The 72,089-nt window shown below is 37.8% G+C and overlaps 1 protein-coding gene and 2 long non-coding RNA genes across 6 annotated transcripts in view; 1 reads left to right on the top strand and 2 right to left on the bottom strand.

The window, feature by feature from the left end:
* The window catches only part of LOC105749643, a 4,321-nt gene extending 1,350 nt beyond the window's left edge, over window positions 1–2,971 (bottom strand). The window contains exons 1-4 of one of the 3 annotated variants that reach the window (XR_004231153.1): window positions 2,867–2,971; window positions 2,722–2,772; window positions 1,942–2,051; window positions 520–633 (exon numbers count right to left, since the gene is read on the bottom strand). This is a non-coding gene — a long non-coding RNA (uncharacterized LOC105749643). Of the gene's footprint in view, window positions 1–519; window positions 634–1,941; window positions 2,052–2,721; window positions 2,839–2,866 lie in introns of those variants that run through there. The other 2 variants (XR_002769631.2, XR_004231152.1) reach the window with 2 other exon arrangements.
* An 11,323-nt stretch (window positions 2,972–14,294) lies between these two features.
* LOC111719504 (zinc finger protein 135) lies at window positions 14,295–58,244 on the bottom strand. The gene is made up of 8 exons (XM_031947654.1): window positions 57,633–58,244; window positions 50,651–50,825; window positions 45,779–46,707; window positions 28,636–28,707; window positions 24,562–24,636; window positions 23,873–23,999; window positions 21,791–21,895; window positions 14,295–17,661 (listed from the first exon to the last, which is right to left on the bottom strand). The coding sequence occupies exons 1-8, from the start codon at window positions 58,002–58,004 to the stop codon at window positions 16,157–16,159; spliced, it is 3,360 nt and encodes a 1,119-aa protein (XP_031803514.1). The 5' UTR covers window positions 58,005–58,244; the 3' UTR covers window positions 14,295–16,156.
* On the top strand, window positions 28,815–45,657 carry LOC116420738. Of its 2 annotated transcripts, XR_004231151.1 has the most exons (3): window positions 28,815–28,899; window positions 44,386–44,466; window positions 45,185–45,657. It is a non-coding gene; the product is annotated as an uncharacterized LOC116420738 (long non-coding RNA). The 2 variants fall into 2 exon arrangements; XR_004231150.1 differs by lacking the exon at window positions 28,815–28,899 and having other exon boundaries at window positions 44,272–44,466.
* Window positions 58,245–72,089: the final 13,845 nt, after the last annotated feature.

Here is a 72,089-nt window from a genome sequence, read left to right as displayed (position 1 = left end):
GAGCCTTTTCCAACTAAATCTGTCTCACAGAAGAAGACTGCTGGCCCAGCTCTCCCACTGAAGACACAGAAGTGGAGAGATGTGAATTGAGATGCCCATAGTCCCCCAAAAGGTATCTCACCTACCTTTTGCACCCATATCTTCTCATACAGGGAAACATCCCAGATAAGGAAAGAGACCAATAGCCTTACCAACAGAAAGTGTTAGTGGGGGTTACAGGGATCTAGAGACAATTCCTTAGTTTCAGTCTCAGACTCCTGAGGAAAGAAGAATTTTAAGTTTCTGATATGTCTTATAATCCCACAACTTTTCTCTCTGTATTACTTTATGGGCAAAGTACCCCAGAAAATCCCAAAATGTGTTTACTATAGGTATTAGTGATACTATTATTGGCTTAAATTGGTTAGGGGATGGGTAGAAACAACCAGTATTCATATCCCTATACCTTCACCACTCAAATCTGGCCCTTAGGGCTCAAGAGGAATTTCCTGCCCTGATTTTTTTAAAAATTATACTTACTTCTGTAGGTAAAAAAGATGGATGTAGAAAAGAAATATGATATTGTCCACAAACCAATGATGTTCCTTATAGTATTTCTCACTTGGGGATCCATTGGTTTTGTCTCTTCTTCACCTGAAAGACATCATGTAACTCAGGAGAATATGACCTGCACGCTCTGTCCTGGCACAGGTAAAGGCATTACATATTAGTCTTTGGAATCTCCTCCCCAAACAGGTCAATTATACGGAGATCCTTCTCTAGAAGAGGGACATTGATGTCTCTGCTCAGGGAGGAGGATGGGCATCTGACTGAGCATAGGGAAAACAGGGATCATACACTACAGGCTTTCTAACTACTATCCCCATCCCTGGGTCTCTTGGGACCCTGCTGATGCTCTCTTCCATTTCTTGCATCCATTCCTTGTCCACAGATGCCTCCTCTCAAACCCCAGAAAGTGTCTACCAGGACAGAGCCTATTTATTAAGAATAAAGTTGGACTCTGCAGAGGAGGCTACAAGGAGTGTATTATTATGACAGTTATGATGAGGTACTTCTTTCTATACTTTGGAGAGTCAGCAAAGCAGTTAGTCAATAAGAATTTATTATCTTCAGTATCCTAGACATTGTACTAAGTCTGTAGGATAAAAAAAGACAAAAGATACTTTCTGCTTTGAAGGAGCTCTCAGTCTGAAGAGGGAGACAACTTACAAACAGCTATGTGCAAATATGCTATACTGAATATAAATGAGAAAGTCCGTTGTTCCTTCATTTATTCTTTCTTTCCTTCCTTCTCCCTCCATCATTTCCTCCCTTTCTCTTTTCCTTCCTCCTTCCCTCTAGCCTTCCATCGTTCTCTCCTTCCTTCCTTCTTCCTTTTTTCCTTCCTTCTTTTCCTTTTCTTTCCTTCTTCCCTTCCCATTTATTCATGCCTCTCACTCTTTTCTTCCCTCTGTTCCTTCATCCCTTTCTTCCTTCATTCATTCCCCTTTCTCCTTTCCTCCCTCTCCTTCTTTATCCCTTTCTCCATTCCTTCTTTCATTCCCTGGGACTTTGCAGAGTGGTTGACATTTATGAGGCACTTAATAAATGTTAATTGAATTGAATTGTTTTCAATTGCACCTCAGGAATAATGTCATGTAGTATGTGCTGTTATTAACTTCATTTTACATATGAACAAACTGAGGCTGAGAGGTTAAGGGAATGACCTAGGATCATATACCTAGCAAGTTGTCAAAGGAGAAAGTGAACTCAGATTTTTCTGCTTCCAACTGTGAGTATCTACTATACTGCTCAGTTCCCTCTGAACTAGGCAAAATAAGAGAAGAATTTAATAGTCATTCTTTCTCAAATAATAATAGTAATAAACATTTTATAAAATGATTTGAAAATTGCAAAACATTTTATAGATATCATTTCAAGTAAATCTTTTTGGAAATATACCTTTTATGTAGTTCTTCCAAAAATATCTTCTGCTGGAAATTTGTTATACTCCAAATATTTGTGGGTTCTGTCACTTCAAAAATCATTCAGAGACTTGATCTGGTGCTGATCTGAGGGACAGGAGGAGGAAGTGAGACAAAGACCTGACTAGTCTCTGCCTTCCTGGCTCGGCTACTCCCAAGTAAATCTTAAAGAATTCTGAGTTGCAGGTACCTTATTATCTCCATTTAAAAACTGAATTAACTAATCATCAAAGACTTTAAGGGCTTTTTCCATACATACAGAGTTAAAGTCACCAGAAAGATATGAGCCCATATTTTCTGAATTCCAACTTTTTATCCACCCCTCATCTGCTTGTATTTGTTTTTTGTGGGCAAAGCATAGTTGTCCAGGTAATGGTGACCTTATGGATATTCCTCACCTCTGCCCCAAATTCACACACACACACACACACACACACACACACACTCCTCCCCTAGCAGATGCCATGGACCTCCCAGGGAGTCCTCTCTCAAGTCGTCAGGCTTTCTGGTCCATTTCCTTCAATAAAGTATTGGGGAAGGGGTGGATGAGGGTGTAGGAAATCATAGTATTGAGAGTCATAAAGATAAATGGGACCTTGGAGATTATGAAGTCCAACACTCCCCTACCCTCCTGAAACACTCACACCTGGCATACCATCTCATCCACACATTTTATCACAGGAAAAAAAAAAAAAAACAGCCAAAAGACAGAAGAGACTTACAGAAGGTCACACGTGGTATATGTGATATTACCTACCTTGATATCCAGGGGAGATCTCTTAGAGTGTGGCTGTATTCTGTGTTCTATCTGAAAGTGAAAGCTCAAATTATAAACCGGAATTCAAGTCAATGATTGTGAAATGGCAGAAATCCACTGGGTAGGGGTGGGTCAGATGACAAACCTTGGTTACTGTTATCCAATAGGTGGAGCTCTAGAACAATATCTGGAAGTAGAAAATGTGAAAAATGTCTTCAGATGGACTTTGGGTCTGGAAGCAGTTCTGTTGTTTAAAAAAAAAAAAAAAGGCGATATGGAGTCAAAAGCTACTATTATGAAGAAACTGAGGCACAAGATAAAGTACAGTGGTTGTACAATGCAGTATTGGGGCAGTCTCTGACAAAACCTTAAATTAGTGGTTGTCATTGGTGCCATGGGTTATTCTTCAGTCTATTCATTGTGGTCTCTCCATCCAGTTTGTGCTCAATGATAAAGTGCCTCTGGTTTGTGACTGGCTATAATTAACTGGAGCTGAATGAATAAACAGCATAGAAACCAGATCATAGGATCACAGGAGGGTGAGGGGAGGAGAAGACACTCACTCATTGAAAAGGTGAGCTGCTCATCCAAAGCATCCAATTTCAAGACAACAAACATGTATTAGGTGTTTTCTATAGGAAGGCTTGGTTTTCAGCAATGGGAGACATAGTAAAGGGGGAGAGACAGAGAGACACACAGAGAAGGGGAGACAGACAGACAGAGACAGAAAAGAGACAGAGACCTAGACAGAGAAAGAGATCCAGAGAAAGAGACAGAAAAACAGACAGACAGAAAGGGACAGACAAAGAGAAACAGAGAAAGACAGAGATAGAGAATTATGGTAACAATATGATAAGTGGATAGGAGAGATCAAGCAACTAAATGAGAGACTGGGGAGACGGGAATCTCTTCTAATCCATGGAATCAGGAAAGGTTTCTTGGAAGCAGAAATGACTGAGCTGGGTATTAGAACATAAGGAATGACAAATGAACATTTTCAAACTGCAATAATGGAAACTATACTTTTACTCAGTCTCATCAAATGATGGAGTAATCAAGGATTTTACAGATCTTCAAGTGCTATATAAATGTTAGCTATTAGAACGGGCAAGATGTTGTAGTGAATAGATATAATGTTGGACCTGGAGTGAGGAAGACCTGGAAAGCAATTTGGGAACACAAATTTGGCTTAGGAAAATCACATCATATGCCCTAATAAGCTTGCCATAGATGAGTGACTTGAATATTAAAGAGCATGTCATTAAAAATGCTTATCTGTTATCTTTCACAGTTATAACTGAGACAGAAAAAGACATACACACACACACACACAGACAAACCAACAGCTAGAGAGGATTACATTGATTACCAAAGAAAAAATAAATAATCTTTGTTACATGTCATTGAAATTGTGTTGTGTAAATAAAATGAACATCACCAAGATTAAAAAAGAAGCTGTCAGCTGGAAAGAATTGACATCATGTTATCTCTTTTCTAAAGGGTATGATAGCCAATATGTATAGGGAATCAATAGAAGTATGAGAGGCTAAAAACCATTCCCTAATGGATAATTGGTCAATGGATATAAGCAAAAGAATGGTAAATGACTAAACACCATAAATATTTACACCATCAAATTTCCCCTTGTAAATTGGCAAAGATAACAAAAGTTAGGAATATTCAATATTGCAGCAGTTGTGAAGAGATAGTCACACTGAAGCACTGTTGGTGGATCTGCAAATTGGTTTGTATTCCGGGAAACAACTTGAAAAATGTTAAGAAAATGACTAAAATATCTATAGCTTAAACAGAGATTCCACTGTTAGATAAAGTATCATAAGGAAGGCAAAGACAGAAATATAATACGCCAAGATGTTTATAGCAATATTCTGTAGGAGGAAAGAACTGGAAATAAAGTAGATGCCAATTGATTGTGTATTGTCTAAAAAATTGTTATGTATGAATAGGATTGGTTATTACTGTGTTGAGGAGACAATGGTTAAATCTAGTTTAGTACTGATTTAATCCTACAACAAAGAATGTTATGGGCCACAACTTGAAACAAGGTAATAAGTGGAATTACTAAGAGGAATTGAGGAGACAATGGTTAAATCTAGTTTAGCATTGATTTAATCCAATAACAAATAATGGTTTCCTAGTGATATAATGATTGGTATATACTCAGTGTGGTGCATATAAGCTAGAAGCTCTCAGGGCCAACAGAGACAAGTGTACTAGAAGCTCTCAGAAGCCGATTCATACCATTATCCATCTTTGTGGTGGCTGCAGGCTGATGCACAACCCTTTGGATTCGGAGAGATTCAGAGGACAGAGAAGGAGGCAGAAGCTCAAGTTCTTAGAACCAAGGAGATAAGCCTCTAAGAAAACTAGCCGAGACCCAAGTGAAGGAGATAGGACTTTGAAGGAGACAATAAAGGATTTGGACTTTAATCCCTGGCTAATTCATGTGGTGATTACTGAAATGAAATGAAGGCAGCTCCCAGAGACCCCAAGAAAACTTCAACAGAGAATATTACTTTTTAGAGAGAATATTACACCACACATTATACCAAGATAAGGTGGAAATGGGTTCATGATTTAGACAAAAGTGATATTATAAGCAAATTAGAAGAACATAGGATAGTTTACCTCTCAGATCTGTGGAAAAGGAAGGAATTTGTGACCAAAAAAGAACTAGAACTTATAATTGAACACCAAATAGATAATTTTAATTATATTAAGTTAAAAAGTTTTTTTTACAAACAAAATTAATGCAGACAAGATTAAAAGGAAAGCAACATCAATATTATATGACCACCAATTATAATGAATGTGACTCTTTTCAACAATGAGATGATTGATGCCAGTTCCAATGATATTGTGATGAAGAGAGCCATCAACACTCAAGAGAGAAGACTGTAGGAACTGAATGTGGACCACAGCTAAAATTCTCACTCTTTTTGTTGTTGTTTGCTTGCATTTTGTTTTCTTACTCATTTACTTTCTTTTTTTTATATGATTTCTCCTCAGCAAGAGAATTGTATAAATATAGTTATACGTATTGCATTTAACATATATTTTAACATGTTTAACATATATTGAATTGCTTGCCATCTAGGAGGTGGGAGGAAAGAGGAGAAAATCTGAAACACCCTATGCAAGAGTCAATTTTGTCAAATTATCCATGCATATGTTTTGAAAATAAAAAGCTTTATTTAAAAAACAGATTAGAAAAAAAGCAATAAATAGGGAAAATATCTTTTACATTTAAGAGTTCTGATAAAGGCCTCGTTTCTGAAATATATTGAAAATTGACCCAAATTTATAAGAATTCAAGCCACACTCCAATAAATCGTCAAAGGATATAAACAAATAATTTTCAGATGAAGAAATTAAAACCATTTCTAGTCATATGTAAATATGTGCTTAATCACTATTGATCAGAGAAATGTAAATTAGCAATTGTTAATAATTATCTATAAGCCTGTATAATTATTGATCCTTTGTACCAGGATGTTTAGACATATAAAACATGTTAAACAAAATTTAAGTCCTGGTAAACTTTTAAAATAATGTATCTAGCCCTAATCTGTGATTGGCAGAATTTGCTATTAAAGATAAAATCACTTGGGGCTGTAACTGTTATTCTTTTGAATTCTGAATGTAATTGACTTATCATTAAGTCAGTAGCCCAGAGAAAAGAGATCACCTTTTAACCTGCATCAATCTGTCCCAGATATTTGGAGGAAGCTGCAGAAAGTTGGCCTTGGGACCTACTCCCAAACTCAGATGTTAGAAACAGCTTTTGGAGTCTTTAACAATAGGGATCAATAGTTGCAAAGGAGAAAGACAGAAGGGCCAGAACAACAAACAAGGAACAGGTTCAATTTTTAGTTGCTGCCATATCCGGGAACTATGGGGATTCATTCTTTAAATGTCATGGCCAGGGCCACTGGGCTTGAAACTGGCCTTGGAGGAAACTCCCAGGACCTCACCCCAAGTGCAATCAGGAGGGGCACTGGAAAAGAAACTACTATAGGGGTTGTCACACACCCCTCCCCAGTGCCCTGGAGCATCCAGAGTCCAGGGTGACTTTGGATGTGGCAGATATAGAGCCTCGTTTCCTGTCTTGTTCTGGCATTCTGATCTTACCCACCCCACTCCCCTCCACACAGGGAGATGGGGATTGAAGGGAAACTTAAGAACAGCATTCTTATATATCACTAACAAAATCCAACAGTCAGAGTTACAAAGAGAAATTCCATTTAAAGTAACTACTGATAATATAAAATATTTAGGAATCTATCTGCCAAGGGAAATTCAGAAACTTTATGAGCAAAATTACAGACCACTTTTCACACAAATTAAGTCTGATCTAACCTATTGGAAAAGTATTAAATGCTCTTGGATAGGCAAGCAAATATAATAAAGATGACAATATTACCTAAACTAAGCTATTTATTTAGCACTATACCAATCAGACTCCCAAAAAACTATTTTAATGACCTAGAAAAAATAACAACAAAATTCATGTGGAAAAACAAAAGGTCAAGAATTTCAAGGGAATTAATGAAAAAAAAATCAAATGAAGGTGGCTTAGCTGTACCAGATCTAAAATTATATTATAAAGCAGCAGTTACCAAAACCATTTGGTATTGGCTAAGGAATAGATTAGTTGATCAGTGGAATAGGTTAGGTTCAAGGGACAAAACAGTCAACAACTATAGCAACCTAGTCTTTGACAAACCCAAAGACGCCAGCTTTTGGGATAAGAACTTACTGTTTGACAAAAATTTCTGGGAAAATTGGAAACTAATATGGCAGAAACTAGGTATTGATCCACACTTAACACCGTACACCAAGATAAGGTCAAAATGGGTTCATGACCTAGGCATAAAGAATGAAATTATTAATAAATTAGAGGAACACAGGATAGTTTACCTCTCAGACCTGTGGAAGGGGAAGGTCTTTATGACCAAAGCAGAACTAGAGATCATTACTGATCACAAAATAGAAAATTTCGATTATACCAAACTGAAAAGTTTTTGTACAAACAAAACTAATGCAGACAAGATTAGAAGGGAAGCAATAAACTGGGAAAATATTTTTACAGTCAAAGGTTCTGATAAAGGCCTCATTTCCAAAATATATAGAGAATTAACTCTAATTTATAAAAAATCAAGCCATTCTCCAATTGAAAAATGGTCAAAGGATATGAACAGACAATTCTCAGATGAAGAAATTGAAACTATTTCTAGTCATATGAAAAGATGCTCCAAGTCATTATTAATCAGAGAAATGCAAATTAAGACAACTCTAAGATACCACTACACACCTGTCAGATTGGCTAAGATGACAGGAAAAAATAATGATGATTGTTGGAGGGGATGCGGGAAAACTGGGACATTGATGCATTGTTGGTGGAGTTGTGAACGAATCCAACCATTTTGGAGAGTAGTTTGGAACTATGCTCAAAAAGTTATCAAACTGTGCATACCCTTTGATCCAGCAGTGTTACTACTGGGATTATATCCCAAAGAGATTATAAAGAAGGGAAAGGGACCTGTATGTGCACGAATGTTTGTGGCAGCCCTTTTTGTAGTGGCTAGAAACTGGAAACTGAATGGATGTCCATCAGTTGGAGAATGGCTGAATAAATTGTGGTATATGAATATTATGGAATATTACTGTTCTGTAAGAAATGACCAACAGGATGATTTCAGAAAGGCCTGGAGAGACTTACACGAACTGATGCTGAGTGAAATGAGCAGGACCAGGAGATCATTATATACTTCAACAACAATACTCTATGATGACCAGTTCTGATGGACCTGGCCATCCTCAACAATGAGATCAACCAAATCATTTCCAATGGAGCAGTAATGAACTGAACCAGCTACGCCCAGAGAAAGAACTCTGGGAGATGACTAAAAACCATTACATTGAATTCCCAATCCCTATATTCATGCCCACCTGCATTTTTGATTTCCTTCACAAGCTAATTGTACAATATTTCAGAGTCTGATTCTTTTTGTATAGCAAAATAATGGTTTGGTCATGTATACTTATTGTGTATCTAATTTATATTTTAATATATTTAACATCTACTGGTCATCCTGCCATCTGGGGGAGAGGATGGGGGTAAGAGGTGAAAAATTGGAACAAGAGGTTTGGCGATTGTTAATGCTGTAAAGTTACCCATACATATAACCTGTAAACAAAAGGCTATTAAAAAAAAAGAAAAAGAAAAAAAGAAAAGCTATGAATGATGTAAAAAACAAAAAACAACCATAAAAATTGAATTTAAAAAAATGTATGAGTGCATTTACTAGAATATAAACAGAAACTATATAACTACAAAACATTCTACAGAAATATACAACTACATAATTAAAGTAATATTTATTGCTGCTAGGCATACTATGCCAATATAATAAAAATGAAAATAGTGCCCAAATTAATTTACTTATTCAGTATTATACTAACCACAGCACAAAAAAAGAGCTAAAAATAATAATGAAATTCAATTGGTTGATCAGGGAGAAAAATTAGGTAAATAATATACAAAACCAAATGAACCTAGTAGCATAGTGTTAAATAAATCCAATGAGCTCACAAGGTAAGGACTCATTATTTAGCCAAAAAAAAAATGATGAGAAAACTGGAAAACAGTCTTGCAGAACTTGGTATAGATGTATATCTTATGTCATATATCAAGATAATATCTAAATGGTTTCATGACTTTGATATAAAAGGCACTATAATAAATATATTAAAAAAGTAAGGAAATTATCCCCAATCATGGATAGGGGAAGTTCAAGACCAGAAAGAGACAGAAAAGATCAAAGAAAAGAAAATAAATAGTTTTGATGACATAAAATTTAAAAAGTTTTCAACACAAAAAACTAAAATTGCAAGTAAAAGAGATAAATGGAGCGGGGAGGGGGAAATCTCTGCAAGATATTTCTTTGATAAAGTCTCATATCCAAAGATAAGGAATTGATTCAAACAAACTTTCCTAGATAAATGATAAAAGTAAATGAACAGGGAGTTCTCAAAAGGAAGAATTCTAAGCTATTAACAAAAAAATTTTAAAGAACTGCTACAAATCATTAATAATTAGAGAAGTACACATTAAAGCAATTTTGAGGTGTCCTTTCACTGCAACAATGACAAAGATGAGAATGAGGGAAAATCACAATTGTTGGGAAGATCACAAGAAAACCAGCACACTAATGTGCTGTTAGTGGGACTGTGAATTGGTCTAACCATTGGGGAATACAACTTAGAATTATACCTCAAAAGTCACTAAATTGTGCTGTCTTTGAACTATCAACACCATTACTAGGGTCTATTCCCTAAGGAGCTCAAAAACATTAGAAAAGGATCCATATAGGCAAAATTTTCTATACTAGGTCTTTTTGCATTAACAAAGAACTAGAAAGTGAGGATATACTTATCAACTAAGGAATGTCTGAACACATTATGATATGTGAATTCAAAAAAATACCAGATATAATGAAGGAAATGGTTTCAGAGAAATCTAGGAATACTATTATGAACTGATGCAGAATGAAGTGAAGAGAACCAGAGTAATTTATACAGTAACAATGTGAAGAAAAATAACTTTGAAACACTTAAGAATTCTTATAAATGCGATACCAACTAAAATTCCAGAAGACAGATGATGAAGTATGTATCTCCTAAAAATTTTGTAGAACTAGATACACAATTTCGCATATAGTCAATGTAGGGATTTGTTTATTGACTGTGTATTTATTACAATGGTTCTGTGGTGGGGATGGAACAGTTGGGATGGGAGGAAAAAAAGGAAGGAGAGAAAGAAAAAGGAAAGAAAGAAAAAGCAGGGAGGAAAGAAGGAAGGAAAGCAGGGAGGAAAGGAAAAAAGAAGGAAAGAAAGCAGACAGGAAGGAAGGGAGGAAAGAAGGAAGGAAGAAAGGGAAGAGAAAATAAAGGGAAAGAAAGAAGCAAAGGAGAAAAGGATGACTACAACTTTTAAAATAATTTTCTATTAGAAAGATGGAATTATCAGAATCATACAGAAGCAAGAATGTGAAAGTTACATACTTAATTTATTATTTATTTTTAAAGAAAGCTTTACATAAAAGAAATTCAAAATTTCAAATATAATTTTTTTCCACTATGAATATGGGAATGTCCATTTGGTGCTGATACAAACATTTAAAAAATAAAGTGCTATAGAACTTCAACTACCATTTCTATGAAGATGTCTTCCAAATATCTTGCCCTGAACTCTGTTAGTTTAAGATGTTCATCAAGCTTTTAGTGAGTATATGAAATGAAAAACATGTTCAACTTGGACTCAGAAGATCAACTTGAATCCCAACTTGACTCTATATTATTTGTATGACCTTTAATCTTTTTGGACTTGCTTTGAAGGAGTAAACTGGATCAGGAGTTCTTAAATTTTTTTGAATTATGGAACCCTTTGTCAGTTTGGTGAAGCATATGGACTCTTTAGAATAGTCTTTTTATATGCATAAAATAAAATACATAAGTTTACAAAAGGAATAAATTGTATTGAAATAACAATTATCAAAATATTAAAAGAAAGCAAGTTCATAACCCTTGAACTAGGTGATTTTTGATCTCTAATTGCTATACTCTCCAATTGTTTCTGCTTGGCTCTTCTGACCTCACCATAAGTTCCATTAAACTTACTCATTTTTCTGACTTCCTTATTTTATATGTGACAGCTGTATCATTTATCCATTCTCTCATGTTTGAAACTTTGCGTTAGCTTTTCTCATTCACCTTTCATATCTAATCTGGTAATACATGTCCATTCTATATCTTTAATCTTTTTCACATCAATCCTGATAAAGATGAGCCTGATGCTATTATTTCAAGTGGAGACACTTTTAGATCATTGAACAATTAAGCAAAGGGATTTACTTAGATATGGCACAGAAAAAATATTAGCAAAGATACAAGTAGCACTTAGCTTCAGCTCTAGTGAACACAACCTTTGAGTCAGATCACCAGAGCAGGTAACCAAGGAGTCACATCAGTACAACCAGAGGATATCAAGAATTTGTGTCAAATACTACATAAACTAATCTATTTAGCGCCATACCAATCAAACTCCCAAGAAACTATTTTACTGACCTAGAAAAAATAACACCAAAATTCATCTGGAAGAACAAAAGGTTAAGAATTTCAAGGGAATTAATGAAAAAAATCAAATGAAGATGGCCTAGCTATACTAGATCTAAAAATATGTTATAAAGCAGTGGTCACTAAAACCATTTGGTATTGGCTAAGAAATAGACTAGTTGATCAATGGAATAGGTTAGGTTCACCAGACAAAATAGTCAATAACTTTAATAATCTAGTGTTTGACAAACCCAAAGTCCCCAGCTTTTGAGACAAGAATTCACTATTTGACAAAAACTTCTGGGAAAATTGGAAATTGGTATGGTAGAAACTAGGCATTGACCCACACCTAACAGCATATGCCAAGATATAGTCGAAATGGGTTCATGATCTAGACATAAAGAATGATATTACAAACAAATTAGAAGAACATAGGCTAGTTTACCTCTCAGATCTGTGGAGAAGGAAGGAATTTGTGACCAAAGAAGAACTAGAGACCATTATTGATCACAAAATAGATAATTTTGATTATATTAGGTTAAAGAGTTTTTATAACTAATGCAGACAAGATTAGAAGGGAAGCAATAAACTGAGAAAACACTTTTACATTCAAAGGTTCTGATAAAGGCCTCATTTCTAAAATGTAAGAGAATTGGCTCAAATTTATAAGAATTCAAACCATTTTCCAGTTGATAAATGGTCAAAGATATGAACAATTTTCAGATGAAGAAATTGAAACTATTTCTAGTCATATGAAAAGGTGCTCTAAATCACTATTGATCAGAGAAATGCAAATTAAGACAACTCTGAGATACCACTACACACCTCTCAGATTGGCTAAAATGACAGGAAAAGATAATGATGAATGTTGGAGGAGATGTGAGAAAACTGGGACACTTATACATTGTTGGTGAATCTGTGAATGGATCTAACCATTCTGGAGAGCAATTTGGAACTATAACCAAAAAATTTTCAAACTGTGCATACCCTTTGACCTAGCAGTGTTTTTGCTGGGCTTATATCCCAAAGAGATCTTAAAAGAGGGAAAGGGATCCACATGTGTAAAAATATTTGTGGCAGCCCTTTTCATAGTGGCAAGAAACTGGAAACTGAATGGATGCCCATCAACTAGAGAATGGCTGAATAAATTATAGTATATGGGTGTTATGGAATATTATTGTTCTGTAAGAAACAACCAGCAGAATGATTTCAGAGAGGCCTGGAGAGATTTACATGAACTGAGCTAGTGAAATGAGCAGAACCAGGAGATCATTATGCACAACAAGAAGACTATACAATGATCAATTCTCTTGGACGTGGGTCTCTTCAACAACGAGATGATTCAAACCAATTCCAATTGTTCAGTGATGAAGAGAGCTATATACACCCAAAGAGAGGACCGTGAGAACTGGGTGTGTAATACAACATAGCATTCTCATTCTTTCTGTTGTTGGTTTGCTTGCATTTTATTTTCTTTCTCATTTTTTTCCTTCTTGATCTGATTTTTCTTGTGCAGCAAGATGACTATATAAATATTGTATTCATATATTGGATTTAATGTATATTTTAACATATTTAACATGTATTGTATTACCTGCCATCTAGGGGAGGGGATGGGAGGAAGGAGGGAATAACTTGGAACAGAAGACTTTGCAAAGGTCAATGTTGAAAAATTACCCATGCATATATTTTTAAATAGTTTTTTATCGACAAAACATATATTTTTCCCTTCCTTTGCTCTACCCCAACTCCAACAACTCCACCAACAATGTATCAGTGTTCCAATTTTCCCACATCCCCCCCAACATTTGTTGGAGGTGTACAGTGATATCTCAGAGTTGTCTTAATTCATGCATATGTTTTGTAAATAAAAAGTTTTAATTGTTAGAATCCTTACAAAGTGATGTCAGTTGCCTAATTTAGCATGGTACTTAGCAAATTCTCTAGCTCACTAATGTATTTAAGTACTCATTGGAGTTCACACTTTTGGGAGATTCACAAGTCGGTAGTCAACATGAGATTCACAAGTCAGAAACCCACAATCCCACTCTCTCGGAGGAGGAGTCTACCTTTTACACTGAGCATAAAAAGACCCAGAAGTCACTTCAGAAGATGGACAGAGTCAGTTCAGAAGAAGCCCACTCTCGGAGGCGGAGCCAGATTCATTCACTTCATCTCACACCACCGTGGTGGCTGGCCTCCTGCACTTCTCTCACTGAGACCAAGGCTTGTCTGAAAGGCTCTCCAGAAAGCTGCCCAGCCTCAGGCAAGGAGACAAGACTCAGAAGGAGAAAATAAATGTTTGGATTTTATCAGCTGGCTGTATTTGAAGTGATTATTACTTGGAACTGAAACTAAGGTTGCCTCCAGAAACCTCCCCAAGAAACCTGCTCACAGAGAACCATCATATATTATATAAAAGAAGAGAACACCACATTTAATTAAAAAAAAAAAAGAAAAGAAAAGAAAAAGAAAAACATTTGTGTCAAAGGAAGCAGAAGTCAATGAGATCCTGGGGATATTGTCACCATTGAGAGAAAACTAATCCATATTAGGGATTCTGTAGAGGGATAGGCCTAACCCAGAAGAGACATAGATGGGGGTGAATGCAGGAAAGGGGCAAGATGAAGCCTGATAGATATTAGTTCTATCATACAATCTTTTTTCTCCATTCCCACAGAGGTCCTCATCACAACTCCCAGACCACTTTATTAATCTAACAACAGTTTAACAGCTTCTCTAACTACTTCATACTGATTTCAAAATAATTAGCCTGAGGCACAGAAAAGCATGATACCTTAAGAAATCACTCCTTTGCTCAAAACCCTCCAAGGTTTCTGACTTGCATATACCAACTTTACATTTCTTTGCCTGGCATCTAAAACCCTGCACATCCTTATGTTACTCTCACTTTCTGGCCTTATCTCATTACTCTCATCCATATATTCTATTCTCTATACTAGACTACTTCCTTTCTTCTTTAAACAGAATCCAGAAAACAGTTCTCCTGCTTGTTTTTCCTCATGGACACTTTTTATTCTTAGAATCTTCTCCCTCATCCCTATCACAAACTGAATTCAACCTCTACCTTTCCCTATCCTCAGACTTCTCAGCCTAATGCACACTAATTATGCACTTATGGGTAATTATATGTATCTGAGTAGACTGAAGTATCCTTTGGGACAAAGACTTGGTCATTCCATCTTCCCTAGCTTAACACAGTGTTCTTGAATAAACACAACAGGGATTTCATAAATATTTTTTGAATTAAAAAACAACTCCTGTGGGCTTTTGAAAGTCACTTGATTGAATTCCCATTAAGTAGAGAATGAAATAGTGGGTAACAGTATTTGTATTTTACAAGATGAGCTATTTAACATAAATTAGTCTACAATTATCTAAGAAAATTTAAGCTTCAAAAGATTTAGTGATCTGCTCATGGGAGTCACACTGCTGGTCAGATCAGCAATTGAAGTGCAGATATTCTGACACCAGACCCAGTGCTTTTCCCACTATCCCCACTGTTCATAAGCAGCCATGGTACACAGGACAGAAAGCTGAAGGAGAACTAGGACACCTTGTCTGTGTCACTATAAGTTACTTCATATTTCAAGTATTCTAAATAGGATGGGACTGGCTAGCATTCCTACCAAGAGCTCCCTCAACCCACCAATGAAATCACAAGTCTAGTCTCTTTTCTACTGCAAAACTTTGTGTTGGGCCCTGGGGGAAATATAACAGATAATTAAGACAAAGTCCCAGACTCAGAAGAGCATATAGCAATTCAAAGTTGCCAGGGGAATCAGTTAATACAAAGAGCTACAGGATGGGAAACCCTTAATCACAAATGTGGAGGACTCAGGAATTTTAATAAGTTTTTTGGAGGGAAGGATGATTCAGCTAAAGTAAGGTGGTCATAGATAGCAGCTTCCTGGCCTCAATTCCTGGTGTGCAGCAAAGTATAGTGAGTAGGAAGGCATTCCAAAGGCACCTGGGCAAAAACAACAGGACTGAGAGGCAACAGTTTTTATGTCATTGTCAAATGATGAGAGCTTTTCTGGGACTCTCTCTGAAAGCCATCACTAAAAGTTCTTCAGCTTCAATATAATATTCAATATAATGTGGTGTACATAAATCAAACTCTGCCTCTATAAAGGTGTAGAAAAGTAGGTAGAAAATGCACAGTGATCCACCTTTTCAGGGAAGGTATATGTCTTAGGATATGATTGATGTAGCTCACTCCACATACTGAATGAGAATGTAAACTGGACAGGCTACTTCTTAAGTAATGAGTCAGTCATGAAGTGACAACTTTTTCATGGGGTCTTTCTCCTATGTGAACTCTCTGATGTTGAATGAGGGATATTCTGTGACAAAAAGATTTGCTACATTCTTTACACTCATAAGGTTTCTCTCCAGTATGAATCCTCTGATGTGTAAGAAGATGAGAGCTCTGACGGAAGGCTTTTCCACATTCATTGCATTTATAAGGTTTTTCACCTGTGTGAATTCTCTGGTGTCGGATAAAGCAGGAGTGTACACTGAAGGATTTTTCACACTGATTACATACATATGGTTTTTCTCCTGTATGTACCCTCTGATGCCGAATAAATTCTGAGCGTCTACGGAAGGCTTTCTCACATTCACTACACTCATAGGGCTTCTCTCCAGTATGAATTCTCTGGTGTTGAATAAGGGATGCACGAGCACTGAAGTCTTTCCCACATACATTACACTGAAAGGGTTTTTCACCATTATGAGTTCTTTGATGAAATAGAAGTTGAGAGTCCTGACGGAAAGATTTTCCACATTCATTACATAAATAGGGTTTTTCTCCATTATGTGTCCTCTCATGTTTAATAAGAGTTGACAACTGGCTAAAAGTTTGTCCACATTCATTACATTTAAATGGTTTCTCTCCGGTATGAATTCTATGATGCAGAATAAGGGATGAGCTCTGACTGAAGGCTTTTCCACATTCATTACACTCGTAGGGTTTCTCTCCAGTATGGATTCTGTAATGCAGAATAAGAGATGAACAGGTAGTAAAGGCTTTTCCACATTCATTACACTCATAAGGTTTCTCACCAGTGTGAATTCTCTGATGCCGAATAAAAACTGAATGCTGACGGAAGGCTTTTCCACATTCTGTACACTCATAGGGTTTCTCTCCAGTGTGAATTCTCTGGTGTGTGCTAAGGTTAGAAAGCTGACTAAAGGTTTGCCCACACTCATTACATTCATAGGGTTTTTCACCAGTATGAATTCTGTGATGAAGATTAAGGGCTGAGCTTTGACGGAAGGTTTTTCCACATTCATTACACGCATAGGGTTTCTCTACATAATTAATTTGATGATGTCCAGATTGGGTTGAGCTTTGCTTGAAACTTTTTTGATATGCATTAAGTTTACAAAATTTCTTTTCCAATTGTCCCTTCATTTGGTCTGAATCTTGTTTGAAGCTTTGGCTCATTTTAGCAAATGGCTGAGTCTTCCATACGGAAGAAATTTCTTTGTGTCCAACAAGGTTTGACTCCTTTCTGAAACTTTTCTGAAATTCATCACATTTTTGTTGTCCCTCTCTGGTAGATTTCTGGTGGATCATTTTCACTGGCTTGAAACCCCTTCTCTGTGAAAAAAGTTTTCTCATTCCTTCTGTTAGATATTCCTGATTTTCCTTTGATTTATGTTTCTGGAGAAGATGCCCTCTAAATCTTTCCAAAACTGTTGCTTGCAATTCCACCTCTTCAAGAATTTTCTGCTTTTGAGACAACCTCCCATTCTCAGTCTTGGTCTCAAAATCTGTAACAATGAACATAAAGCATATATATTACCTATTTATGTTGGGAGAAAGGAAATTACAAGAATAGAAATGAGACAAATCTTATCTCCTAAGAGACTTGGGGCTGATTTTAATGCTAGCATTATAGTCTCAGCAGAGGTTAGAAAGGAGGAATAAAGTGAAAAGAAGAATTATAGACACTAAGTTTGGATGAAGGCAAAGAGTAAAAGCCTAAGGAGGAAGGGGGAAAGTGTGAAGAGAACAGAAGAGCTAAAAAAACACCATACAATGATTAGTAATATCAGAGAGGCAAATTGAGAATGAGAAAAGAAGTTCTTGGGAATCATGAGCAGAATGATTGAAAAAGTAATAAGCTAAAGATATTTAAAAACCAAGAATATTTAGAGAGTTGCATTACAAATACATTATTGGTAAAGCTATAAATCAGGACAACCATTTTGAAAAGCAATTTGAAATCATACAAATGAAGGGACTAAAATGCCCACAACTTTAGACCCAGAGTTTCCAATACTAAAATAGGTATTGGACATTTTGTGATAGCAAAGAATTACAAAGAAAATGCCCATTGAATAGGGAATAAATAAACAAACTGGTATGTAAATATAATTGAATATTACTGTGCTGTAAGAAATGATAAAGGGGATGAATATGAAGAAACATGGAAAGATCATTTGCATGAACTGATGCAGAATAAAGTGAGCACAGCCAAGAAAATAATATACACAGTGACTACAAGAATGCAAATGAAAATAACCACCATAAAAAAAAAGTGAACATTGCAAAAATATAAAAAACAAGCAAGGCTGTAAAGATCTATGAAAAGAAACTCCCACAAATGGCATACCTATTTTCAGATTTTTTTTGATGTACTAATCAATTACACTGATTTTTTTTCGTCTTTTTTTTTCTTTTGTCTTTAAAAAATATCATTAGTTATATGGGATACCTCTCTTCAAGGAGTAATTTTACACTTATCTGGCATGGATGTGACAGTAATCAAAACAAATTATGGAGGACAAGCCAAGAAATTGACAGAATTAATGGAAAATTAATTAATGGGAAGGATATCACCAATATATGGTGATATAAAATCATCAATTAAAACTATTTTTTAAAAAGCAGATGATGTAAAATTATAAAGAGTTTGTATAGCTTAAAAGAGATATTAGAAGATACCCCCGTTTCTTCCCTCTGCAGAGGCAGAAGATGCATAAATATTATACAATGAGTATATTTTCAGACCTCTTCAACAAATTGATCACATACTGCAGAAAATTCTTGAAGAGGTGGAATTGCAAGGATTGCTTTTTTTCTTTTTTTGTCCTAAAAATAAATAATGTGTATTTGTATGTATGTGTATATATATGCATATATATGTGTATATATATATATGCACATATACACATATACACATACATATGTATATATATATATATATATATATACATGTGTGGGTGTGTATGTGAAACTATATTTTAGATGGGGATGTTGAGGGGAGTTATAGTGATAAAAAAAAAAAAACCAGAAGACATCAATAAAATTTATTTAAAACAAAAGAGTGTTGCATAAGGCCTCCCTTTAAACGTTGTCTATACAGTGTTATGTTTATGTATTCTTGAGAAGGACAAGCATAGGCAGAGGTATGAAACCTGAAATTTCATTAATATAGGGAATTCCTAGATAAGAAAATTCCTTCTGCCAACGAAAGTCAATAGCTTCTCTGAAATACAGTAATTGAAAGTTGTTTAGAAGCAATGAAAGATTAAGTGGCTTTTGTAGGATCAAATGCAATGGCCAGTATATGTCAGAGACAAGATTTAAATTTGTGTTCATGAGCCCAAGGCTAGCTTTCTATGTACTCTGCTGACTCAAGGCTTATTATTATTTTAAATTATGATTAATTCTTATTATTATTTGATAAACACCTGTTAAAACTTAAGTGTTGAGAGGTCAATAGGGAAAAATCTATATGGAAGAGGCAAACTTTTTTAGGACTAGCAAAATATACATAAAGCAGCAAAAAAAAAAAAAAATGAAGATAACCTTATCATTTGTTAACTAATGGCAACTGACTGGGGAAGTAAACAGCAGAACTAAATTCACCAAAGTGAAAACACTTCAAAACATGAAACTGGTGAAATAGAATCTTGAAAGTTGGTAAAGACCAACTCTCTCAGAGTTGATTGGTAGTTGTTATTCATTTTCGAAGAGGACCAAAATGGCATCACTATGTTAGAGTCATGTTACAGTGTGTTTGATTGTGCCTGATCAGACCAAGATGAGCTTGGGATGCTCTGGCACAGATCAGGCACAAATAGTCCATATGAGCATTTGGGGTGAATTTTCTAACTTTGCACATTTTGTGTTTCTTTTGAGCCATTTCAATTCTGTTTTGCTTAACACAGCACAACACCTCCTCTGATGAGAGCACACCATGTTGGGCAGGAAGATAGGTTCTCTAATATGACAGAACTATTGCTCTTGAGGTTGGTCTACAGATTCTTGGGAGTTCTCCCCTCTAGTGCTGGCCCTTTCCTTGCCCTTCAGAGGAACAAATTCACATCTCATTCTCATTGGGGAGCATATGATTATTGAGTGTTATTATTTCTCTCTCTCTCTCTTTTTCTGAAGGATATATATAATTTAAATTGAGTAAAATTAATATGGTTTACTCTATTGTGCTCAATTTTAATGAGAAATACAAAGCCAAAAGCCAAAGGTAAGAAATGAGAGGATCCTATGCCCTAAAACTGGAATGGATCTGAGGGTACATCTAGTCCATCCCTTTCATTTTAAAGATTCAGAAACTAAGGTCCACTGAAGTTAAATTGCTTGTTCTATAAACTCATACAGATAGTGTTTTTGTGGTGACAAGAATTCAAAGTAAGAAAACAATAGCTGAGACAGACCATCATTGCTGTAGGTATTTTTAGAAAACTAAGAATTTAGCTCAATAAACCTCAACAGAGAAGTCTTCAGATAGTTTTTCAGACAAAGGTCTTAAAGAATCACTAGGGTTGACTGAGGGTACTGCTGGTTATCTGAGTGGTCATTGCTAAAAAAACAAACAAAAAAAAAAAACAAAAAACAAAAAAGCCACCCATCACTCGAGATATGATGTGATATCACCACCTTATAGAGGGTCAAGTAATCTTAGAAGCTCATACATGTTGAGCACTAAGAGTTACATAGTCCTTTTCCCACTAACTCTCTGAGACAGGTTATATTATTATTTATTATTCCTATTTTGCCTTATGGGGGAATCCAAGGATAAGAGGGACTAAATTGCTTAAGGGTCATACAGCTGGCAAGTCTCAGAGTCAAACACAACAGTCAATACATCTAAGACCAATGCATTCCAGAACTAAAACAGAGTCACAGTAGGAGATAGATTTGTTAAAAGTGGGAACCTCACACAATATGGCATGGAGGGTACAAATAACATAATTTAAGTCAACATTTATTAAACACCTGCCTTTTAGACATTAGGTGAGACTATAAGTTAAAGAGAAGGTGTTTTATCTGTACTGGTGGAGGCAAGTGCTCATTCAGAATTTCTCTGGATCAATGAAATCACAGGTTTAGTTTCTATTCCTATTTCTATAAGCCAGACACCGTAAATAAAAATAAAAATTAATTATTTATTTTAAGAAATAAAAATTAAGCTGTCTTTGGCTTTAATGAGTTTATATTATCCTGGGGAATAAAACATGTACACAAATGCTACTGAACCTCTCACCTAACCTCAATTCCTATAAAATGAAGGGGTTAGTCAAGGTGGTCTCTAAAGTCACTCCCAACTCTAAATTCTATAATCTTATGACTCTTTGAATTAATATCATATCCCCCAATAAGCCTGCCCTGCATACTTTTCCTTTGCTCTAAAGCTTCACCTCATCAGCCCCTATGAGGCTGGTGAGACTCCATACACTGTCTTCACTTGTTCTCTAGAGTTTATTTTTCCTGTCCTTAAACAAAGTAACCTCCTATGAGGTAGAAACTGTCTCTTCTAATTACACAAAGCCTGACTCAAAAATTATGCCTAATGCCCTACTAAGCACTTAAGAGATGCTAAGTAAAAAAAATCCCTGTTCAATGACTGAATGAAGAAAATTCTCACACACTCACCTGAACAATCTCCTTTCAAGGTCACTTCTTCCTGTGTGTGCACAACCCATGGCTCTTCCCCTCGCTCCAGATGGGAGATCACATCAGGTTTAGATACTGGAAATCCTGCTCATAGGAAAGGAAATGGTGAATGGTGTCTGGTAGTTTGTCCTGAATATATAGAAATACCCCCAGCTTAGTCCAAGATTTGGATCTCTAAAAGTGTTAACAGGTAGGGGGAAAAGCTATGAAAGTCTCCTAAGGCTTTAGGAATATGCTGCATGTCCTTAAGCACTGGGAAGCCTTGGGGAACAAAGGAATGATGGGAAGGGATGTAAGGGCACAGAAAACAAAATAGCTCATGTGTCTTCTTCCTATTAAAAGGATAAGAAACTCCCACCTCTAGGTACACTCAATTCAAAAACATTTATTAAAGTTCCACTACATGACAAGAACTATGTTCAGTGCTGAAGACACAAAGACAAAAACAAGAAGATGAAGATACAAAGACAAAAACAAACAAAAAAAAAGACAAAAAGAAGAATGCCTTTATGATCTATGAGAGGGGGGAATATGTATACACAGAGGGAAATATAACATACATACAAGGCATATATAAAGTCATGAGCACGGGCAGAGTGAGACCTTAGCAACTAGAGTATGGGATGAATTTCATAACATTGAGGCTAGAAAGGAATGAATGCATTCTAGCCAAGAAGGATAGACTATGCAAAAAACAGAGATGAAATGTCAGGTACAAGAAAATGCCTAATAGACCATTCTGCTTGGAAAGCAAAGTAATCTGTAATAAATCTAAAAGCCCAAGCTGAAGCCAGACTGTGAAAGGCTTCAGATGCTAAAAAGAGGCATTTTATCTGAAGATAACAGGGAGCCAATGAAGCAGAGGAATGACAGGATCACATAACTCTTTTAGGAAGATCAATTTGGAAGCGATATGGAGGATGGAATGGAGAGGAGAAAGGCAGGAGGAAGACCAATTAGGAAGTCAAGTGATTGAGACCCAGACTAGGTGACTTTGATGTTAAAGGAGAAAAGAAGAAAATTACAAAAGATCAAGTGAAGATTGAATCTTCAAACCTATCAGCATTTATTAACCATCTACTATGTACCAAGTTCTGTGCCAGGTCCAAGGAGACAAAGAGCAAAATGAAAGTGTCTTTGTCCTCAAGGAGCTTATACTATATTGGCAGAATCCTTGGTGGTTTCTAGACAAATGACTTCAGAAAGATATGAGGTACTGGAAGTAAATGAGAGCAGTGCCTTGTGTCCCATGATGGCATCTAAGAGATGCAAGCCCAGGAAGTCTATGAAGAGGGTAAGGAAGAAAAGGACCAATAATAGTAGCCAATGTTGTACTTTGTAGTACATAAAACATGATTCAAACATTAACTCATTTGATCTTTCTGTAAGGTAGTACTACAGGCTTATCCTATTTTACAGATAATGAAAACAAGGCTCAGAGAGGTTAAGTGACCTGATTATGCTCACATAGCTATTAAGATTGAGAAGTAGTATTTGAACCTAGCTCATCTAATTATACTATGTCCCACTGCCTTTCAGAACCTCAAAAGGCCAAGGTGAGGGCTAGCAGCCTTCAAAGAAGGAAATAGAAAGAGAGGTCATAGGGCTGAAGGGTACATGGGCCTGAGAAAAGGGACTCCCAGAGACTCAGGGCAGCAAGATTTGGTACTGACTGGATATGAGGGATAAGAAAGGGGGAAGAGTCCAGGATGACTCCAAGTTTGTAAACCTAAGTAAATGGATGGAAGGTGGTGCCTTCAACCTTTCCAGTGGAATCAAGAAGAATTATGGGACTAAGGCAGAGAAGCTGGATTTCCTACAGGAACTTGAAGCAGAGAAAATTACAATTCCAGGAATCCTTAAGAAAGTTGTTCATTTTCAGTTCTCAGAAGACTACACTTGTTGAAAACAAATAAACAAATGCAAATATCCATGTTTGAGTCTCAACAGGACTTCTGATTTCTGATTCCTGAACCTTTCAAACAATACAAATGGCCCATCAGAACACGTTGCTATTCACCAAGCAGGAAGTGAAGCTGAGAGCTAGAGGACAGAACTTACCCAAAGACAACATGTTTTCATAATTCTCCAGCATCACATCCCTGTAGAGCCTCTTCTGAGCAGGGTCCAGATAGTCCCACTCACCTCGGGTAAGGTATACAGCCACATCCTCAAATATCATGGGTGCCTGAAACAATATGTTCTTGTTGCAACCCATACACAGTCCCACTTCTCAGATCAAAGGTGAGAGAATGAGAAGGGAAGGTGCATGTGGGAGCTCATCGAGTTATATTTAAGAAGGTGGACGGTATCCAATTTATATATGTTTTGTTGAGCTGAAAGGAACATAATATATAAAATGCCTTTCTCAGCAGTAGGCTGGGGCTGAAGGGGTGAGGACAGTCACAATTTGTGAAAGGCCCAGACTTTCAAAAATTCTTTCCAAATCCAAAAAGAAGCAAAATTATTCATCCTACCTATAATGCTTTTTTTGAAAAGGCCCTTGAGCTTCAAACTCTTGTAGCTGTATGAGTAAAAGAGCTAAGTGTATGCAAATTTACTGGGGACAGCCTAGATATCTGGGATACAGGTCACACTGTTTGTCATCCCCAATCCTGGGATAGACCCCAGGGAAAGGGTATTTGGGCTCCAGGACCTGAAGGGGAAAGAAACCAACAGAGATATTCCTGGTCAAGGAAAGAAATCAAAGCCACATTGAGTCTGGAATAATTAGGTAAAAGATTACTCACCTGAGGCCTGGTTGACAGACATTCAGCCTCCATCATTAGTTTTCCTAGCCTTCCTGTGGTGTAATAAGCAGGAACCTAGGAAGATTTAGAGAGGGGGAGAACTTTGTGAAGACCAGGACAAACCCCAAATTTCTAGCCCCTATCATCCCTCAACAGGAAAAGTCTATCCTCACTGTCTATACTTTATCAGCTCCTTCTAAGCCAATTCTTAACACTTGTTGGCTTCAAAAAGCTTTCTTCAACTACTCTGTTTCTATCTATTAGTCAGAACATCTTCAGCTGCCTCAAAAAATGCTACTGAGGGTCACAGCCTCACAAAGAAAGCCAAGAAACCTAAGTAGGTTGGCTGTTCTTAAAGTGTAAAGGAGAATATTAGACAGTTGGGAAATCCCATCTCTACTTCATAGGATTTTTCAAAATTACCTGGAGTGCTATGTCTTATAGGAAATTTATTCTGATCCCCAGTTAATAATATTCTCTCTTGCAAATTACTTTACAAACTACTCCAGTATCTTTGCTCCCTTACCCCCAAAAAACAATAAATGGGGTCATGAAGAATCAAACATAACTAAACAATTTTTATTACAGAAGTTAGATCAAAATCATCAATGTTAACAGCAAAGGTCCTTCCCCAGAAGAGTATATAACTAGTAACAATTTGCTCTGGACCACTGGCTGAGAAACAAGGACTACAAAACCTCTAAATTCTATCTCACCTCACTAATCTTATGACTTCATGATTCCAATCATAGACTCATATTGTGCTGTGGAAGATATACTATGTATGGGGCAGGAGATCTAGGTTCTAGTGCCAGCTCTAATACTAAGTCACTGTGCGGCCATAAAAAAAAGACACTGTCCCTTTCTGGGTGTCAGTTTCCAATCTGTAAACAAACAATAATCAACAAAATAATCTGTAAAATAACCATACAGCTCTAACATTCAATAATTATCTACAGTCTCTAGGCTTATAATTATTGTGAAATTAGTATCACAATGATCATGAAAATCACAAAATAAGAAGAAAACTTGGCAGGGTGAAGCTACTTCAACTCATACAGGAGGCCCAATGGAGATGGAGGTCAGAGTCCAGAATGTGGAGGTAGAATGTCTGTGTTTAAATCTCTCTTCTGTTACTCAATACCTGTGTGACCTTGGATAAAGCACTAACCTCCTCTGGCTCAATTTCTTCATCTGTGATTGACCTCCATGGCTTCTAACACACCTTCCAACTCTAAATACATAATCCTCAAGTGTCCATCAGCCTCTGTCCGATCTTACTGCTGTGTGAACTTGGTCAAATCACCTAGTCTTAACTTCTTCATCTGTAAAATAAGAAATTCTAACTTAAGGTCTGGGATTCTATGATCTCTACTAATAAAAACTGCTTCCTGGAGGACAGTCTTCTCCATTTGGGAAGGGTTCTAATTGTTAAAAGGTTCTTTCTTATTAAATTGAAATTTGCCTCTCTGCAAGTCTGATTGTTTCTATTTCATTACTCTGAGATTAAACAGAAGCCTAATTCCCTACTTCACAGGCAGTTAAACAATAAGTGACAAACTCAGATTTATATAGTTCTGTACAGAGACAAAAATCACATAGGATGAGAAAGTATGGCTACATTGTGATATATGCCAGCAGATGGTAACTCTATTAGGATTCACCATAATGATGAGATTCGTTACATTATCACAATATATAGCACTCTAAGATTTATAATGGTGATAATAAGGATCTGACTCAGGGGATAGAAAAGGGAATGGATACCAGATGCTGTGAAAATGGTTGACAGAATTTGACAATTAAAAGGATGTGAGGGAGAGAAAAATACCAAAGACAACCTTGATGTTTTGAACCTAGGAGACTGTGCAAAGAAATGGTAGTATTGCAGACAGAAATAATGAAGTCAGAAGAATAACTTTAAGAGTAAAAAACTAGGTTTGAGCAATGTGACAAGGCAGAAAGAGCTAGCAACATAGGCTGAAATCTAGAGAGGAGATAGAACTGAAAAGATACACATCTGTGTCAATACACAACTCGCTGGAGACCCTACATGGACTTTAGCATGAGAGGTGCTGCCCCCTTCACATATACACCATATCTACTTGTTATTTACTTGTCTATATTTTTCCCCACTAAAAGGGTATTTTGAAAGAATTTGCCTCAGGTTTATGGGGGAAGTGTTTCATCTATATTTTTTCTAATTATGTTATTTCAGTAAATGCCTCTGCTCATGCTACGTCCTCGAGCTGATTAGTAAACATAAACACATCAGTAGGGACTCACAAGCTAGAATTATTGAGCCATACAAATCTAAAGAGCCCCAAAGCTGGGTACAATGGCCTTGTTTGAAGGCATCTCTTTAGGAGCTGGGGATGCTTCCAGCCTGAGATTACAGCTTTGAGTCATATTCTCTTTATAATTTGTGTTGAGTAATTTACAACCCACTCTTAAGTCATTTACCATGTAAAACTTTGTATTACAATTACTTGTGATGATCTCCAATTCCCCTACTATGAGAGCCTGACAAGCATGATCTAAACTTTACATCTCCTCTGACACTGCTGCTGACCTTTACAGCTGGAATTCCCTCTCCCCTCTGCCAATGTGGAATTCCCAGACTCCTCTCAAAGCTCAGCTCAAGACATCACAAGTCTCTTTTGGTTTCCCCAGTTGTTAGTGACACCCCTTCCTGTAGTGTTCTTGGTTGGTTTTCCTGGAGGTCTCTGGAGCAGCCTTTGTTTCAGTTCAGTGCAATCACCGCAAGAATAGCCAGGTGTTAAAGTCCAAATTCTTTATTGCCTCCTTGCCTGGGACCCGGTTAGCTTTTCATGAGGCCCTTCAGATGGGCCTAGGTCTCAGGGAGGGGGGAGCAGGCCAGACCAGCCACCACAAAGCTGATGAAGATGGAAATGAATCCGAGTTTGGGGGCTTTTGCTTCAACCTCCAGCCACCACAAAGGTGGATGATGGAACGAATCCCACCCTGCCCGAGTTTGTCCCAGTTCATATACTCTATCACGGTTAAATCCATTCATTATATTGAGTGTGAGCCAATCATTATATCACTAGGGAACCATTATTTGTTGTAGGATTAAATCAATCATACTGAACGAGAGAACTATCAATCACCATGCTAACCTAGATAACCATTGTCTCATCAATTCCACCGGGTTAGCTCCTTGTAACAATCCTTGTTTCAAATACAGGGCTCAGGCCCATAACATCTCCCAAACACAGGGATTTTGCGTTTCATGGTTGCCCTTTGCCTTTCTTTTTGTGCCTCGCGCTCAGAGAGCTATCTCCAATCACCCTGATCTACATCTGGCCATTGGACCCAGAGGCTCTGGAGGGGAAAGTAAGGTTGGCCCTCCTTATTCAAATCCAATTCCCTGGCGCGTCACGGCCCCCCCTCCCCGATGTCACCGCGCTCTTCAAGAATAAAGGACAAACAACAGCGCTTGGTACAGGGTCTATCACACAGTAGGCGCTGTCTGCCTATTAGATATGTACATCTACATAGAACAGATGCGTATAGTGTTACTAAACGCTTGCTGTACTGCTAGAAGGTTCGATGTTTGTAGGGGAACTGCAACCCCTGCCGGGCTCAAGTGGGAATTCGGCTGCGCTGTGTGGGGGACCCGGGGCGGAGAGGAGTGGGGCCGTCGGCTGGGGCTCCGTAGGGGGCGGAGGCTGGGGGGGGGAGGGGGGACTGCGTCCGGGAGAGTGCTCTGCGGCCATCCTCTCCCAGCCGGCCACCCAGGCCCAGGGCACGTCGCCCAGAGGGAGTGGGTAGGGGGCGCGCGCAGCCCTGGGTTCGCGCTTGTGGGAGGGAGGAGAGCGGGGCCCCGCCAGGCCCAGCTCGCCGGGAATGGGAGCCTCCCCAGACGCCCAAAGACCCCTCCCGAAGTTCGCCCCCTGCCGGCACGCGGGGCCGGGTCTGGCCGCCAGGGACTGACCCGCCCCTCTCTCCCGGGAGGCAGGGCGGAGGAATCCCAGGCGCGCGCGCGCGCTCATTGGTCCCCGGGGCGTTCACCCTCACACCCCTCCTCCGGCCTCGGCCATCCCGACTCACCCGCCACTCCGGAGATGGCCGAGACTTCCCCCGCGCGAAAGAAACCTCTGACCGGAAGCGAAGGTCTCTGGCCTAGCCAGGCCGGGAGGGCCCGCGCGGCCCCTCTAGGCGGCGGGGAGGATTCGACATCTCAGTGGCCGGCCTCTGCCCCACCTACAGTTTCAATACCCAATGTGAGGCTCTCCTAAGCTTTTTGTTTTCATCCTCCCGTTATGTATGTACCAGTGTTTCCGTCTTCTCTGCTTGGCTGGTTAAGAAAGTAAGGTTGGTTGATTCTTTTTAAATAGCTCCCCCGCTTGCCGATAAAAACTGATTCTCTGTATGTTATCTACTTCCAAGGAGCTTGTCTCCTCCCTCCCTCCCCCAAATGCTTTTCTATCACAAGCCACAGTGCCCCTCCTTCTCCTTTCCTCATCCGTTAGCTCCTTTCCCGGTACTTGCACACACGCCCCGCTTTCCCCATCCTTAAAAAAGCCTTCCTTTGCTGCTGCCATCCTTCTCACGCTCTCCCCATGCCCGCCCCCTTTCATAACCAAATTTACTTAAAGCTTTGTCGGCTGAATCCGCTGTCATGCCTCCCACTGACTTCTCTTCACCATGCAAACTTATTTCGCACCTTAGCTTAGACGGGTCCCTCCAAAGCTATCAATGATCTTTTCAGGGCTAAATCATAGAATTATAGATGGAGAGCTGGAAAGGGTCTAGACTTTTCTAGATAAGGAAGTCCCACAGAGTGTCTGAGATAAATCCTAAACCCAACCAGGGCTTCCTAATTCCAAGTCCTGCACAAGACTATGCTACACTGACTCCGTCCCATCCTCGTTCTCCTCCTACCTACTGACTACGTTTTTTTTTTAGTCTTTGTTGTTTGTCATACTGCTTACTAAATGTGGTTGTTTTTCTAGAGTGATGATGATGCTAGGCTTCCTCACCTTTTCTCTATTATTTCTTCCTAGTGATCTTATAAGTTCATGTACCAATTCTATGCAGATGACAATTCAGTTAATACATCCAGCACTATTCTCCTGAAGTACCTTATCAGTGAACCATGCTGGACAACTCCACCTGGCTGTCCCCTCAGCATCTCAAACTTGACATGTCCAAAATGGAATTCATCTTTCACCCCAAACCCATCCTTTTTCCAAATGATACCATTTTTGTCAAAAGTCATATTATTCTCCTAGAAGGGGACTGTTAATTTTTAAATCTAAAGCAGATTAAGGCCCTTTTGTCTTTAGCATTCAGGAAGTTAACATTTAAAATGAAAATACAAAAACATAAAAGTTTTAATGTATCAGTATTCTGGGTCTGTTCTGATTCTGGAAGAATTAATTACCTGGAGTGAGGACCCTTTTGAAAAAGCCATTGTAACCAAAGCAGAATTGAGGTACATTTACTATGGGAGGAAAAGGCAATCGTGGAGGGATTTTTCTCCTAGTATAAAGTCCCCTGCCTTTCTGAGAAGGTTAAAGTAAAAATTCCCTGAACTTTAAACTGGAATTGAGAATGGCAAGTCCATTCTCCATTTTATAGCAAGAAATAGGACTGCCATCAAGTCCATCTGAAAATTAAAATAGAGCAAAGTTGTTTATTACTTTTTGAGTAGTGAAGATACAGCTGTTAGTAACCAGCAGAGAACCAGGGATCAGCAATCATGTTATAACAGCATGGGGCAAGGCTCACAAGAAATTACATGGCATACTGAAGGGGGAGTGCAACTGTTCCTTTAAAATTATCCCACTTAAACTGTGTTCCCTTTTGATCTTGTGAGTCTCAGGCCCTCCTGGGAAAGCATATCTCCCCAAATTAAGTTGTGTCATTATTCAATTACAAATCTTGGTCAAAAAGCACCCCTTTGATCTTTTGGGGATGCCAGAGCCTTTGAATTCTAATCGCAGATCTGGGCCTGGGAACTTAGGCTTTCTTTTCAACCTAAAATCTGAGCCTCAGGATTCCTTTTTAAAGGGCAATTTCTGAACTCATTCTTTGCAGAAGGTCCAAAGCAGGACCCTGCCCGCTGAGAAAGCATTCTCTTCTTAGTGCCAGCCTCCATTTCCCTAATAGGACTTTGCCACTAAAGAAGTCAGTCTATTAGCAAATTTCCTATCCAACAATAAACTTCCATTTTAGCCAGTTAATATTTCAGGTTCATGAATTCCTTCACGAAGAATTTGCGTTGACTAAAACGGGATTTTCACAACTTTCTGACTTCATCAATACCCACATGTCTTCTGGGATTATAAGATTGGAGCAGTGTTGGTCTCCACGCAATGGAGGTGTAAACTGCTTCTGCATACATGTATTTGCATGCATGTATGTGTATGAATGTATGTATATATATACACACTGTATGTTATATAGTGTAATTTTAGATGTGGGTCCACATCTATATATAAAAGTATATGTATATATGTATACACACATGTGAAACCCAAGTTTTATGGGGAAGTGCTTTATTGGTAGTCCTCTATGCTTTTTATTATTGAATGTATTATTGAATAAATTGTCATCTAGCTGACTAGTAAAGTTGACACATGGGTAAAGGCTCATAAGTTATGGTATTTTTTGGTTTTTTATTAAATATGTACTCTTGGAATACAATAAACTTGGTATTCCAAGGCCTCTTCTTCAAGATCTACCACATGAATTGGTGGCTGCCCCAAGGTTATTTCTATCATTTCATTTTGCACATCAACATTCCATCTTCTCCCTTATTATATTTACAAGCTAAATAACACATCAGTCATTATAGGGCTTTGCAGTTCACAGATTGGAATGTGGCCTCTGTGGGTGTCAAATACTGACCTTGTCTCCTTAGCCAACCTTTTGTTTTTACTCAAATTCATTTCATGTTTTTTGAAAAGATCTTGGAAATAACTGACCATTAGATATGTCAAATACTGACCTTGTCTCCTTAAACAATCTTTTGTTCTTAGTCAAATTCATTTTCATGTTGTCTGAAAGGATCTTGAAAGTAACTGACCGTTAGATAATGATCTGTTAAGGACTTTGATATCTCTTCTCTTCTTCCTTCCTCTCTCATCCTGTCACTCCCTCTGCCCCATTCTTTGGGCCAAAAATGGAAAGCCTACTATTAGCCTGAGAACACTGCCTCTATTTTTAGCTAGATGTAATGACTTAAGAATTAGCCTATCTTTATTAATCTACACCCTACTATGACAGAGATGGGCCCAGATGATAGCATAATAGGGCTTTGCCCATGCCCAAATTACCTAAGATAGACACACTTATAAGGGAGATCTACAGAAACCTGCTTCAGAGAGAAGACATTATGAACTCTGTGTGTGTGAAGCCTCTTTGCTGGCTTCTATAATACTATCAAATTGGGATAGTCATTCTCTCTTTCCAGTTGTTTCTGACAGCTAAAGGTCCTGTTTACAGTACACAGTGTGGACACAATGAACTGAGCTGGTTGTCTATCAGGCAATAGAGGCCAGAGTAATCAATATCAGAATAGTCCTGGGGAGCTACAGAGTAGAAACTTTATGTTCAGTACCACTTGAATAATATTCACTTGAGACCTTTAGGACCCACTAAAAAATGTGCCCAAGATACCACAAGACCAGCTGGGTAGCATTAATCACACAATAATCACCATGAGATAAGCAAGGACCAGGGGAGCCCATCAGAAACCCATACCATCAATTACAGGGCCTACTGAGAGCAGCACAATGACATTACCAGAAGATAGTCAGTGATATTACAGCATCAGAGGGATGTTGCTCTTCCACATATATTCTTTGTGTGGGGGCCCTTTGTATGTGTTCACTCTTGTGCGGGTTTAAGAGGGGAGTGCCCTATTGCAAATCTTACTATTTTATTTCATTGGATTCCCTTGCTTTGAAATAATTGCATCTTCAATCCAACTAGGCAAAAAGTGAACACTTCAATGGGAGCTAGTGAGTCTTCATTTTAAATGGAGTATAGAACTACAGAATATTTTGAAACCATGTTAGCTATTCTTGGGGGACCACATTTCAGAGCAGGGTATCCCAGGAGCAGTATATGCCAGTGATCATCCTCCATCGCTGGGATATATTCCTTCTTCATCTTAGTTTCTTGGGATTCTTATTTTCCTTTAGTATTCAGCTCAAATGCTACCTCCTCTGTGAAATATTACCTAGCCCCCAATTATTAGTACTCTCTCCCACCTCCAATTGCCTTTTACTTATAAATGATTGAAAAAAATATTAAGCTCTTACTACATTATGCTATTATGCTAAGAGAGAGAGAGCCTAAAGACACAAATAGAAGAATAAAAATAGGTCTGTCTATGCTCCTAAGGAGCATACACTCTAAATGAGGAAGACAGCCCAAGGGGAACAACAATGGGGAATTCTGCCTCTGTGTGATGGAAAAGCCTTCTTTACTTAAGGATACAGAATGTAGCAGTGTAGTAGTGCTCAAGGATCATTAGGATAGAGCATAAAGAGAGCCCATGTATCTTAAGGAAACAGTGTCAGGAAAGATAATAAATTCTGGAGGATTTGAGGATGCCTTATTGAATCAGTTCAACTCTATACTCAAATCCTTTGGCCTCTGTCCTATAATCCGTCAAGTCTTGCCAAGCTTCAACCAGACTACTCTTACATTTTCACCTTCAATCTTGTTCACATGCTGCTGAATGAAACTGAAAGTCATGAAACTGTAATAACTATGAGCATTACAAAGGTATTATAATATAACAAATTTTTAAAAACTGAATTTTAAATTAAAAAATAAACATTAAGCATTTAAAAAGTAAAGACAGAAAAGGCTTTTCAAGACCAAATAGCCTATAATCATGTTCAAGAAAGAACTCATTAATATCCTCAAAATTAAATCAATATATGATTTTAATACTCAGTGACTTCAATACAAAGGCTTCAGAAACATGGAAAAACATCAAAATACATCAGAAAATGTGGCTCAAAATTATGAAATGAAAGAAGTTTATAGAACACATAAAAGCTTCACATCTATGTTTCATGAATACTTTCTTTGAGAAGTGTCCAAGTGGTGCTGGACCTAGCAAGCATCAAATATCACAAAAAAATTTAATTGACCATATCATAAATATGGATATTACTACCAAAAAAGACAAATAAATATCAATCTTAAAATTTTAAAATCTTTGTAAGAATAATTTACAGACATATCAAAGGCATATTCAATGAAAAGTAAGAAGGCAATAGACAGGCAATTATAAAATGGTACTCTACAGTAGTCACACAACCATATAGTATAGAGAATATAAAATCCCATTGTTGTGTTGTTGTTGTGTTGTGTTAACTATATAACATTATTTTATTTCATAGGGCAAAATGCTATTTCTAAAAGTCCCCTCCAATAAGGTGCCTCCTGTGCATGTCAATGGACACCCAAACTCACAACCTCAGTGTCACCCTTGGTTCTTCACTCACTCTTACATGTCCAATCTATTGCCAGTCTTGACATTTCTACTTTCATATTTCTCATATACAGTTATCCCTTACACACTGTGACATTTCCCACTGCAGTTCTGGCATAAGAAATTAAGTGGGAATTTTTTGACAATTTTGCAGAAGCCATGACCAACATACAAAGGCCAGCAGATGACACAGAGCCTATGATCAAATAGCTAACCCAGATTTTACAATAATATACTATAAACACCCCATAAAATAAAAAGAAAATATTCAGACTTCTTCTCTGGTATGAAGGGAAAGCCAAAAAAAGTTATGTGGATTTTTCAGATCGTGGAGGTAGTGTATCCCTAGTCCTAGAAATGTGAAAGAGATAATTATATGTGCCTTTTTCTCCTCTAACACAGCTACTTCCCAGGTACAGACTTTTATCACCTCACTTTTAGACAATTGCAATAGTCTCCTGGCTGGTCTTCCTGGCCCAAGGCTCTTTCTGCTCAAGCTCATCTTCTACTCAGCTACCAAAGTATTCATCCTAAAGGTCTGACCATGCTACTGCCCTATGAAATAAACTCCAGCTGCTTTCTAGTACCTTCCAGAACAAATATAAAATACTGTTATGGCTTTTAAAGCCTTTTATAATCTGACTTTAAATCCAGTTAACACTGGCCTTCCTGTTCTTTTCACAAGCCACTCCATCTCCCAACTTTGTGCCTTTTCACTGGTTATCTCCCATGCCTGGAATATTCTCCCTGTTCATTTCTATCTCCTGACTTCTTTTAAGACCCAGCTTAAATCCTAAAACTGCAAGACTTTCTCAATCTCCCTCTGGGACTAGTTTTCTTTGAGATTGCCTCAAATTTAAACTGTAAATAGCTTGTATGTACATAGTTGTTTGCATGCTGTCTCCCCACCAGAATATAAACAGGGACTATTTCTGCCTTTCCTTGTGTTTGATGCACTTAAAAGAGTGCCTGACACAAAATAAATGCTTGTTGACTTGACGTGAAAGAGGGTTTATCAATAGGTAGTAATATTCTCTATATCATCCTCTTTGCAGATGATACTGTGTAGATCATTTAAAACACTAAAATATCGCAGAGCCTTCTAAATGAGGTTCCTCATAATAATTCAAGAGTTTGACTAAACTATCCACACAAGAAAAACAAAATGGGAGAAGAATCTAGAGAATGATATGTAGCTAGATAGTTAATGTATAAAAATGATCTATTAATACAAAATCTTGGATAAAAAAATGTGCATGGACAATGAAATGCACCAAGAACTTAAGAGGGGAAGAGAGTAGGCTAGATTATATTTGGCAAATTGAGCAATGTGTTTAACAACCACAAACTTCTTGAAACAAATGTCCCTCCTTTTTTTAAAACACTAATATTCTTCTAGTGATATTAAATTGCTGTAAAACAGGAATACTGGTCCAAAGAATTAAAAGTTGCAGGTCACCCAAAAGGCAATTAAGAAAGATATGATCAACATAAGTAATATGCAACACATTACCAACTAAAAAATGAATGCCATTGTTGGTGTAAAAGATATTGTTAGAACAATATTGTCCTGGAAAACTGAAATAGGAAACACACCCTTCCTCCTTTTCAAAGAGAAGCAGTGGTTATAGATATGATATATAACATGTAGCTATTGTGTGAATTGGCTTTCCTTGAATTTTTTTTAATTACCAGGAAGGATTTAATGGGAGTGGTCTGGAGGTGAGTAGGGGTAGAATTTAGAACTCCTTTATAAGGTTAAGAGAACTAGAGGCAGCAAACTGAGTGGACAGTATAGAGTATTTACAGTAGGAAATTTATGGGAAGGTATAGACCAGGATACTACAGCATGGGGTGTAGATATAACTTGTATTATTGGAGTTCCCATACTGATGAAATTAAAGATCTGAAAAGTACCAATGAGCAAGAAAACTTTTTTTTTTATCTTACAGGTTTTAATTTGTGCCCTTCACTATTTTCTATACCACTGCTTAGATGTTGTTTTCCTGAGAGGATTATCTTCTCCCTGTTCTTTTCATTAATCAAATACAAATTTTCTGGTAGTACTCATTTCCTCCAGGTCATCTGTCATAGGGTTTAGAGTTGAAAGGGATCCATAGAGTTTATTTTATCAAGTAGCTTTCAAAATATGGCCTAAGGATGCCTAGAGGGCCTCAAGAACCTCCAGTGCTTAGCATAGTGCCTAGAACACAGCAGACAATAAATTTTTATTGTCTGAATGAAAATTACTTTCATAGTAATACTGTTTTATTTTCTAATATGATGAATATTGATAAATATAAGCTACATAAACAGAAGTTTTTTGGGAGAAATCCTCAGTAATTAATGAATGCAAAGGGGAGCTTGGGTCAAAAAGTTCAGAAAACTGATGAATCCATTCACCTGAGGTTTAACAGAAGAGGACACTGAAATTTAGAAATTAGAGATTGTATGCTCAATGTCAACACAAAGTAGTAATAGAGCTGAGATTTGAACCCATCCTCTGATTACAAATGAGGTGCTCTTTCTTCTGCACCATGATGCCCTTTTTTAATAGCACACAGAGACAGTTGAGTTTTGTTTTCTTAAGACATTACAAAAAACAACCAAAAAACCCCCCCAAAGTTGGAAATAGCCCCTCTGGTAGGGGATTATGGGGCAAACTCTACTTCTGTTCATTTTGTTCCTATTTTGGCAATGTACACGATTTTATTTCATTTCATATATAAGTTCTATTTCATTTCAATACAAGTCACACTTTTTTCATCATGATGATTCTCCTAACAACTAGTTGGCACTCAGAAAAAATAAATTAGTTACTGATTTGATCTTGATGACATTTTGAGTCTAAGAATTATTCCACCCTTATATGTTGAAAATGAGACCTAATAGCAGGTGTGGGCAACAAGGGGCTTGTCAACTTGGGTCATGTGACCTTCCTGGCCACAGCTGTGGTTCTAGCAAATAGCTTAAAGTAACAGTAGTAATGAAGCAACACCCAAACCTTGGACAATTTTCAGGAAATAAAACTGTTTAGGAAGCAAATGGGAAAAAAGATATTAGCAGAATTCAGATTTTGGTTTGGATAAAACAAAATCATATATTGTGGAAAGTGGTTTAATGCAGCTGTCTCCTATTACCCAGGAGCCAACAAAAGTTTCTGGTGATTCCCACTGTCTCTCCTCACCCCTTCCCTGGTTTTGTGGTTTTCTCAGAGGAAAGATGGCTACAAGGGCTACACAGTTGCCCCCGATTTCCTGAGCTGACTTAAGGGCACTAATACAGGAGTATAATTACAGACTAATAATCAGATTTGGTCTTAACTGCTTATCAAAATCACTTCATGGCCCAAGAGCATGACCATGAGTGATTAGATTGTCCAGATCACAATGGAGACAGCTCCCTGTTTACTACTCTAGAAGTGGGGATGGTAATACAAAACACTGGAGTAGGGACGGTGCCACATACTTAGCACTAAATTCTTGGAGCAATTTGATCCAACAAAAATAACTAAAATGCTTTAGCACACATGATACAAAACTCGGGATCATATCCCACATATTTTCCAGGGCAAGTAGGAAATCCTGTCCTTTCGGAGACAATATCATTAATCATCTAAGTGCCCAACATTTTTTGCAACTGACAGCTTCTGACATTGTTGCATTTTTTAATATCAGTATCATTATGACCCAGCATCAAACAAGGATGAGACTATTTCTGGAATTTATTTAGGCTTATGAGAGCAGTAAGGAGTTAGGAGTGTGGAAGTCTTAGTATATACTGGGAAGCAGGGATTGAGTGATTTATTCCAAAATCACTTTTGGAAGACACTCCGTTTCTAGACTAGACTAGACAAATCTAATGGATATGCTCATCCAGCTGGACAAATTTGCAACATCAGAGAAGGCAAAAATATGATCCAAAGGACTTGAGGAAAACTAATGGTGATGAGGTTTAGAGTGGTCTAGGTTCCCGGGGGTCTAGAGGTTAGTGGCTATAAGAGAGTTATTAAGAATACCCTTTAAATCGGCCACAGGTTTTGGGAGTGAAAGAATTCACTCATTCCCGAATATTAGTTGCAAAATGAAAGTTTATTAGATAGAAATCAATTTACCCAGAGACTGACTTCTATAGTGGCAGATCTATGGAAAATGGAGTTATGCACTGAGAATGCAGTTCTCAGTAGACAAAAAGTCCTGGCAGCTGAGTGAGCCACCAAGGTCCATCTGTAAAGACTTTAGTTGATGGAAGCTTATTATATTGGGTGTCTTGGTGGGGGTTGGGAAGCCCTAGCAGATCAGAACCAGTGGGGGCTGGATGGCCCAAGCAAGTCAGAATGGGGGCTGGGACAAGCCTGGATCTCCTATTGGAATTCAAAGGGGTGCTTTTTGACCAAGATTTGTAATTGAATCAAAGGCTCTGGCATCCTGGAAAGACAACTTATCTAGAGAGGATATGCCTCAGCCAGAAGGTGGCTGGGACTCTGAAAGGAATCACAGATCAATAGGAAATACAGTTTCTTAAAGGGACCTCAACCTGCTTCAATGGGTCTAGACTAAGTATTACCAAGCTAAATAGTGATCCCATACAACTAGAAGCCACCTGAAAATGGCATCTTAACATTGGTAGCATGGGGAAGTTATGGCATGTACTTTCAATATACCCTGGAGGTCCAGGATAGGAAGAAGTTTGTGAAATGCAACAGTAGAAGTAACTACTATGGACAGCGTAGACAGTAATTACTGTCTATGAATCAGTAGAATGTGCTAGTGTAGAATATAGTGGAATACAAAATCAGTAGAAAATAGAATGTGTTATATTGGGCCTGACCTTGAGCTTATGTTTTTTCATCAGGGAGCCCAGATACTCAAATTTCTGGTGCAAGCAGGTTTTCCTTGATGGGAGAACTAAGTAATTACTCTCCACCTCCTGGATTCAGGGGCTAAAATCTGCTGGCAGCTTGAGTACAGCATTATCAGTGGAGAGAAGCATTGAGTGCTTAGCATAAGGCACAGAGCACATAAAAAAAAGACCATCCTTTCCCCCTCAAAAAGAGTAAGGGAGGAGAGGGGAGGCTTTATATCCACTCTTAAAGGATTATGGACATGTCTTTTGACTCCAAATCATTTTGAAGAATACTTTACAAAGTGTAATCTTGTAGAGTATAGAAAGCATTATCTTCTAATTTAGCAACACAAGTCCTCAGAAGAACATTATCAAACAATAAGTATATTATTAAGCACTACAGGCACATAATAGATGATTAATAAATGTTAGTTGACTGGCTGGGGAATACAAAACAAAACGAAAAACCTTTCCCTGCTCTCCAGACTTCATCAGTATGAGAAACAAAATGGAGAAGCTGAATAAAGTCTTACACCAGTAAATCTTCAGGAAGTTTTTTATACTTTTCCCTATGCAACATTGCAGTCTAGTGATAGAGAAAACTGTGAGGAATATATAAAAAAGGGAAGAGCTGTTTTTCTAAGCTTGTGAGGAACATAGCTGCCTTCACTTCTGCAGTATTATTTAGGGGACCATGAAGGAACCTCAAAGATGTAGTTGGTCATCTTGGAGTTAGAAAACTAGCCTGGCCAATTCCAACAGGTTTGTGACAAAAAGAGTCATCTGCAGCTAGAAAGAGAACCATAGGGACTGAATGAGAATCACAATATAGTTTTTTCACCTTTTTTGTTGTTGTCATTTGCTTGCATTTTTTCCTTTTTGATCTGATTTTTCTTGTGCAGCATGATAACAATTGAAATGTTTAGAAGTGCATGTTTAACTTATGTTACTTGCTATCTAGGGGAGGGAGGGAGGGAAAGAGAGGGAGAACTATTTCGAACATAAAGTTTTGCAAGGGAGAATGTTGAAAACTATCTTTGCATGTATTTTGAAAATAAAAAGATATCTTTTTTTATCTTACCCAGAGGATACAATATTTTTATTATAATTTTTTATTGACAGAACATATGCCTGGATAATTTTTTACAACATTATCTCTTGCACTCATTTCTGTTCCAAATAAAAAGTTATCTTTTAAAAAAGTAAGAAAAAGTGGTGGGGGAAACTAGGAAAGTTTGGACAGAGAACTAGCTTGTTACTGAACAAGTTTAATTAGAGAAGGTATTAAATACTTGGGAGATTTAGGAGAGCTAGAGGATTCAGGATAGATGTTACATGAAGAGAGAAATTAAATTGGCATGAGGAAGAGATGGCTTGGAGGAAAGGATTCCTTGACTGGTGCAGTGTTAAGTACAGAATGAAGGCATGTGTGGGTTATGTGAGATCTGATCAGTGAGAGGTTATTCATAAAAACCTGATAGAGCAGGAAAGCACCTAAGAGATCACCTCTATTAATTAACATTCATTACCCACTATGTGCTTCAAAAAAATAATTTCAAGAAAAAGAACTAAAAATTGGCAGGATAATGACATGCAAAAAATGGCACCGAGTTGTGCTCTGAAAGAGAGTTGGGTGATTCTAAGGACATGTACATCAGCCATCTTGTATAGAAAACACCTATATAAGGTCAGAGGTGGAAGACAGAATACTGTTTACAGGGAATAGGTAGTAGGTTAGCTTACCCTGAATAAAAAAACATGAAAAGAACACTATAAGACAATCCTAGATGTCCGGATCACAAATTTATGTTTTATTGTGTTAGTAATGGGAGGCCCTTGAAAGTTAAGCAGGCAAGTGTGATGGCTGGATTTGTATCTCGTCATTATCAACTAGACAGCTGTGAGGAGGATGGAGTGAGGAAAAAATGGAGATTCTAATTGGGAGGCTATTTTAATAATCTAGTGGAGCCTGAAATAGGATAGAAGCTGCCTAAATGGAGAACAATTGGGTAGAAATGAGAAGTGACATGTCTTAACAACTGGTTCAATCTGAGAAGTGAGAGAGAAAACATGGATGAACCTGTGGTTGTAAAATTTGGAAGGAAAGGTTTGGGGAGAAATAAGAGCTCTATTTGAACCTGGCTGAGGTTGAAATGTCTACAGGACATTAGAAGAACATCCACAGTAAGTGAAGATGATTTAAAAACAGATTAAGGCTAAATAGATTTTGGTGCTACCTGCATAGAGCCAATATCAAAACCAAACAAGTGTAAAGACAAAGGCCCACCCAGGACAAAGCTTTAGGGGTTGCCCACATTTAGTGGTTGAAAGGATGATTACCCAAAACTGACTAAAGAATGATTAGGCAGATAGAAGAACCAAAAGAAAGAATAACATCACAAGAATGAAGGAAGGATGATGTCCAGGAGTGATTCTTCCAAAGTGTCAAAAGTTGCTGAGGGGCCATATAGGACTGAGAAAAATTCTTAGTAACCTTGGTTTTAATTAGAAGTTGACACATGGGTAGAAGATGAGAAAAATGGAGGCAGCAAGTATAGATAATGCTTTCAGAGGAATTTGGCTATAAAGGGGAAAATACTGATAAGAACATGAGAGGATGGTAGGGATAAGTGAAGATTTTTTTTTCTTTTGTCAACATTATTTTAATGCAATAAAGTTACTGAAATGACATTTAAATCACTTCCCATTCCACAAAAATCACTTCCCCTTCCTACAATGACCAGTGAGAAAACTCAAATGCAAAATTGTTTGTAACAAGTAAGTTATTTCATCCAATAAAGACATGTGTGCCCACATCTCCTGGATCAACATCTCTAAAGAGTTATACAAGTTAATTGTGATATCAGATTACCCTCATTAAAGAATAAAGCACAAAACCCCCATTATTATTTGACATTATAACAATTTAACTTTCTCCTAAGGCATTGGTATGTGCACAGAAAGCTTCTAAGTGAAAAATGGAGAAAAGATTTCTTACAGAAATCAAAAGATTCCTCTGCTGAATGCAACCATGTCAGACAAATTTTTTCAGGCAAAATCTGGCTTATATGTTCTCTTCACTTGAATATGGCTACAATTCAAGTGAAAAAATTTTAAGGATGTGGGAAACTCTGGCATGTTATCAGGCTGTGGCAAAGAGAATCAAGAGAGATTGAAAATAAAGAGTATCACAGAAGATACAAAAATTAAAGGGATCCAAGCTAATACCTCATTTTATAGAAGAAGAGATTGAAGCCCAGAAAAGATGAGACTTAACCTCATGCAAGTAAATCAGGATCACAGACCAGATTAGAATATAAATCTTATTTGCAGTCCAAAAAGTTAGGCTAGAAAATCCATCTAAGGTCAACTTTGCTTGCTTTTTTCTAATGCTCTCATATAAGGTTGTGAATTAGTTATCTATGTACTTATCATGCACTGAACTGAGCTCAATAGTTGTATCATGCCCACCCTACTAGGTTGCAAAAGGATTAAAAGAGGGTTCCTGTAGATAAATCCATCATAGAGGATTCTTGTCAATTCTAAGATTTTTGTGGACAACAGAACAAACATTTTTAAAGCATGTATGTGCATTGAGGATAGAGACAACCCTGTTCTCAACATTAAGTACTTAAGTCAGTCAAAATAAGGGAATATGAAGGGACACCATTAATCACCAATTGATCAGAGACGGCATGTGGTTAAAATCTGAGCTGAGCCTTGAAATGTTTGGTAGGGTCTAGAATCTATATGAATGCACAGAAACAGGAGATAGCATGTCAAATTTAGGACATAAGCTGGTATGCCAGTTTGGCTGAAACTAGCATGTGAGGAGAGTAATATAAAATAACTATCAATGAGTTATTATTTATTAACAATCAATCCATGCATCAGCAGAATTTATGAAGGGTTTTAAAGATTAGGTTGAGAAAATTTTTTCCGCCCCTGAATGTAATAAGAGAGAAGAGACAAAAAATCAGACCCATTTTAATAAGTTTTGGTTGCTGTGTACAAGATAAATTGTAAACAGAAAATTGGGTTATTAGAATAGTCCACATTATAGGTAATAAGGTCCTGAACTAAGATGGTGGGAATTTGAATCAAAAAAGAGAACTGATAGGAGGGGCACAAGAGAAATAAAATGGATTTGATTAACTGGGGCAGAGGTTGGCAAGTATGGAAAAGGAAGAGTCAAGGTGATAAACTTGGGTGATTAGGATGGATAGATCTTTAAGGAAATATGAATTCTGCTTTCAATTTGAATTTTAGATGATTACTGGAAATCCAGGTGAAAAAATCCAGAAAAATCCAGGAGTGAGTTTCAGTGGCTCCCATTACCTCTAAGATAAAGCAATACTTATGCTTGGCAATTAATGACCTTTATAACTTAGCCCCAACCTATCTTTATGAACCAATTTCACACTATTCTTCCTCAAGTGCTTAAGCATATTTCTTCTCCATCTCCTCACTTCTGCCTCAAAAATCCCCCTTGCAAACTCAGTTCAAAGGCCAACTCCTAAAGGAAGCCTTTCCTGATTTCTCCCAAGTAGAATATATGCTCCTTCAGAGCAGAGACCATCTTGTTTATTCTTTTATCTTCTGCACCTATCAGTGCCAGGCAACAAATGCTTGTTGAATTGGATTGAATGCAGGACTAGAATTCAGGAGAGTTCTCAAGATGGAATATATACACTTGGGAGCCAATGATACTTAAACTTTCCATGTAGTCCCAAAGAGAGGATAAACAGGTGAGCCAAAGTAACCTTGTTGCTTTTCCTTATGACTCTACTGCATTGTTTTTGTTCTGGCTATTGTCCAAATCTGAATTATAATTCTGCTCACCTCCACCTTTTAGAATCATTCTAGTTTCTTTCAGGACTTAGCTCAAACGCCAAAAAAAAGTTGGTGCTTCAAGTTGAAGCTTATCTGTTCCTCCCCAGTCCCTCAAATAACATATATTTTAAGAATATCTATATATGCATGTAGTCTATCTCAGCTAGATTGGAAACTTCTCAAGGCCAGGAATTGTTTTACTTTTATCTCTGATTCCTAACAATTAACAGAGTACTTGGCACATAATAGGTCCTTAATATAGCTTCTAGATTGACCCAAGTACTAAGGCAAAGCTTTAAGGGACATCCACATTTGGGGCAAGAGATGGATGATGATTCAGCAAAAGAGAATAGGAAATTAGACAGAAGAACATTGAGAGAACAAACTGAGCCAAGAGTAGAGTCAGAAGAAGGGGATGGTTAAGTGTCTAATACTGCAAAAAGGGAAAACCCATAAAGAATGAGAAAAGGCTATCACATTTAACAATTAAAGAAATTATTGTAACTTTAGAAAGAGCTGCCTGAATTTCCTAGTGAGAAAGACAGTCACATTTGCAGGGAATCAGGGAGTGGCAGTGAAGAGATTGATGCATGTGGCTGTTCATTTCACCCTTCCTGCCCAAATTTGATTATACATTCATTTTCTGTTAATGTCTTACACAGGGATCTTCCTGCAGCTCCTGAAAGCAGGCCAATTCTGACCAGGGCATGATGGCTCCTCCTCCCACCTTCCTCTGCAGTTTGGTAAAATAACTCCTTTACCTATCTTCCACTAGCTTGGAAAAATGTTCAAGACACACATGGATGGACACGCACATACACATTCTATCTCTCTCTCTCTCTTCCCCCTCCTCTGACTGCCTCCCTCTGTCTCTGTCCTTCTGTCTCTGTCTCCATTCTCTCTGTTTTACAGATGAGTTAACTGGGACCCAAAGAAGTTGTGAGAACTGCCCAGAGCCATAGATAGTGAGCAAAACAGCCAGGATTTTAATCCAGATTTTCTGACGCCAGATCCAGTGTTCTTGGTATTACATATATACACTGTCTTACATGGAGTTACCACTCTGTGTACTATGTATCCCCATAAACTGCATTCTAGAAGTTGGAAAAGTAAGAGAGCCTGGTGGGTAGAAGATAATAGGAATGAGGATTATAATTGGAAAGGACGTTATAGGTGAACTTCCTATTTCTATATTTCTGTCCCCAAAAAGAGGGATAAAGATGAAGAGGTCTTAGCTCTTTCCATAGATATGAGATCAGATTTATGAGAAAATCTAGGCCACACCTGGGTCACCTGAATCTTGAAGAGGCATTCAAGTGGCAGACACAGCAGAACTGGAGTGAGGCATGCTTTTTTCAGGTATCCCTCCCAGTAGGGTTTGGAGCCTCCTGCTAGGGTAAAACTCAGAGGCACTTCTTGGTTTTAGATTGACTTCCTAATAACCCCTTTCTTCTTTCCTAGGTGCCACTACTGTACCCAAGTTCCTTCAAAAACAAAGAACTCAGTTTCCCAGTTATCTCTGCACCCCCTGGTCCTGAGGCAGGAATATGTAGGTATCACGGGATTTTTTAAGGTTTTTGCTGCTCTATATAGGAAGATGGATTGGATGCTTGGGAGATGGAGAAGGTCAATGAAAAGAACAAATGAGGGGAAAGTTACAAGCATCACTAAACAGATTTCCTCTGGTGTTCACTGGAATGTCATAGGAATTTCATCTCTCAGCTCTCTTGACTCAGTTACCATAGTATCTTTTTGTTTCAAGAGGCACAGCTGAGCCCACTTTCCTCCTTGGACTCAAGACAGTGCTTTTGCAACCTCCTTCCATTCAATAAGGGAGTATCCTTTTAGGACACCATTAATCCCCAGCTTCTTTTTTTGCATTAGATTTTATAAGGTAAGTAAGACACTCATATTCAGAGGGACTAACACAGGTCTTTGTTGGGCAAAAAGGACACAACTGAAATTAATGTATGTTTTGGAGTTATCCAAGATGAAGAATCAATTTGCTGCCTGCCTTCTTCATAAAGGAAGGTGCTATATGCTGGTGGATGCTCACTGCCTAGAATGACTCCTCTGATGTTCAACAAGCCCTGAACTCCGCAGAAAGGCTTTCCCACATTCTTCACATTCAAAGGGCTTCTCTCCAGTGTGGATTCTCTGATGTTGAATGAGGGTCGAGATCAGCCTGAAACCTTTCCCACATTCACTACATTCATAGGGTTTTTCCCCAGTATGAATTCTCTGATGTTTCCTAAGGCCGGAACTCTGGCTGAAGTTTTTCCCACATTCATTACATTCATAAGGTTTCTCTCCAGTGTGAATTTTCTGATGTCTGATAAGGACTGAGTTCCGACTAAAGGCTTTCCAACACTCAGTACATACATAGGGTTTCTCTCCTGTGTGAATCTTCTGATGTCTGACAAGGTGTGAACTTTGATTGAAGGCTTTCCCACATTGGTTACATTCATAGGGTTTCTCTCCAGTGTGAATTCTCTGGTGCTGAATAAGGTGTGAACTTCGACCAAAGGCCTTTCCACAATCATCACATTTATAAGGTTTCTCTCCGATGTGAATTTTCTCATGTTCAATGAGCTCTGAGGTTTCTTGAAAGATTTCACCACATGTATCACAATGAGCATCCTCTTCAATAGGAAATCTCTGATTTGTAACATGGTTTGAACTAAGACTGAAGCTTCTCTCAAATTCATCAAATTCTTGGTTTTGCTCTCCTATGGAGGCTGTCTGATGAATTGCTGTCACTGGTCTGAAACCCCTTTCCAAAGAAAGGGATCTGTTCAGGCTTTCCTCCCCAGGTTTTCCTAGATGCCTCTCTAACCTGATCTCCTGTTCAAGGACTTCTCCAAACACAGGTCCTTGGGGAACTTCCTCTGTGGATCTTTCTGAAACCATCCACTGAGATTCCACTTCTTCAGAAATTTCCTGCTTTAGAATTAACTCCTCAGTCACAGTCCTGGTTTCATGATCTAAAATAAAGAAAACCCAAATGTCACTCTATAGTTAACTTGAGACAAAGGACACCACTAAGGCATGAAACAAAAGACTTTATCTCCCCCTCCTTTCCCAATTTTAGTTTATCCTTTTCCAAATTTTTTTCCCCTATAGCTCAGGGCAATTAAAGCCTCAGAAAAAGGGTGATGACCTGTTTTAATAGTGATCTCGTTATGGAGAAACAATGAGAAAGAGAAGGATGAAAGGGACATAGCACACCAAAATGATGTGAGAGATGATTGGGGAAAAAAAGGAGAGTAGGAGGGGGAAAGCAAGATGATCAATATGAATACCAGGGATGGGTAGGGACTCATTCTTTCATATTGCTCAACCTTTCTCCTGAAACTTCTTCCTTTTTTTTCATATTCAATTTATGACTTTTACTCTTCTATTCTTCTTAAAATACTCTTTCCTTCTTCCCTCCAGTCTCTTTGTAGAGTAGACCTCCTCTTTGATATAGATAACCCATCCCCCAGATCCTTAATCCTATTGAATTTCAACAAATGAATTTTCATCATTAATTAATTCACTTAGTAAATGTTTCAATAAAAATGTATTAAGCATCTACTAAGTGTAAGGTAATGGGGGGGAAAAGATAACAAAAGGTAACTCTGAGGCCATAGTTGTTAGGAACTTAGATTCTATGATGTAGGATAACAAGGAAGAGTTTAGAGGGAACAAAGAAAGCCCAACAAGATGGTCAAAGAAAATATAAGAAGACAGAGAACACTTTTCATTGTAGGAATTGGGGAAAAGCTTCATAGGGAAGGTGGCAATTGAGTTCAGCGTTAGTTGAAGAAAAGAGTGGAGATGGAAGCCAAATTTTCCTGATATACAGCTGGAGATTAAACACCAATTGCATCAGAACAAAGAGTACATGAAAGTCATTTTGAATACCTCACACTCTCCCTCCCACCTCTTCCTTCCCACCCCCCACCTCCAATATCCAATCTCTAGCTAAGGCCTTTTGATTTCACTTTTGTAACATCTCTCAAATAGAAATCTTCTCTCTTCAGACAGTGATACTACTCTGGTGCAGGCTCTCATCATCAGGTATGCCTCCCTTAAGTCTCTCTCCACATTCCTCTATTCAGCCACTAAAGGGATTTTCCAGAAGCACAGACTCAACTGTCACTCTCCCCGCCCGCCCCCCAACTCTGGTTTCCAATTACCTCCAGCAGCAAATACAAAATATTGTCCTACTATCTTTACAATCCTCTCACACTTTACTCTTCAAAATGTATACTTCGAGCTGGTGATACTGGCCTTTTGGTTTTCCCTTATGAACAAGATACTTCATGTCTTGACTCCCAACATTCTATTTGGTTATTCGCCTCTTATAAAAACTTTCCCTTGATCATGTCAACTTTCAAATTATGATCCTCCCTTTACATCACTACTGCCACATTTCCTGAGTCTGCTTCATGGTTGGAAGTGTCCCTCCTTCACTACTGACCTTTAATTTTCAACTAAAACTTCACCTCCAGTAGGAAGCCTTTCCTAACCCTTAATTTAATCTTAATTCCAATGCCTTCTTCTATTATTTCCTATTATCTTGTATATAGCTTGTTTTGTATATATTTGTTTGTATGTGAATTCCCTTATTAGATTGTAGGTTCTTGAGGGCAGGAACTATCTTTTTGCCTCTTTTTTGTGTTTTTAGTGCTTAACCCAGTCAGTGCCTGGCACATAATCTTTACTGATTGATAAAACAATGCTACTAAGGCAAGTTAAAGCTAGATCTTAGGGAGGATCTCTATTCACTAAAGACTTTGCATTTCATCCAATAGAGCTTTTTTTCAATTTCTCTGTTGCTTCTTAGCCCTTAATTTACAATATATTCTGCTTTATCACCTCTTATAAAAACTTTCCCTTGATCATGCCAACTTTCAAATTATGATCCTCCCTTTACATCACTACTGCTACATTTCCTGGGTCTGCTTCTTCAAAACTTAGTCCTTAAGCCTTCCTCACTCTGATTTCTGCCCCACTTCTCTTAATGGGGAACACATCAGTTATAAAGGTCTTCTTATTAATAAATCCAATGACTTCTTTTTTTGTCCTTATCCTCTTTTAGTCTCTCTGTGGCATATGGCATTGTGGACCATGCCCTGCTTGCTGATATTTTTCTTCCTTTGGCTTTAAGGACACTATCATTATTCTCCTTCCATTTTCTACTTCACTGTCTTTTGATATCTCTTTTTAAATGCAGCCCCTAAATATGGGTGGTTCTCTAGACTTTCATATACCACCATAGTTTCAATTATTGCCTCTAAGCCCAAAATGCCACATGCCATTTCTCCTCAAAAGTACTGTATTTCCAACTGCCTGCTGAACATGTCAGTATGTTCTGCCAGTAATGTAAATTCAACCTACTCCAATCCAAACTCACTTAGCTCTCCCCCTAACCCTTTCCTCAACTCCAATTTCTTTCAGTGGTACCACTGTTCATCTAATAATACTAAGTCCCAATTTTTATATCTGGTTCAGGCTATTTCCATACAAATACTCAAATTAATATTCTCTCCTCTACTTAGAGCAATCACTCTAATTTAGATGCTTATCACTTCTCATCATCAAATCTCTTCATTTCCACCTCTGTTAATAACCCTATAATCTAGCCTGTTCCATTGCCCCCAATCCCAATAGCTTAAAACTTTGCTTCTTGTTAGGAGGGAGGTAATGGTGTCACTGATTCTAGGTTCACCTTCTGGATACTCACTTCCAAAAAGTTATCTCAGTAATCTTAAAGCAAGACTAAATGCAAGTTAATTCCTCTACTAAAAAACCTCCAATGGCACTGAACACCTCACAAAGGATAATCTCTAAACTTTGGCATTCTAAGCCCACCACAAATTAGCTCCAATCAACCAGTCCAATCTTATCTTTCTCTAATCCCTTTCAAGTACTTTACATTCCAAATAAACTGGGCTAATCTCAGAGTAGTCCAGAGCTTTCCCTCTCTTTTATCTCCTTGACTCTGCTCACACTAATATTCTACCTTGTAAAAGATACTTCCTAACTCTCATGTGTTGAAGTTATTCTATTTCTTCAAAGCCCAGTTCAAAAATCATCCATTGCATGAAGTCTTCTGTGGCTGCATTTCTTTCCCTTTCCCCCATGACAGGTGAAAGTGATTTCTTCCCTTTTATTTCTCACAACATAGTTTTGTACCACTTACCTCCTTTTCTTTGTATCTCAGTTACGTTATATGTCTATGTAGGATGCTTGTCAATAGGATTTGTGCCTTATCTATCCTTCTCACTCCCAGAACCTGGTAAGGTTTGTCAAAAAAGAGGAAGATGAACTGGGAAAGGCAGATAGATGAAGAGATGGGGAAGAATTCAGAGGCTGTAGCTATGAGGAAGGGTAGGGGTAGTTCTATTTCTCCTGTAGCTTACTTATAATTTATACTATATATCTTGGCACTGCCTCTAGAATGGACCAAGAGAAAAAGACTCAAGTTTGATGCAACCTTGGGCTGGTCACTTTTATATCTCTAAAGTTTACTTTTAATCTTTATTAAATTGAGGTTTTACTACTTGTACTATCTGACTCACAAGGTTGTTGTTGTTGTTGTTGTTGTCTTTGGAAATGAAAGGCTTTATAATTATCACTGTGACATGCTGTAGTTAACCTTCATCAAAGTTCTACTGTCATTTTGGCATATTAGTGATTGAATTTTCAAAGTCTATAGCAATAGAATACCAGCAGTTTTACCAAGATACTTTTATCAAGACTTGCACAGCCAGATTGAACAGAACTCATTACTGGATAAGAAAAAAAAATGATTATTTGTCTACAACAGCTCATAGAGCAAAGAGAGGCTGTGATCTGTGTTCAGTGGATAGAATGCTTGCACCGATGATCATAGATTTTTTAAATCATTAAGTCCCACTAATGGGAAAGACAGAATACCTTGTTGGGGATCCTGGAGGGAGACCAGGGTTCCATGGTGAAGTGATTCAGACTTTGTTCTTGAAGAATCACTGATTGGAGGCAAAGTCGATGACTCTGGCACTGCTCCCAGGATTGCCATTTCTGTTGCTTTCTCTTCTGACAGCACTTCTGGTTGCTGGTTCAAGCCTGGTACCTAGGGGACCATTAGGAACATGGCAGGTGAGAATACAACTATGAAGAAAGGGGAAGTCTACCCTTAGTTTAGTGACAGGAATTATCCCTGGACTCTAGGGAAGTTTCCATTTTTCTGGGAATCTGGAGCCAAAAGTACACCTAGAGCTCTTGCTTCTAGATTTATTCACAGGGGAAAGAGGCAGGAGAGTAGCAAAGACAATAAATACTAGTAAATCATGGAGGCATCCAGGAAGGTCCAGCAGGGCTCGTGAAGATAAATACCATTCAAGTATATAGGACTACAGACAATAGAAAACATTTGAGAGAAACCTTGGAACAGATAAGGTACATGGTGTAGGTATGGATCATGGATTCATAATTAGAAGAGACCTCAAATGGTGAATGTAATCCTCTGATTATATAGACAAGGAAATTGAGGCCCAGGTTAAATGACCTGCCCAGAGAGTGTCTAAGGCAGGCTTTGAATTCAACTCTTCCTAACTCTAAGCCTAATGCTCCAACCCATTCCCCCATGAAAATGGTACAATAAATTCACTGTATTCCAAAGAGACAAATAGGAAGGGTTCCAGCCACAGGAGATTTAGGTGAAGAATTCTGACACCAACATAAATGGAATTTTCTACTTGCAATTTACCTTACCCACATTTTGAGAAAACTATATTCAAATATAATCTTCCTAGTCTTATTCAAACCCACTCCCTGCCTTGTATAATCCCTGTTTTAAAAAAGTTCCTGTTACTAGAGATGACTCTGAAATTTGGCTACACTACATCTGTCTTAACAGGCAAGTGGATCCATGAGAGCTTCCTTGTACGAATTTGGCCCTATCTTTTTAATCACCATTCCTGTTTTTATCATTTCTCAAAGCAAGGGGTCTTTAAGCTTGTGTGATAGGCCAACTTCTGATTTACTGGGGAAAAAAAAACCCATCAGTCATAGAGTCTCAGAGTTGTAAGGAACTTGAGATAATTTTCTTTTGACGTCTTCATTTTATGAAAAAGTAGAGCAGAAAAGTCAGTTTACTTAAGGTCAAAGAATAAGCAGATGGCACGAGGATTCAAATTCAGTCTTATTATTGAAATTCAATTTTCTTTCTAAAGCAAAAGGTAGAAAATGTATGGTGTAGTGATAAGACAAAGTTTAGGAATCAGAAGTCTGCTATTTCTGGCTCCATTCTGGGCCAGGATAAATCTCTGAATGGAAATATTTTGCACCCTACCCCACAAACATTTAGCATTCTATTACCTCTGCACCTTTTTCTCCCCCATTCTTTGCACTTAAAAAAAAAAAATCTTCCTTCCCATTTCCTCATCCCCCCCTACCTACCTGAAGTACATACCAGCAGTACAGTGAAAAATGCTGAATTTGGAGTCCAACAATGTGGATTCAAATCCTAGTTCAAAACTGACTCTACAGCATGGGGCAATCCACTTGACCCCTCTAGGCTAGTTTCTTTGCCAGTAAATCATGATATGGGAGGCCCTTCCAGCTCAAAATCATTGAGTCTTTAAAACTTAATTGAAATACTACCTCTTCCACAGAGATTTTTTTTTTTTTGATCCATCAGTAACAGCCATGTCATGACTTCACACTATGTTTTAAAATGCTAAGATTCATCATGAATTTTTGTGTATCAGAGTTATTTGTGTTTATCATCTCTACTAGCCTAAAGCTTATTTAAACTTTGTATCCCACCTTTTCTGCCCCTAGAATCTAGAGAGGTGCTCTGTACCAAACAAATGTACACAGTGGACTTAAGAATAAAACCTTGAACAAATTTTCTCCACTTTTATATCTCAGTTTCCCCATCTGTAAAAGGAAGAAGCTGGACAAGATGCTCTTCAAGGTCCCTATAGATTTAATGATCAGACATTCTCCAGTTGTTTTTCCTGAGCACTTCTTAAGTGTTCAACCCTGCACAAGGACACTGAAGATAGTTTCTGTCCTTACAGATTTTACAAACTCACTGAAGAAGACAAGAACAATTCTACATTGCTCTCTCTACTACCATACAAGAGTTGTAGTTTGTGTCAGTAGCTTTACTTACCCTGAGGATACTAAAAAATCAATCAATTTACAGTATTTATTGGACTCTAATATGTGCCAGGCACTATGCTGAGCAGAAGAAACACAAAGACAAGAGTGAAAAGTACTTGCCCTTGAGGATTAGCAGGTATAGACAAAATATTTACAAGATGATGAGGATGGGATAAGGAGAAAGGTTAAGAAAGACTTCATGTAGGAAATGGCATCTGAGCTGAGCTCTAAAAGAAATTATTTTGAGAAGAATTTTGAAAAATGAAGGTGAGGAAGGTGTGCTTTTCAGGTATGAGTAATAGCTAAAACAAGACTACTTGACTCCTGATCTCTAAGAAAGTAAACTAATATGTTGACATTGATCAAGGTAACCTTCCTGGACTGTAGAACTAACTATAATGAGCAAAGGAATCCAACAAAAAAAATCACTTATTTAATAGCTCCAAGCATTACTGTTTGCTTCTCTGCAAAGTACACTTGTATTGTCACACATACAACTTATAAAATATTTCTTTTTAAATAAGGAATCTAAACATATGCAGTGAGAGACATCTGGAAGTGCGAAATATTTTTTATAGTCTATACTCTTGAAAATTAAAAATAAAAATGATAGTGAGTACAGGAATCCCAACCTATAAGTTCCAAAGCTAACAAAGGAAACTTCAGTTTTAGAAAATTAACCCTCTATTTTTTTGTTATTGTTTTTCAGTCATGTCTAAATCCTTGTGATGCCATTTGAGGTTTTCTTGGCACAGATACTGAAATGGTTTGCCATTTCCTTCTCTAATTCATTTTACAGATGGGAAAACTAAAGCAAACAAGATAAAATGACTTGCCCAGGGTCACCCAGCTAGTAAGTATCTGAAGCCAGATTTGAACTCCGAAGAATTTTCTTGACTCCAAGCCTGGCACTCTATTCACTGTGCTACTTACCTGTCCTTATTTTATCATCAATTCTACTGATATTTGAAATTCCTTTTGTCATTAAAGCTAAGATCTCCATGATATAATTAGTCAATTACTCTATTATCTGTATGTATATAAGCATACACACAAATCTATGCATATACACATAATATATACATATATGTATACATAGTTAACATATACATATATGCAAATATGCTTACAAACCCTGTCTTTGGGTCAAGGTATTCTTGTGTATGAAATAACAGGCAATTATATATTTAACTTGAAAAACCAACTCAATGAATGGTTGAATGAACTGCTTTACTAATTATTCTCTGTGTACAGTTTCCATCAATCTTTCTCTCTTCTTTTGCCATAGATTACAGAGAGCTCTTTATTTGGCAGACCTTGTTGATGACATTTAAAAAATCTTGTCTTGCTGATATTATGGACCTTGTTTGAAATTTCTGTACAGATGACCTCCAAAGAATTTAAAACCTATAGCAGAGGATTCAAAGGGAAAACACTAACTTTGACATATCCAAGTACCTTAAAAAATTTGTGTGCATAAGTATGACAGCTTTAAAAGCATCAAATTTTAGATTTTAATATTTTCACTGGTGAGAATGGTAGTGAATCCTGGTCAAATGGACCCTTTAAAATTTTCAAATACCTGCTTGTATATGTATACAGCAGTATCAATCCCTACGGTGGAAAGGTATAAAACATTTAACTAAACTATGTAATTACTTACAGTAATTAAAAAGAGATAGGTCAAAAACTGAATTTTCATTCAAAAAGTTCTGGCCTGCCTTCTCTCAAGAATTATTGCTAACATCTGTCCAGTATAAGATCTGGATGGATTGATCTTGGGCCATATAGTGATGGTCCCTTCCAAATCGTTAGTAGTATCTACTTCTATTTCAGCAGCAAACATACTCGGTTTATAGAATCTAGACAGAACTTCTTAAATCCTCTGGTCCTGCCATGTTTGATGGCAATTTCAAAAATTTCTAAGATCTTCTCTGTTGTCAAGTAACTACCCCAAAAGTATGAATATGGTATTTCCAAAGGTAAAAGTTGTTCCATTTCTCAAGTTCCTTAAAGAGATAACTGCATTGTTTGTGGATTTTCTTTTCCCTAAGGAATTCAATTTCTTCTGGTTTAAGTTTATAGATCATATGTCCTGAAGTACTATATACTACTTTAAGGTAAAATCCGTAACAGATTTTTAAGCCATGTACATGATGTGCTTTAAGAAGAGGATGTGCAAAATATACAAATAGAAAACATGAAAGCATCAAAGAGGTCATCCAATTTGGGAAGAAAAACTTCAGAAGAAATCAGGCTTCCCTCACAATAGGGCTTCCAGTATGGCAGGATAAGTTCACATTGGTGATGATACAGAAGGGATTTCTGGACTGGGTGAACTCAAAGATCCTTTCCAGCTTTGCAATTCTGTGGAAAGCTGAGCCTGGAGAAGATTGAGGGGGAAATTTAGGGAAGAGAGCTGTAGGACCACTTGTTCAGATGATGCAGAAAAAATTCCTCAATTAGATGAGATAGTCTTAGAATCACTAAACAATGAATAAAGGTACCCCCTGATGTCAATTGACAAGATTAGCCTCAACTAAAAAGCCTAAAATCCAGAACCCTCCCAAAGCCTTGGAAATTCCACAGAGTCTAGAATCTCTTGAGGGAGGCTCAGTTCTGGCAATGTGTCCCTATTTTCAAAAGAATAATGTGAAAATCTGTATAAAGAAAACATTCACAGAAGGCCCTGGAAAATTTTTCACTTTCCCGAGTACAGATTTGACCAGCACATTGGAACAAAACACTCAGAAACAAGTCTGCCTTGTCTAGGACTTGGTTTTTGAGACACAGCCTTCTTCAAGGGAAGGGGACAACTGTCCTATGACACTTCCATGAAAAGCAGTTCTAATACTGCAAAACCATAATTCTAGTTAAAGCCAGAAAGCTCAGGAAGAATTATGCACAAACAGTATTAGCAGCAAACCAGAAAAACAAACCCAAATAGTTATTAAGATCGCTTCAGTTGGAGCAATACAGAAAAGCAATGAGCAGTGTGCCAAGAACTCAGTTGATTCTATTTTAAAGCTTGCATTCTTAAGTCATGGTTTGAAGACTATAACTAAGGGGAAAAGAGTTTACCCACCTCCACCCAGGAAAATCGCAGCTGAAACTAAAGGCCTATACAACTGTCTATAACACAAAGAAATCTATTCCAGAAATGGAAATACATTTGATGAACTAAATGAAGGGTTCCAATTTCTGTGGGAATTTGTTTTGATTGAGGAAGCACCTGTTCTCACATGGAGACAAACAGACCCAATGCTGAAACAAATACACAGAGACTCCCGTACAATGCCATTCAAAAGTCTTTGGTTTAAAGACCTCTACAGCATGGCTTACACCAACCTTTCTTAGTCTCACAGAATTAGTCATAATCATAGATCATTAAAGATAGAAAAGATCATCTAGTTGAAGTGACTCACTCAAAAGTCACACAAGTAATAAAAGAGCCAGAATCACTGTTCCATATATCTTCCATTCCTGCCAAAAAAAATTACTCTCTAGCTTCCAAACTATATCTGATCCTCTTTCATCAAGGCCAACCCTTCTCCACAGTTAGCAGAAAATTATTTTCCTCTTCTTTCCCCTCTAATCTTCAATCTCTTTCTTTCTCCTGGTTTATTCCCAGATTATCAGGCCTCTACCAGTCTTCAATCTCTTGCCCCTTTCACAGTCAAACTCCTAGATAGGAACGGTTTATTTTTTTTTCTGTATTCTCAGCACAATTCCTGGCATGTATTAAACCCTTAATAAATGCTCCATACTTTTTTTGTCGGGCCGGCTAACCCTGCCTGGAATGCTCCCTCCCTTCCAAATCCAACCCGACCTTCAAGTTTCTCAATGAAGCCTTCTGGGGATCCTCCCCAGTCAGGAATGAACTTTCCATACTGACCTCATAAAAGTATTTGGTTTATTATACTTAGCTAAAACACTTCTAATAATGTATTGTTTGTTTTTGTTAAAGAACCAGTGATTTCTTGGAAGTGGGCAAAACTTACAATGCAGATTAATACTTCTGCAATTTGTTGTCTTAGCATTTCCCCAGGAGGCACCAAGATTAACTAATTTGGTCAAAGCCACACATGGTCCATATAGACCAGAGCATGGACCTGACTCAAGACCAGCCCTCTATCCATACACACTGAGAGTACATAGGGTAGCTGATAGGTGATCAGGAGGAGTGAGGAAGTTCAGAGCTCAGACATTTTCTAGCTGGGTAATCCCATGCAAATACCTTCACCTCAGCCTGCCTTAATTTCCTCACCAATGAAGTGCATACATATAAGGCACTGGATATATTTCCTTATCCTCACAATAATTCTGAGAAGCAGGTGCTATTATTATTCCTCTTTCCTTCTTTCAAGAGATGAAGAAAATGAAGCATATAAGTGTTAAATGACTTGCCCAGATCACGCAGCTACTGATCACCCTCAGTAACTGTCCGGGGCTGCATTGGAAATACAGGTCCAGCACTCTATCTACTATCCCCAAGATAGAATGTATAATATAATACAATATGCATATTACGTTACGGCATGACGTGTATGATAGATCATATAACAAGATGACAGGTCATGTTGCATATATCACATAATAACATGTGACGTGAGTATAACATATTAATACATTAAGAGCTGGCACTTGTAATTCAAGGCCTGCCAAGGAGGCCGTGATAGGAGGGGGGCTGCCTGCCGTCCATCCTCCCATCTCCCCGTCGCCCCCCCCCCCCCCCCCTCCCTCGGGCCTGCCCCGTCGGGGCGCTGACCTGCGGCTCAGCCCCTTGCTCCTGCTGCAGCCTCAGCCGCAGCAGCAGCTCCACGCCGGCGGCCGCCTCGTCCCCGGAGCGTGGGCTGCGGCCTCGCACCCAGGCCTGCACGTCTGCCGGCAGGATGGTCAGAAACTGCTCGAGCACCAGCAGCTCCAGGATCTGCTCCTTGCTGTGGCGCTCGGGCCGCAGCCACTGGCGGCACAGCTCACGGAGCCTCCGCAGCGCCTGCCGCGGCCCGGCCGCCTCCTGGTAGCGGTACCAGCGGAAGCGCGGGCCCGACGCCGCCCACGGCTGCGGCGGCGGCTGCAGAGGCAGCTGCAGAGGCTGAGGCGGCGGCGGCGGCGCCACCCGGGCCCCGAAGGCCGCCATGGCCCCGGATCTGCTCGATGCCGAGGTTGCCGCTTCGCTCTGGGACCAGGACGTTCCTGACGCACGGTGCCCGAAGGTCAGGCTCGGGGACCAGAAGCGCACACAGCCAAGGGCCCGCGGGGTGACGTACGAGCAGCGCCTGAGCCTCGCCCGGACTCAGTATTCCCCATGTGTAAAATGGGCGGGCCGGACTCCGGGACGTCGGGGCCACGCCCGTCCGCCTACCCTAGAACTCCACCTCTCGGCTGCGGGGGGGCGGGACCCCGGGCCCGCCCCATAGGACAGGAAGTTCCGTTCTCGATCACCGGGGCCGCTCTAGCTGCGAGGAGGACTCGAGATCTCAGTAGTCCATCCAAAAGCCTTACGTGCAAGCTTCTCCCCTGTGCTAGATACTCCTCTCTAGGAATGTCGTAATTTTTTAATAGTTGTCTCTACAGATTTTTTTTAACAAGTTTACGCGAAATACATTTAAGTTTGATCTGTATTATCAACATTTCCCTATCTTTCTTAAGTCTAAACAAAGAACAAAACGTTAAATTTGGCCCGTTGAAAATTTAACAATCAGCTCTTGTAAGCCAGGGTGAGCCGGCTCTAGCACACCCCTATTCCCCAGTCCCTAAATTTGGGCGTTCCCAGGGGCTCTGCGCTGAGCCCTCTTACTCCCTGAGTTACCGAAGCCACTCCTTTATTCTCAGCTAGCTGAGAATATATTATATTAATGACTCAAATATGTCCTGCACTCACTCTCCCGAGCTCCAGATTTAGAACTGGACTGGACTTTAGTTATCATCTAATAAAACTTTCATATTGTTTTTTAAATTTAATTTGAAATTTTAAAAGACTTTTTTAAGTCTTAAGCTTTAAAAGCCCCAAATTTCCTACCACAGATCTAACAAAATCTTTTGTTACCTCAAAATGAAAATCTTTTTTATGAAACTGTTTCATTTGTAAAGTTTCACATTATTTGGAAACATATGAGGCAGCAGCTTATAAAAATTCTTTTGATCTTTGCAACATTGTTTCATTATGAATTGTTGGTTTCCCTTTTGAAGTGTAGTTTGTTTTTTTGTTTTTTTTCCCCATGAATGTGGAAGTTGAGAGAGATCATTTGAGGCATTAAAAGTCATTAGTGGAAAAAGTATAGAAAATCACATGTTGGGCTTCCACCCTTGTGGCCAACCCCTTGAGGCCCACAAGTGACATGTATAGTAAATGGCAGAACTGGTCTTCTGACTTCTAATCAAATACACTTCCAATTGTACCATTTAAGTGGTAAATCAAATGGTTTTAAAATCAAACATCTTTTTCTTTTAAACCTACTTATTTCTCCCAAAATTTCCTATCTGTATTTAGGAAATCACCATCTTTCAAGCCTCTGATTTTTCCCCTATTCTCAGTTTCCAAACTCTCTTCCCCATCAGTATCTAATCAGTTGCTAAACACTGTTTTGTTGATTCTCTCCACAAATATTTTTTGTATTGTACTGTATTTTTTTGCATTGTAACAGATTTTCTCCACTCACATTACCACCAGTTCATCACCTCCTATCTAAATATTTTTTTAAAATCTCATTTGTGCCTCACAACAACTATAATATTTAGGTTGGTGCTATTAATATGCCATTTTAAAAGATGAAGAGACTGAGATCCAGAATGGTGAATCTATTTGCTAGGATCACAGAGGTCCAAAATGACATTCAAACATGAGTCCTCATGCTAGGGCTAACACTCTAACCATTTTGTAGTGACTGTCTAGGCAGGCAGCAAAATGCAGGGGAAAGAGAATCTGTAACCCAGGTTTGAACTTCTGGGGTTGATGATCCAAATTCTGATGACTCTGGAAAAGTCTCTTTTTATCTCAGGGTTTCAGTTTCTTTCTTTGTAAAATGAAGGAGATGGACAAATCTCTCTGCTGAGATACAGATCTGACTTTATCCCCACCATACTCAAAATCTTTGGAGCTTCCTGCTGCCTTTTGTATAAAGGACAAATTCCTAATCCTGTCATTTAATGATCTTCATCTTCACTTTCAGTATTGCATCAACCTACCTTGCTGGATTTGTAATATTAGTACCTTTTAAAAAACTATGTTTTAGTTAAACTGAGCTATGATGCATTTAAACTACTTAGCCAAATTTGATAGAGCCAAATTAACTTTTGATAAATAGATGATCCTGAAAAGATGGAAAACATTTCCATAGTGTTCTCAACAGCCCATCATTAGCCAATGCTGAAGCCATTGACCCATATATCTCAAGTTGATGTCAATCCTTTTCTAGCTGAACTTTCAATTGAAGAAGAGGTCTTGAATACCATTAGGTTCTTCTTGTATAACAAAGCACCTGATGATGATTCTATTCCAGCTGAAATGTACAAAATGGAGGGAGAGAGGGTACATTTCTTATACAAAAGCTGATTGAAGAGTGCTGGTCCTGAAATCGGGAGGGCCTGAGTTCAACTGTTGCCTCAGACACTTAACACTTCTTAGCTGTGTGATCCCTAGCAAGTTACTTAACTCCAATTGCCTCAGAGGGGAAAAAAAAGTTGATTGAAATCTTTCAAATTATATAGCAAAAGGAGGTTATCCCCCAGCAGTTTAAGGATGTTTCCATTGTCTAGCTCTTTAAAGAAAGAAGAAATAGATTGTCCTGTGGCAATTACAGGGGGATCTCTCTCTTACTCATTGCTGACAAGATTCTTGTCAAAGTCTTTAATAGGCTGATACTTCACCTAGAAGATGGTCAAATATTTGAGAGCCAGTGTGGTTTTAGAAAGGTGGAGAAATTATTGGTAAGATAGTGTTTGCAGAAAAACTGCCAGGAGCAGAATAGAGGTGTGAATATAGTGTTCATTGATCTGAACAATACCTTTGATATTATCAGTAATGAGTGTTCATGAAAGATCATGGCAAAATTTCATTGCCTGGAAAAGTTCATCAACATTGTACACCATTTCCATGATGGCATGGGTTCTGATAAATGTATGATACACTCGTGCTTTCCCAGTCTTCAGTGGAGTGAAACATGGCAGTGTGACACTTTTGGATGCCAGTGACTCCTCATGGAGCCTACTCAACACTTATATGAACTTGGAAGGTTAGGTGATCCTGAGTGTAACAGCTGACTCTGATTGGTTAACAAGTAATGAGTGAGAATGAATATTATAATGAATGGTAGCCTTATTCTAATGATGAACTGGGGGATATAACTGTGATCATGCCATTTACTTCCAAATCATCCCCAGCTTTGGAAAAATCTAGACAAAGGATCTGTTGCCCCAACCTGAGCAGAAGTCAAGAGGCTGGAGTTTCACTTTAGATTAAATTTCTTGTAAGATTGGGTGAGATAAAAAAGATCATAAAGGAGGGAAAGGTACCCATATGTGCAAAAATGTTTACGGCAGCCCTTTTTTTGTTGTTGTTGTGGCAAGAAAGTAGAAACTGAATGGATACCCATCAGTTGGAGAATGACTGGATAAGTATGGAATATTACTGTTCTGTAAGAAACTATCAGCAGGATGATTTCAGAGAGGCCTGGAGAGGCTTACATGAACTGATGCTAAGTTAAGTGAACAGGACCAGGCGATCATTGCACATGGCAACAACAAGATTATACTATGATCAATTCTGATGGACATGCCTCTTTTCAACAATGAGATGATTCAGGCCAGTTCCAATGGTCATGTGAGGAGGAGAGCCACCTGCACTCAGAGAGAGATGAGAAAGTGTTTCTATAATCATTAATATTGATTATTTACTCTTGGGAGAAAAAGTACCAGGGATCCTTTAAGGGACTTTCTTCTTGGACAAGATCATAAGATATTTTCAGCTCTGCTGATATAATATCTTTTAAAATTCTGATTTACTAAAGTTTGACTCAAAACAATCCAGAAAAATTCTAGTCACTCCAGACTAATATATCTGTACTGCCTATTAACTCCTAAAACAAAATGAAATCTTTAAATCTAAGGTCTGCTGTTACTAAGGTGGTTCAAAGTAATTTCAGGACATACTATTTACTAAAATATACAATTTCATAATGCTCATAAGTGATAGATAAAGTTCATTCTTTATTATAAGAAAACTTGTAAGATCATCTAATTTGGATGGGACTGGCCCAAGTTTTTCAAACTTAAGTTTTGAGTCAATTATCATATAGTCACTGTATGTATGAACCTCCAGAATGTAATTATTAATTTACAAAAGAAAGCTAAATGAAATAGTTTTATATTTGCTCATTGCTAATTGTTGCAACATGAGAAATATAATAACTTAGTCCTAAGCTATGATTATTGAAAATTTTGCTATTTGAGGTAAAATCTCTGGGACTATAATTTGATATTGTTCTAAGTTTTGATTTTATGTATGATTATTTGAATTGTCATGAAGCCAATTGTTCACCTTTCAAGACCATCTTAATATTTTTCCTCCTTTTTCCTTACATAGCAAATTTCTATCATCAGGGCAAGTGAATAATGGAAGACTGAAGGAACTTTGACTGAGTAGGAATGCCAGGTGCAGCTGTGCTGTAGAGAATCAGCCCTGGGGAAAAAGGAACCAGCATAGTTGGGTGAGTACAGAAGCAGTGGGGCAGGGATGCTGTTGGCTGCCAGACTAGCAGAGAGGTGGAGCTTTTGATTTGTGGTTCCAGGTCAGAGAGGAGAGATGAAGTGAAGCCAGAGGGACTATCCGCCTCTACTCCACAATTAGAGGTGCTTACACTAATAATTCTCATTTTAAGTAAATGACAGGCAAAGAAGAAAGAACCTAACCATAGAAACTTGCTATGGGAACAGAGAAGACTGGGGTTCATCTTCAAAGGAGGTCAGTGAATTTAAAAAAAAAATAAAAAGAAGTCTCTTCTATACCAAAAGTATCATTAAATGGTTGCTTGTCCAGAAAGAATTTATGGGACTCAAAAAGATACCTTAAAAATCAAATGTGAGAGGCTGAGGAAAAATTTGTTTAAAATTAAGGCTATCCAAGAAGAAAATGACTCTGAAAATTAGAATTAATTTTTAAAAAGTCAGTGAAGCTATAAGAAACCAAGAAATAAAGCAAAATAGGAAACATGAAAAAAATAGAAGATAATGTGAAACATAAGAATATCAACAGATTTGGAGAAGAGATCAAGAAGAAAAAAACATAAGAATAATTTGACTATCTGAAAGCTGTTACCAAAAAAAGGACTTTGACACAATAGTGCAAGAAATAATCAAAGGAAATTGTTCTGAAGTAATAGAACACAAGGGAAAAGTAGAAATAGAAAAAATACACCAATCACCACCTCAGAAAGATCCTACAAGGAAAACACAAAGGAATATTATTGCTAAATGTAAAACCCCCAGATCAAAAATAAAATTTTACAACAACAATAACAACAAAAATGAATTCAAATATGCTGGAGCTACAATTAGAATTGTATAGGATTTATCAGCAACTATAATAAAAGACCATAGGTCCTGGTATAATATATATTGACAATAAAAAGAACTAGGCCTGCAGCCAAAAATATCATATCCAGCAAAACTAATCATAATATTGAATGAAAAAAAGAACATAACAACCTCACAGATTTTCGGCACTTTGTCTCAACCAAACCTTAACTCATTTGAAAATTTAACACATAAGAGCCAATCTCAAAGATTAATTTTTAGGGACTCAACAAGGACAAATTGTTTACCAATGAGTTCCTGAACTTGCTATCCCCTTACTCATAATTATATATTCATGTGTAGGATTAGGCCCTTACAATACCCCTTTCCTTCAAAATGCTATGAAGATTATATATGTGTATGTGTATGTGTATGTATGCATACATATATATAAATGCTCAAAAAGGGAAGGAAAGACATAGATGTGAAAAAAAATTAATTTAATGGAATAGTAAATGTTGGGAAGGCAATAAGATTGAATTGTTTTATCTAAGAACCAGAATATATATGTATATCTATATATCTAAATCTATATTAGCCAGGTGGCACTATGAATAGAATATTGGACCTGAATTAAAAAGACTCATCTTCATAATTTTAAATCTGGTTTCAAACACTATTAGTGACCTTAGGCAAATCACTTAGTTCTGTTTGCCTCAGTTTCTTCATCTGTAAAATGAGCTGGAGAAGAAAATGGCAAACCACTTCTTTGCTAAGAAAACTCCCCAAGTGGGGGTCACAAAAAGTAAGATCCAACTGAATAACAACAGCAAATATGTGTATGATGTGTATGTGTGTATACATATATGTATGTATACATATATATTATAGCACATGTAAAAATATATTATACACAAAGTGTTTTTTGTTAATAAAGTCTCAAAATTAAGGGTTTTTTACATGTAAAAGTATATTAAGAATTCTAAATCATGTCTTCCCCCCAAATTTTGAAGTATCTGTATGAGAATATTAAAAGATAGGAGAGCTCATTTTCCAAGGCAGACCCTGATGGGCCATTTTAAGATTACTTTTTTTTTTCTGAGACAATTGGAGTTAAGTGATTTACCCAGGGTCCTGAAGCCAGGAAGTGTTAAGTGTCTGAGGTCATATTTGAATTCAGGTCCTCCCGACTTCAGGGCTGGTGCTCTATCCACTACACCAACTAGTTGCCCCTTTAAGATTCCTCTTTTAGCCTGTTGATGACATTGTCCATATTAGATTCAAGGTTGGGGAAGATAAAAACGTGCAAGCACCATGCAAAAATTGAAATTCTGTGAACATTCAAGTTAATTATGGGTTCTTAATTTGGTGTTCAACTTATAGGTCTGTTGTTATTAGCATTAGTTTTATAAAATCTGAATGGGTTTTCACCACATGAACTAATTACTGGAAAATCAATCTGATTTAATTGTCATGGTTTACTAAAAATTATGCAGTCTTATCACTAGGAGGTTTTAGCAGCATTACCTAATTACCATTAACCTAAGGGTCTCTGCCTCAATTAAATCCAATTCATGTGTGAGTCATCATTCCATGATGTCATTGGTTCTTTTCAAAAACTTAGGACAAACAACCACAACAGGACCTGAATATGGTTGGGGAATTGCCTTTATTGGCCTGTTCTGATCCATGTGCAGCTACCTGAGCAATGCACAGGAACTATTTGCCAAACTCTTTGAAAATCATAGATCCTGCCAAAGAACTTCATACCCCTTTTCTATTGCTATATTGGATTTCTTTATTCACCTGTTGTAACTCTGCTTGTTATGTTAGTAATGTCATATTACAGTCATATTACATGACTTATTACCCATTATGCAAGCTTCTTATCACTCCTCCTTGGACTGATAACAAAGTAAGAACCTACGCCCTTGAACTATATATATATATATATATATATATATATATATATTTTTTTTTTTTTTTTTTTTTTTGTGGTTTGGCCACAATGTATATTCAGAAACCCATTGTATGGTTTCTAACTACTTTTCTTGTCAAAAGTCTAAGTCCGTGTGGAAGAGAACCATGATGAAAGAGGAATGGAAATGGGCACCTTACCATTTGAACACCCACAGAGTGATTTCACTGAATTGCCAAAATCCATGATCTACAGAAATATTTTGAGTACAGAACTTTTCACTGGTCAGAATCCCTGTTTATTTTTACAGTGCCTTCCTTGGTACAAAGAATTGATTCCCCAAGCCATCTTCCACATTTATAGGCAATAGAGTTTGGGATTTGCAATTGAGGGTAGAGAACTGACAGAGGTCTAATTATAGTGCTGCATCATGCATATGGTTAGCACCACAGTGGGGAATTATTAAAACTGATGCTGACTCAGTCCTGTGACCCCATTATTTCCAGTATGGTTTGTCTTCTTGATAGTGTTAATCACTCTTTTGGGAAGGTCATCAGCATTTTGATCCCTTCTCTTACCTGCTATTCAACATATAGCCACATGTGCTCTCACCCTATTTCCCTTACCTCTAATCTTATTTTCCTATGATTCACCAATGGGGGAGGAATGAAATACAATGGCCTTTTTAAAACTATGTTCCTAAGAAGATGTCTCATTTTTTTTTTTTTAAAGAAAAGTTGTCTATAAAAGGAGCAGCATATTTAAATTCATTGCTTGGCTATATTCCACACACTTTTATTTGAATGTGTTACAATAAATTCCTGTTACAGGAAGAACCTGCTAGTGGCTGCTGGGGATCTAATTCTGACCAGCAGAATAGATCCCTTCATGTGAGAGGATGGTAAGGATACAAGGAGACTGAGAGGCAATTGCATTCTCTGACCTCTCCCCTCTTTTCTCTTGCCTCCAATTTATTTCATTCCCAATCCACAAGTAACATCTGAATCAGTAAAGGCTGATTTGCAATTCTTTCAGGGGTGTTATGATTCACAGCTGTAGGGGCTTCTGGAAAATCAACCCACTCCTTCACAAACTCAACAAACTTCTTTAAATTTTCTCATCCTGAATTTGCTTCTTTATTCAGGACAAGACCTAAACAGGGCCCAAAAACTGTCCTCTCTGCTTCTTCTCTCCTCTCTCCAATGATCCTCCATATAGCTACTAACAAAGTCTTCCTCAAGCACATTCCCCTCTCCAAAGATTTCAGTAGCTTTATATTTCTTCCTTTTCCCTCCTTCCTACCTCAATCCAGGTCTGGGATTTTGATAGTATAGGGAGGTGATGGCATGGAACTTCTGCCACTATTGCAAATTGTTGATGGGTCTTAGCCACCTGGAGCTCTAAAAGGTTACTTAGTTTATATCAGCTGTAGAACTTAATCATAGGTCTCCCTAACATCAAGGTGGTCCCCTCTCTCCACTATGCCAGTCTGTTTCTCAAAGGTGGCTGTTGATAATTACAGAATTAATTCTTCTCCTTCCTGCTCCAGCTACATCTCCACACTTGCTTATGTTATTTTTTCCCTTTGAAACTACCTTATTTTCCTCTCTTATTTCTGTTGAATGAAATCACAATAATCCTTCAAGTCTGAGCTACAGTGTTTCTTCCTCCATGAAGAAGCCCTTATCCAAAAGCGTTCTCTCCCTTTTCCAAATCTCCATGGTTCTGTGTTCTCATGGGATTTCTGCAGAGTAATCCTGTTTATAGCCTAATTGCCTGTGAACTCCCAGAAAGAGAAACATTCACTGGGCCACTATAGAATGTGAGGACCCCGTCTGGGTGCTGTGGTAGGAACCTGTCTGCTGAGGATCTGTTGTTCAATGAACATGAAATACTCACTGTGAAATGATCCAGCATAAGTGGAAATGAGGAGATTGGGAATGAGAGGAAAGGTTCGCCTGATACAATGGAAAGAATGATTCAGTTATGTTATATGATTTCTAATCCCTATGGTAATATTTAGTAGACATGAAACTTAGACAACTTTATTTTCTTCTCTGAGTCAATTTCCCCATCTGTAAAATGAGGAGGTAAGCTCTACCTTTAAGGTTCCTTTTAGCTCTAAAGTATCACAGATTTTGAAGGGAATGAGAAAAATAGGAACAACTTTTGGACATATTGATATCCTCTCTGGGATTACCGCTTTCAGCCTTAAAAGCCCCCTCTGCCATCTCTAATGATTCATTTCTTACATTCTTACATGTAAGGTATGGGCCTTGAACATGTCTAAGCTAGTTCATGGAGTTTCACCTGGTATCAGGAGATGGTACTTTCTCTGGACTGAATTTGATTAGGTATCTGTCCAAAAGTCTCATAAGTTAGAGATGGAAAGAAATTTATAGATAATTTATTACAACTACTTAATTTTACACTTAGGAAAACTGAGATTTAAGGTCATAAGAGATAGCAATGAGGCAAATTGAAGATTAAAGCCTAGGGACTCTGACTTTCAAAGCTAACAATTTCCCTACTATTCAGCATTAGTTATTCCTTCTTGGTATTTTCCCACTTTTTTTTTTTAAGGAAAACACGTGTGTCTTCTGTTCTTGCCTATTTTACTCTAAAATAAGAAGATATGATATTTTTATGATAACTTAGTATTTCTTTCTTGCCAGAGTGTCCTCCATTTATAGCTTCAGAAAATGACCTAAAAATCTTTTTGATTGCAGGAGTCATAAATTTCTATTGTAGAAATAAACACCTTCCAAACAAGAGGGTGTATGTTTGACATTAACCTTTGACATTAACAATACTGACACCTCACTCTCTTAACTTAATAGAGATAGTTAAATGACACAGTGGGTAGAGTCCTGGATTTTGAGTCAGATAGATCTCAGTTCGAATTCAGTGGATGCAAATCTCTTACTCTCAGTGGATAATGGTATGTATCTCTCAGGGCTATTGTAAGGATCAAATGAGTTGACACATGTAAAGGGCTAGATAAATGCTAGCTGAATGGTTCTTTCTAATTGGACATGCAGAAACCATAACTAGCAACTGGTTTCTGATGAAACTGGTGCTCACAAGAGGATAATTGTCTTTTGTCACTCACTATGGGGATCAAAAAGCATGCATTTAAGGAAGAAAGCCAAAAGACAGAGTGCTGGGACATGTGTATGTTGGTATCCAAAGTTGCTAACTCTTCTTCTGCATCCCTTCACAATCAGATTTCCTGGTTGTCATGGAGGAGATAGGATACAAGTAGCTGTTGCTCTGGGTTTTGGCTTTCTCTGCTTCCATGAAGTAGACTAGAGTGGTCGGGATTGTTCCTATGGGGGAGATCAGTATTATGGAGGCAACACAGATCAAACTGAAAGAAAGGAGCATCCTACATCCCAAAACTGGCAGCTCTTATGACAACAACTAAGCTGCTAATCAATTTTCTCCTGCTTTCTCCTTCTATTTCTCCTGACCCTTATAAATTCCTTTCCTTTCTTTGAATCCTCTTGACCACACTCAAAAATCTAGAAAAACAATAGGAAGTATGCAAAAAAGATGGCCAGAAAAAAAATGGCTTCATATAGGTATACTAGTGCTAATCTTTTTCATCTCCATATTCAATGAGCTATGTAATCACAGTATTTTAAATATTTTAGTCTTTAGCTAATTTTCTAGAATTTACCTCCTTGACAGCAGACTTGCACTTCCTTATACCTCCCCTTTGAGTTCTGTTTTAATTAGTGAGCCCTTACCCCATTATTATTTCATGAGAGTTCGCCAGCCATGTTCACTTAATTCCTGGATCAACTTATTCTGTGGATTTCTACATCTCTTTACAAGCAGCCTTTATTTTTCAAAGGTACCCTCTCCATTTCTTTTATGTATTTTTGTTGTTTTATTAGGATGCAAACTCCTTGGAAATATGCTTTTTATTTGTTTGTATTTGTATTCCTAAAACAGCACAGTGCTCAGGGCATTGTAAGTACTCAATAAATTTTTTTTTGTCTCTGCTTTATATGTAAACAGGAAGAAGAAAAGGGGACTAGATCAGTGGATATACCAAGGATTTTATATTTTAATAGTTCAGGTTACATTCATTTAATTCCTAGGAATTCATTTTGCATCCAGCAAAGGACTGTTAGTGTACTCTTGGGCTTAACAATGAGAAAAAGACAAGAAATCTGCAACCTGAATTTTCTTTGGCAGTCAGTGGCAATACTCCAGCCACAGAGACTCCACTAAGAATGTGGGGCTGGTAATAGCTCAATCAGTCAGTAAGCATTTAAGAAATGCCTTCTATACTCCAGGTACTTTGTTAAACACTGGGAATATAACAAAACAAACTGAACCAAAAAACTCCCCAAATCTCCCTCCCAAAAACCCAAAACAAATCAAAACAACAAAAAAAAAAAACGTTCTTGCTTTCCAAAAGCTCAGACTTGAATGGGGTAGACAAGGTGCAAATAACTATGTGCAAACACAGCATATACAGCATAAATCAGAGATAATATCAGAAGGAGGGCACTACAATCAAAGAGGACTGTGAAAAGCTTCCTGAAAAAGGTGAAACTTTTAAGACTTTTGAATACTAGGGAAGCCAGTTAGAAACGAGGAGAGAAAGCATTCTAAAAGTGCCTGAAAGTTGGGAAATGGAGTTTCTTATGTGAAGAATTGTAAAACGGCAGAGTATGAAAGGGCGGTGGGGTTCAGGTATAAAGAAGACTGGAAAAGGGGAGGCAGAACCAAGATGTGGAGTAAAATCAGGCACTAGTCTGAGTTCTTCCCTCAAACCCTTCAAATACCTTTAAATAATAACTCTAAACAAATTGTACAGCAACAGAATGCACACAAAGATTGAATGAAACAATTTTCCAGCCCAAGACAACTTAGAAGTTTATCAGGAAAAGTCTGTTGCACCAGGATGTGAATGGAGTGCAGTTTAACACAGGCTGTACTACCATATCAGGAGCAGATCTCCAGGCAACCGAATCAATGGCAACAATGGTGATTCCAGACCTCTCAACCCTAGATGCTAAAGACAACTTAGAAAGTCAGCAGGAAAAGTTTGTTGTATTTGGGTAAGAGCTGCACATAGTCCAGTGTAGACTATAGCAATATAGCACTGGACCCAACAAAGCAGAAGCAGGCCTTGGAAGCCACTGAATCAGCAGTGGTTGTTTCCAGAGCTTTTAGGTCAAAAAAGGCCAGGACACAGTAAAGAAATCAAAAATTGACCAGAAGAAGATTATAGGGGTTTCCTTGCCAGCACTAAGGCAGGAGTTGGTAGGTTCACATACTCAAATCTGGGTTGCAGTCTTGGATGGCAGTTCTTAGACAAGGAAGAGCACTAGTATAACAGAACTTGTGGCCACAGTGAAGTGGAAACCCCTTCACAGTTGCAGGGCAGAAAAGAATGTTTGTGGTCAGTTGCAAATCAGAGCACACACCAGAAGAATAGCAAACACACTTCTTAGATAATACCACCTTGGAAGAATTGGAAACTAATAGGTTTTTAGAAGCATCTCTGAAAATAGATGTACAAAAATCTTAAAATTTGGGACAGCACATCCTCCACCTTGGAAACAGAGCCCTACTTTAAGAAACAGTTAAAAGTCAAGCAACAAGGTGGGAAAATGAGCAAACAACAGAAAAGTGACTATAGTTACTATGGTAACAAGGAAGATCAAAATACACGCTCAAAAGAATTATCTGCAAGAAAAATATGAATTGGTCTCAGGCCATGGAAGAGTTCAAAAAATAATTTGAATTTATGTAAGAGTAGAGTATAATAAGTAGTAATAGTAATAAGACTGATCCAAGAAAATAAGGAAAAACAAATTAGCAGTTTGGTAAAGTAAATCAAAATTTAAAAGAAAATGGAAAAAATAACACCTTAAAGAACAAACTAGGTTTTGACCTAGTTTGTTCAAATGGTAATGGAAGTACAAAAAGCTAATGAGGAGAAAAATGCCTTAAAAAGTAGAATAAGTCAAATGGAAAGAGTAGCACAGAAATTTACCAAAACAAAAATTCCTTTAAAAGTAAAATTTTAAAAGTAGAAATTGAAAAGGAGGCACCAAAGTCCAATGAAGAAAATAAATCCTAAAACATAGAATTGAGAAAATGGAATCTGGATTTTATAAGAAATCAAGAACCAACAAAACACAACCAAAAGAATGAACAAAAAAAGACAACATGAGATATCTTATTGGAAAAACAACAGACTTGGAAAAAGAGATTCAGGATAGATAATTTAAAAATTATTGGATTAACTCAAAGCCATGATTTAAAAAAAAAAACTAGATATCATCTTTCAAGAAATTATAAAGGTGAAGATGATAGAGAGCAGACATGACTCTGTGACCTACTCCAACCTTCTCTCAAATCAACAGCAGATTAAGTCTCTAAACTGGTTTTGGAGTCAAAGAACCCACAAATATCTGGAGTACAACACATTTCTGAAGGAAGTTACCTTGGAAGAACTTCAGACCAGGTCTGTTTCAAACATGCAGGGGGACAATCTGTTAAGCCCAGACCACAGCACAAGTAGACTGGGACAAGAAACTGGGCCCAGGAGTCAAAGCATTGTAGCTTCTATGCACCTAGGAATCTTCTGTGAGGCTTTTAGGCCACTCTGTCCTGGTTGCAAGCAAATGTTTTGGCAGATTTTCATTTTGTAAAAGGCAAATTATAAACCACTTAGCCTGGAAGAACAGTGGACCATTACCCAGCACTGGAAATCAATCAGCAGAACTGCACCAGGGCAAATTAAAGTAGTTATCACTCCTTTGCATT

This window comes from Sarcophilus harrisii, chromosome 1 (genome assembly GCF_902635505.1).
Source record: "Sarcophilus harrisii chromosome 1, mSarHar1.11, whole genome shotgun sequence".
Lineage (NCBI taxonomy): Eukaryota > Metazoa > Chordata > Mammalia > Dasyuromorphia > Dasyuridae > Sarcophilus > Sarcophilus harrisii.
The sequence above is the reverse complement of the archived record's forward strand: the minus strand, read 5'-3'. Positions and strand labels throughout refer to the sequence as shown.

Excerpts from the sequence above, each read along its gene's own strand:
- LOC111719504 (XM_031947654.1), bottom strand. The coding sequence starts at position 58,004 with ATGGCGGCCTTCGGGGCCCGGGTGGCGCCGCCGCCGCCGCCTCAGCCT. Across the intron at positions 46,708-50,650 it reads CCTCCAGGATCCCCAACAAG|ATCATGAAACCAGGACTGTG; the intron begins GTATTCTGTCTT and ends TCTTTATTTTAG. Across the intron at positions 24,000-24,561 it reads GTCTGTCAACCAGGCCTCAG|GCACCCATGATATTTGAGGA; the intron begins GTGAGTAATCTT and ends ATATTGTTTCAG.